The 54,366-nt window shown below is 36.9% G+C and overlaps 1 protein-coding gene across 1 annotated transcript; it reads right to left on the reverse strand.

Moving 5' to 3' along the window:
• Positions 1–15,555: 15,555 nt before the first annotated feature.
• On the reverse strand, positions 15,556–23,083 carry LOC108540071 (syncytin-1-like). The gene is made up of 2 exons (XM_017889058.1): positions 22,893–23,083; positions 15,556–17,529 (listed from the first exon to the last, which is right to left on the reverse strand). Exon 2 carries the CDS (start codon positions 17,527–17,529, stop codon positions 15,814–15,816), a length of 1,716 nt encoding a protein of 571 aa, XP_017744547.1. The 5' UTR covers positions 22,893–23,083; the 3' UTR covers positions 15,556–15,813.
• Between the last annotated feature and the right edge of the window lie 31,283 nt (positions 23,084–54,366).

Here is a 54,366-nt window from a genome sequence, read left to right on the forward strand (position 1 = left end):
AAAAAAAAAAAAAAAAAAAAAAAAAAAAAAAATTACAAATGCTTAGTGGATCAGAAATAAACAGAAACACAATATAATATTGTCTACTGTAAAAAAACATCAACTATAGCTTACAGACACCTTTTCCTAAAATTCAAATCCACAAATTTGCTTTAAGAGTTCAGAATTAATAACAACTTTCAAGGCATAATTAATCATTTTCATATGTGATTTCCTGTGAAAAATAATATTTCTAAGACCTACTAAGAGTTTCTAGCCAGTAAATTATTTCAGTTAAATATTACCTTTTGGAGGCTAAGTCATAAACCAAAGAAACATTGGTGTGGTGCTGTAAAATATACAAAGTAACTACTCTTATGCTAATATTCTAATAACTAAAATTTTTACTAAAACTATCATTTTAATCTCCATCTACAATTTTAAAAAATTCTACTTTTAAATAAATATTTCTCATTAGGAAATTTGCATTTACTTGTCAAATATAACATTTCCAATGTAATTCTTAATAGTTAAAGATTCAATTTTCTTGTAAGGAAAACAAAAGTGAAAAATGTTTATTTTTTGATGCAAAAAAAAACAATTCTTATGAAAGTGTTCTAAAACCACTGTGCTCCCATGACAAAGGTGCTTAAAAGTAGAATAAGTATTGCATTTTTAAATCTAACGTGTCCTATTTGTAATATAAAATATGTTAAGGTTTATCCTCGAAGGTAAATTATTTTGAAAGGGAGATTTGTTTTGTATTACATGGCAAAATTAATGTTAATTGTGATTATGTAATGTGTCTTAAGTTTATATTCTAAATCTAGTCAAAGCAGGGTAAAAAGCAAATAATGTATCTTTATTTCAACTTTTCTTTTGTTTTCTTCTTTTCCCATGATTTGCAGAAATTGGGTCAATAATTTTATGGATAATTTAGAACTTTAATATTCTCTTTGTATGTATTTACCAAAAGTCTCATTCCAAATTTCCCTTTAGAATTGTTTCTGGTGTGTATCTGATTTTAGGTCAAAGGATGTCCTCATTTTTCAGCAAGTAGTAAGTAATGGAGTGATAAAAACCCTTAGGAATATCTTTAAACAAAGATCAAAGTTAAAGAGAAAGGGTGGACGTGGTGGCTCATGTCTGTAATCTCAGCACTTTGGGAGACTGAGGTAGGTGGATCACCTGAGATCAGGAGTTCGAGACCAGCCTGGGCAACATGGTGAAACCCTGTCTCTACTAAAAACACAAAAAATTAGCCGAGAGTGGTGGTGGGTGCCTGTAATCCCAGCTACTCAGAAGGCTGAGGTAGAAGAATCGTTTGAACCTAGGAGATGGAGGTTGCAGTGAGCCAAGGTCGTGCCATCGCACTCCAGCTTAGGCAATAAGAGCGAAACACTATCTCAAAAAAAAAAAAAAAAAAAAAGTTGCAGATAATTTGGATAAATAGAGAAAACAGAACTGAAACCCAGTTTAAATGGACAAGAGTCATAGTGCATAGAGAAGTTCATTTCTCTTATCATTAGTGATATTAGTGATGTTGAGCATTTTTTCATGTTTCTTGGCTATTTCTATATCTTCTTTTGAGAATGGTCTATTCACATTGTTGCCCCACTTTTTGATAGGATGGTTTGTTTTTTTCTGATTTGTTTGAGTTCATTGTAGATTCTGACTATTAGTCCTTTGTCAGATGAATAGATTTTGAAGATTTTCTCCAAATGCAAATCAAAACCACAATGTGATACTACCTTACTCCTGAAAGAATGGCCATAATCAAAACATCGAAAAAACAATAAATGCTGGCACAGATGTGGTGGTCAGGGAATACTTCCACACTGCTGGTGGAAATGTAAACTAACACAGCCTCTATGCAAAGCAGTGTGGCGATTCCTTAAAGAACTAAAAGTAGAACTACCTTTTGATCCAGCAATTCCACCACTGGGTGCCTGCCCAGAGGAAAACACATCATTATTCAAAAAAAAATTACTTGCACATGCATGTTTATAGCAGCACAATTCACAATTACAAAATCGTGGAACCAACCCAAATGCACATCAATCAATGAGTGGATAAAGAAACTGTGGTGTGTGTATATATATGTATATGTATATATATACACATACACACACTATATATGTATATATAATATATATACACACACACACACACACACACACACACACACACACACAATGGAACACTGCCCAGCCAAAAAAGGAATGAATTAACAGTATTTGCAATGACCTTCATGAGACTGGAGACTATTATTCTAAATGAAGTAACTCAGGAATGGAAAACCAAACATTGTATGTTCTTACTGATATGTGGGAACACAAAGGCATAAGAATGATACAATGGACTTTGGGGACTTGGGGGGAAGAGAGGGAGGAGGGCAAGGGATAAAAGACAACATATATGGTGCAGTGTATACTGCTTGGGTGACGGGTGCACCAGGATTTCACAAATCACCATTAAAGAACTTACTCATGTAACCAAATATCACCTGAACTCCAATAACTTATGGAAAAATACAATAAAATAACAATAATAAAAGAAGTTCAAACTGAGAAAAGTAGCAAGAAATGCAAACAGAAAAAAAATGTCTGCCCAGTAATTACATACTTCTGACAATGAATATTAGCAGACTCCTTGCTTAACTTCTCTTTGTTTAACAAAACTAGTTGTACAATTATTTAACATGGATAATTCTGATCCCTAATCCCAGAGAAAGCAACATTTTTGTGTACAGTTAATAGTATATTTCTTGAACGGCAAAGAGAGGTATAGAACCTCCTTCTAGTATTGTCTTGATGGCATTCAAATCAAAAGACGAATATGGAGCTCTCGACTAACATATCCTTAGGGATTTAAGATAATTAATCATTAGTAAATATGTAAAGGAATTAGCTCTGATCTTTGGTAATAATAAGATCTTGATGATGATAACCATCGGATATTGTGGTGAGTAAAATAATTAGAAACAAATCCAGAAATAAAATTCAAAGACAGTATAAATAAAATTCAGAATTTATACATATGCAGTAAAAGAAAAACACTGGGGAATCAATTTCACTCTATTTCTATATCTGAGCCATGAACAGCAAACTTGTCTTCATTTTGGATGCTTTTGTCAAAAGGAATATATACAGCACTACAAATTATCATTCAAGATTATCTGAACTATTCTGAGAATATCAATTCCAGGAGTTGTTTAGAATAAAATAAAAGTTCAACATCTTTCTTTTGAAAGAAAATTCTTTAGCATATTTTTCAATATGAATTTGTAAGTGATAAATATGATAGTTACTTATTATGTGTCATTTTGGCTAGGTCATGACACGTAATTTTTGGTCAAACCAAGTCTAGATATCGCTGTGAAGATACTTTTTAGATATGATTAACATTTAAGACTTTGAGTAAAGCATATTACCCTCCATAATATGGCAGGCCTTGTTCAGTCAGTTGAAGGCCCTAAGAAAAAGACAGAGGTTCCTTGGGGAAGAAGCAGTTCTGTTTCAAGACTGCCTCTGGACTCCAGCTTGCAACACCAACTCTTCCCTGGGTCTCAAGCCTGCCAACCTACCCTGAACATTTTGAACTTGCTAGCCCTCACAACCACATGAGCCAATTCCAGTCCCAACTCCCCAGAACAGAAACTCATGAACTGAAACCTCCTCAGGATCCATTGGTGGAATGGAAGAAGTGAAATGTTAAGCGATAAATTGCTGAAAGCTCAGTGTGGTCAACTCTGAAAGCCGAAAAATCAAGCGGCATGCAATCATACAGAATACCACATACTTTTGTGAGCTTTACCTCCGGGTACTCAACCTAGTTACCACACTGAATATTGTAGAAAACTCCTCTCATGTTTTTAAGAGAAGGAAAAAAAGAGAAATCATTAAATCTTCTCATGTTTTCAGCAGAGGAAAAATAAGAGGAGGCCGGGCGCGGTGGTTCATGCCTGTAATCCCAGCACTTTGGGAGGCCGAGGAGGATGAATCACGAGGTTAGGAGTTCGAGACCAGCCTGGCCAACATGGTGAAACTCGGTCTCTAGTAAAAATATAAAAAATTATCCAGGCATGGTGGCGCGTCCCTTTAATCCCAGCTACTCAGGAGGCTGAGGCAGGAGAATAACTTGAACCCGGGAGGTGGAGGTTGCAATGAGTCTAGATCCAGCTACTGAACTCCGGCCCGGGCGACAGAGCGAGACTCCGTCTCAAAAACAAAACAAAACAAAACAAAACAAAACAAAACAAAACAAAAACAAAAGGAATCATTTAAAAGAGGAATCATTTAAAAATGTGCCAGAGCTTATGGAAGGGCAGTTTCTGTCCTTCTTAACTGGTCTACCTTCATGATAAACTATTTAAGCAGAACCTAATCTGCTGCAGTCCTAGCAGATCTTTACATTAGTAAGAAAGTGAATACTCATCTCCAGCCCACTTTCTCCATCCTGCTGCATGTAAGGAGTAGGGAAGGAACTGAGAAGCATGTGTGAACGTCAGAGTCCTGAAGAACTGTAACAGTGAAACAACAAAAGAACTAGGATAACTAATTCCACTTTTGTTTAAAGGGACTTTACTCATACCGGCAGGTACGACAGGATAATTTTAGCGCACTGAGAATATGCAAAAGGAGCAATCATGCTGTTTTTAAAACAAACTCTGGAATTAAAGGAGAAGTATGACAAAACTATGTTTTATTAAAACATATAGGAGCATAATTGTGACCTGACCAAGGACAACGTAGTTCCCAATCGCCTCAGACTCTCTGTGGCACCCAGATATCTGTGGTCGTTGGTCATCTTTTGGTGCCAACCCCCGTATCATCCCATCTCCCTTAACATAAAAGATGTCTGAAATCTGTGCCGACTTCAGAGAGTATCTTAGGATGCTAGTCCACCATCTGCTCAGTTTCCTGACTCTCCGAATAAACCTGCCTTTTCTCCCACCAACTCTCATCTCTTGTGTTCGTCTTTGGAGCAGCAAGCAGCCAAATCTAGATTTGGTTACAATTTAGCGGCACCCATCATGGGGTTGTGTGCCTAGGGTGGTCCAGCCTTCCTGGTTTTTAAGGAAGGAACAATTGGCCATTGGCAGCATGCCAGGACGTCATTCTGCTGGGGATAACAAAAAACACTCCTAAGTACCAGCTGCTGGTGGCTAGCTGACCCTGCAGCTAGGATTCCAGGGATATCCCAGCAACTGCTAAGAATGCGTCTGTCTTGGGGATTCTCGTTCTTTCCCCGTTCTCAGCATCAGCTGCCTGCAACACTCAGTTGGTGCGAAGAAAAACAGTATCTGAGAGTTGACGGGCTCAAACACTGGGTAAATCAAACCAGTATCCACACTGGGAATCTTCTGTCTCTTCTGTTTGGGTTTTTGTGCCATTTGGACCTAGCATGCGTCATCTGCAGTACTGTTTGGTGTGATGTAAGATGCTGAACGTCATCTCTTCAGTCTCTCTCTCACTTAGGGATCACTCTGTTTCAGTACATGTGTTGTTAGTTTTAAATTGTTTAAAAACATGAAAGAGTTCAAAGGCATGCCAGAATTTCTGGGACTCCATTTGATTAAATAGTATGGCCTATTTGTACACATTTTAAAACTGGTGAGCAAATTACGGTAAATAAAATTCAGAGCTCAAATGGTTAATCTGCGACTATAAAGTTAAGTAGGGTCTTCTAAAAGTCTCTATTTCTGTCTTGTTTCTGCCTACTTTGTATCTGCATTTATTAAGCTACTGGTGTTGAGATGAAAATCACTGATTCAAAGTTACTTGGAGATTTTGGTTTTCTTAGTTCAGCCAGTTGTAGCTAAAATGTAAGACATTGGAAATTCATTTAAAACTGAAAAAAAAAAAAAGTTAAAGACATTTTTAAATCAAAAGTGCCATGAAAATTGCTTTGTCCAAAATTTTGATTCACGACCTTCATTGGATTACCTATCAGGAAAACAAAGTTTAGCCTTGTGGACAGGTCCCAATATTTTCAGAAATAATTTGGATCTAGCCATCTTTTGTAGGCTGGTGAGTTTGTGATGCTGTCTCATGGCTAGAATTCCAGGTTAAAAGGTATTGAATCTCTGTGTGGGTATACATGTGTAGAGGTATTTAGGTATATGTACATGTATTATGTTAGGCCTTGTGTTTAGAATGCTACCAAATTGGCTTCTAAGTAAATAATTACTTGTAATTTAAGTCCAAAAGTCTATCAAGTTCATGTGAATTTAGTAATTATTAGTAAATAATAATAGTTTTAAAATTACTGGTAAAATAAGAATGTCTTCAGAATTGTAAGCATAAATGTTTATCTGGGTTTCCTTATTGTTTTATATCTGCCTTTGCTAGATATTTTAAAGTGTTTGTTTGGCACAAAGATTACAAGATTATAGATCTAGCCAAAAGCAGAAAATCTTTGTGTGTGTGTTTTGTTTTTTTCTCTTTTTTTTTTTTTTTTGACAAATAAAACTAATATAAGATTGTTTGTTCAATGAAAACAGCTGAATCTTCTGAGCTATCAGCAAAATGCCCATGTATTTAACTTCAGGACTCACATTCAGGTGAACAGTTGATGCTCACAGGCTTTAAAAATGGTTAACAGGAAAAGAAGTTTAAATGATGACTAGCTTTGTCTAATATCTCAGTTTTCAAAAGTCATCTAGGAAAGCTATGAAACAATTGAGTATATGTAAATGGGATAAATTCTTGTAAGTGAACTTTCTGTGTAATTTAAAATATGAAAATTATTTTGCATTGAATAATAGATGCTCATTGGATGTCTGTCTGAGAATTTCCAATTTAGAGAGGGTTATGATATGGGGAAACATGTTTCTAAAAATTATGTCTTGGTTTTATTTATGCAATGGTAGCATCTGACAGTTCAGAATCTCTTGCTTCCTAGGTTTTCACTAACACTTAAGATTACTAGGAATAAGAATTCTAGTTAATATGTAATTCTGTAAGTTGAGTTTTAATTAAGAAAAATATATTTTTTAATTAGAAGTGTATTTAAAGGTTATTTATAAAAGCAGGTAGAGAGGAACCAATAAGTACGAGACAGTGATGTGAAGAATTCCTATGGCCAAGGAACTTGGAATCGAAAGACTTAGAACCAGTTTCAATGTTCTTAGTTTAGATAAGAATGGAGCTAGGCAAGTACACATTAATATTTAGAATCCTTTAAAGTAAAATAAAAGCCAAAACCAAAAGCCAAAAAAGAAAGGTGACAAAATAACTTGTTTATAAGTTTTATGTGTTGGGCCATCGGATGTTTAGACATCTGTGGGCCTGTCTTTGATTTGGAGGGTCTGAACTAATTTTATCTCTCAAAACCAGATAAGAAGACCACTGAGCACAGACCAGTTCTGGCCAGTTTACAGAGATTGTGCACTAGTGTGCTTTTGTGTCCTGAAAAAAGCCTTTTGACTAATAGGGCCTAATTGCAGCACATTTAAATGTTGTCTCCACCCCAAAGTAAAATGTGTTTTATGTTACAAGCATGTCTGTTGAATAAGCAAATGTCAGGCCATCTTTATAAAAATTCATAGCCCCTTCACTTGTTGAATATGTATGTTTAGTCAACTTGTATTCATATCCCACTGGAGCCCTGGGTACCATTGACAGTGGGGAACACATTTATTAACTTCCTTATGGATATGAGGGCCATATATTTTGTAGTTAATACCTGTCTATTCCCTGATTCAAATGAGAATATGATGGTTACAGAAATGCAAGTGAAACTTTGACTCACCACTTCCTATAACGTTTAGATTGCCATGTTGGAGACCGTAATTGCTAGTAAAAACTAAAAAAGACAAACTATAGTCTAAAAAGAAGCATTGCCAAAATATGTCAAGGAACTAATTTAACTTGGAATAGGATGTTGTCATTTGCTCTGCTGTAGATTAGAATGGCTCCCTGAAGTGGGCACAAATTGAGTCCTTTTAAATTATTACATGATAGGCCATTCCAGGTTTCTGCCCCAGTGGAAAAAAATCAGCTAATCCTTTAAAAAACATAGCAACTGGCAATATGTTAAGACTCTAGGGACTGTATTAACTTCTGTCTATGAGTTTGTTTCTATCAGGACCACTCATCCCACAGATGTGGCACTACATCCTTTTTGACTGGGAGATCAGATCTTCCTAAAGAGTAAAAAAATAAAATGAAAAGAAACAAGAACCTAAACTTTCATTCCACAAACACTCCACATTAACCCCATTCAGCACGTAAGTAGCCAGATGAGAAAAGATGCCTGATATACCTAATCTCATAAGACAATTAATGAGTCTTTGACAGTGGGAAACGCTAACAGTGAAACAGCAAAAGAACTAATATAACTAACTCAATTATTGTTCATGGGGCATTTACTTATTCCTGCATATAGGCTAGAATAATTTTAGAGCACTGAGAAAATATGCAAAAACAGCAGTCATGTAGTTTTTAAAACACACTCTGGGATTAAAAGAGAAATATGTAAACAACTAACATTTATAGGAGCTTTGTGACCTGACCAAGGACAAAGGAGTTCCCAACCTCCTTGGACCCTCACTGGTGCCAGATATCACTAGTCCTAGATGGGTTATCTAGAGAATTCTACAAAACATTTAAGGAAGAGATTATGCCAACTGTATATATTACCTTTCATATGATCGGAGCAGAGACAGAATTTCCTAAATCATTCTATGAGGCCAGCATTACTCTAATATAGGGATGCATAAATAAACTGTGGTGTATCTGACACTGGAATATTACTAAGCATACAAAAAGAGTTATCAAGCCATGAAGACGTGAAGGGAATTTAAATGTGTATTATGAAGTTAAATAAGCCAATCTGAAAAGGTATATACTGTATAATTCCAACTATATGACATTCTGGAAAAGGCAACACCATGGAGACAGAAAAAAAAAAAAAAAAAAAAAAAGACCAGTAGTTGCCAGCAGTCGGGGGGAGAGAGAGAAGAGTAGACAGAGCACATAGGATTGGTAGTGCCATAAAACTATTCTGTATGATATGTAATAGTGGATACATGCCATTATACATTTGTCCAAGCCTGTACAATGCACAATGCCAAGGTTGAACACTAATGCAAATCCTAAACTGTAGGTGATAATGATATGTCAGTGTAGTTTCATCAGTTGTAACAACTGTACCAGTCTGGTAGGGGATGTTGATAATGAGAGAAACTATGCATGTGTGGAGGCAGTAGGTATATGGGGAATCTCTGAGAACCGTCTAATCATCTTTGCTGTGAATGTAAAACTCCCATAAAAAATTAAACAAAGCTTATTTTCAAAAAATAATATTATACTTTTCTACTTTGAAAATATAACTCTGTTTTTTAATGAAGGTTTCTTTGTTATTTATGTATGGTAAGGCCAACAATTCAGGAGATAACTATCATTGAAAAGACAACACACTATGCTTACCCTAAGAGGCAGGAGTCACCCCCACATGATAGGAAGGAGGGGTCTCACAAGGATTCCCCTTCCATCCAGAAACATTCAGGGTGAAGAAGGACAGGGATAGTGTGCAAAGAGCATTTATTTGTGATTTCTGTGGGCAGGAATGAGTGAGGCAAGGTAAGCAGTCACAGGATTGGCTAGTTTGAATAATTTCAGCAAGCCCTGGAGTTGTGGAGCTCTCCATAGTTTTCTAGAACCTGCCCCTTTGTGATCAGGGCAGGTAGACAGTGGTCCAGAATGTGAGAGCATAATAAAAGAGATACTAGGTTGGGAATATAGAAACTGGGTTGTTTGGTATACAGTTGAAAAATGCACTTATGGGAGAGTTGTTTACTATCTTTAAAATGGGCTAACCCTGAGGGGCAGTCCTTCCAGGGTCAGCAAGATGTCTAAGCTTCATCACCATCATCATCATAAAAGAACCTGGTTAACATAGATATATTGCAGAATGTAGATGCAGTTTCTTTCCAAATGAAGCAATTTATGTTGTTGAAAAATATTACAATTTATGTCCTGCCTCATTTCAAGCAATCAATCGAGTTTAGTGAGTCTTGCCACTGATGATAGCTGCTTTTTCCTATGTTGATAACAAATGCATCAACAAACATTTCCAAGTGTTTTTATTAAGTCAAATATCTTTCTAAGGTTAATGAATAGAGTGTAAATGTATATTCTGCATGCAGTAAAAATCAGTAAACTGTGCTATACTGCTGCCTTAAGTCATAATAAAATTCCAGGAGTTTCTTGTTGAAAATAACACATCTAACATAATATTAAGTATAATTTGACTATAGTGAAAAAAAAAAAAACAGTAGGATTTGACTACAGGAAAATAGCACATTATTTGGATAAAATAAATTTATTTTCTCTTCCTACATTCTACCTTCTACGTTCTAACTCCTCACAGTAAAATCTAACCCTACCTACATTCTATTCCATCACAGTAAAATCCAGAATTCTGAACAGTTTATCCTGAAACTCCTAAGGGAACAAAAACATAGATTATAGAATTCTATAAATTATATTTGAGGTGTATGCTTTTTCTGGCCCAATCATGTCTGCAGTGAGTCAGCCTGGCACAATTCACCATTACCAGTTTTATAGTTGTCTTTTTACAGTACCCTCCTCCTATAACATCTGTAGGAAGATGTATAGTTTCCTGGTTCTCATTATGCTCCCAAAGTAAATAGAATTATTTCATAGGTCCTTGGTCCTGTTTTATACTCTAATTATATAATTATTAATGTTTTATTCATTGTATTACATAATTTTATGAGGGTTATGAAATGATTTGGTCCTTACAGGAAAACTCAGATATTCATTTGGGGACTTCTGTGATCTTGTAATGATAACTGCAGATAAATATTTTGTATTTTATTCAGTCTTCCTACAGTTTAGAAAATGATCTAGATACTCGATCATACAAAAAAATATTGTTTAACAGCTAATTAAATTAACAACAAATTAATACTTCTATATAGCATATGTTTGTATATCTTGCTATTGTTAATTGATAAAAATCAGTGGGCAGTTATCTTTTCACAAAAATTAATGCTACGTAGAATCTAAGCGCAAAAGGAAGTCACTGGCCTGACTTTCTTTTCTCTTCTGCATCTGCTTGGAGTCCTTTAGAATGCTCTGTACTTTTCATTTCTTGCTTATGTGTTTGAATGTTTGACCACATCAATCTCATTAATTAATTAATATATAATAAATTTATTAATATCAGTCATATTTTTGTAGAAACTCTTTTTGGCTGTGTCCTCACCCAAATCTCATCTTGAATTGTAACTCCTATAATTCCCATGTGCTGTGGGATGGGTCAGGTAAGTGATAATTGAATCATGGGAATGGTTTCCCCCACACAATTCTCCTGGTAGTTAATAAGTCCCATGAGATTTGATGGTTTTGTAAAGGGTTTCCTCCTCTGCTTGGCTTTCATTCTCTCTTTTTTACCTGACACCATGTAAGATGTGCATTTTTCCTTCTACCATGATCGTGAGGCCTTCCCAACCACATGGAACTGTGAGTTCATTAAACCTCTTTTTCTTTATAAATTATCCAGTCTCAGGTATGTCTTTATCAGCAGTGTGAAAACAGACTAATACACCCACCCACAACTGGTTCTTCATATATGTATATTTTTCAGTAGAGGGCATGCCATTTCTATATATCGTTGATTGGTGTAATAATTTGGATTTTCATTGATGAGTGCTAAAATATTAATTGGTAATCTTCTCATTTGTGAAGTGACATAATTCATACCATGGTTTATTTCCCTTACTATATTTGCCATTTAAATTCTTTTCCTTTAAAGAGAAAGTAATATTTAAAATTTAATGGATTTAATCAACTCTTTCAGTGATTAATGCTTTGTTATCTTTTACTTCCTGGCTCAGACATTACCTCCTCAGAGATGGCTTCCCTAGATATTATATGCAAATAAATTTCAATAATCTTTCAGGCTCTGTTCATCACTTTATTTTTATTTAATTCATTTATTACATGTATTACTAGATGACAGTGTTTGGTTTATTTTGTTTCATTCTGTTAAACAGCTCATCTCCTATGCTGATATCTTCCTCCATTGAAAAGAGACTTTGTCCCATTTATCCAGTAAATATTCGTTGAGGAAGTTGATAAAAACAGAAGTGGTATTATCTTCATTTAAAAATGAGAACACCAAGATGTAGATAAACTCCCCAATGTTACATGCTGAGTTCTCCAAAAAATGGCTCATGTGATTTTGGAGTCTGAGATTCCCAAGATCTGCACTTGGCAAGCTGGAAACTGAGGAGAGACAATAATATAATTCTAGTCTAAAACCCTGAGAACCAAGATCGTCAATAGTGTAAGTTTCAGCACAAGTCTGAGTCCAAAGAAAGAAGATCCATGTCTTAGCTTGAAAAGAGTCAGGCAGAGAACAAATTCCCAGTTATTCAGCCCTTTTGTTCTATTTATGCCTTCAATAGATTGGACTATGCACACCCACACTGTGGAGAGCAATCTGCTTTACTTTGCCTATTGATTGAAGTGTAAATCTTATCTAAAAATGCTCTCATAGACACACTCATAATAATTAGTCAACTATCTGGTCAGTCTGTGAACTAATCAAGTTCACACATAAAATTAACCATCATCACACATGCTGACAGGTGAAAGCCGACACATTATGATTTTTCATCATATAATGATATTTGCCAAATCATAGTGCTTTTCTTTTGAGGCAGATGTCACATAATGCATTACTTTTTAACCCCTCTTTAAATCTATAAGCCAGGTGCATTTTAGCTCATTAAGCATTTGTGAATTGATCATTTCAATATTAAGCTATTAAAGGTTGATGACAGTAGTACAGAGTGGTTTAAGTATTATTTGAAGTGCTCAGAATCTTTGTATGTGTGAAGTTATATTCTATATGAAAACTAGAAATTTGTATGAATTTCAGTACAATCTATCAATATAAATAATAAGCAAATCTCTAAGGGAGAAAGAAATCTACACTTTAAACATATAGCCAAAGAGGTAGCTGCTTATCTATGAATTCAGACAGTTGTAACCTCTAAATATTTTCTACCTCTCAAATGGACTAAAATGAATTTTTTTTTCTACTTTCTAGATGGTTCATAGTCATTTGTTTGAGTTCACAAGGAAATTTCTTTGCTGTCTTTATACATTCTTACACTTCTTTTTGGAAAACTCTATGAAGTACGTAGCAACAACAACTAAAGTAAATGTTTCTATGTTTATTCACATTTTCTCATGTAAAATATTCTTCTGAGATCTTATCCAATATTGACATTAAGAGTCAGCCTAGGAAAGAAAAAAATTGTCAACATACTTCATAAAATAAACAGAACAAAACAAATAGTTTCATAAATGTCTTTGCATTTCAGTACATTCCAACTTCCACATGACACACATTTTAATTTAATTTGGCAATCATATGAATTGCAATTTCTAATACATATCATAGAATGATATTTTCTGTCACTATTTAATTTTTATATTTTATTTAATTATTACGATTGGCAATTAATCTTTAATTGTAAGGACTTGATAGGCCCTTTAATGACAGAAATGAAGAAAGCTGCTTATAATTCCAATCTTAATCCCACCTGTATTTATAATCCCAGTCTTAATTTTATACACTCAGCACTGATCCTTGGCTTTCTCATGCATTATTTGTCATTTATTTTGAAGCCTCTTATTTTACCCCAAAACACTGTCTTTGCAAAGTGAGTAAACAAAACCCTCAAATATTGGTCATATTTTCTATTCACTGGGTTCTGTGTCTGTAGGTTTGCATTTTTACCCCTCAGCCTCTGCTATTCCTAGGCAGACTATTGCATTTTAAAAGAATGCCTAAATTTGTTACTGTAATAGTAGGTATGCTATAGTGTGGAGAAAAGTAGACTAGTGTTTCTCAAACATTGTATTATATATGCCTATGAATCACTTGAAAACACATTTAAAGACATTTTGATTCAGATCTGGGGCTTAAAATTCTGCATTTCCAACAAGGTATATACTACTCGTCTAAGGACCATACTTTGAGAAACAAAGCTGTAGAATTTTCTTGGCTCAAATTTCCATACTATCTTGTGAAGTTCCCTAAATTTTTGTGAATTTATTTCCTTGGCTGTAAAATGGTTATAACAAAGTCAAGCCTAATTTTTAATGTTCTTCTGAGTCAAAATCATTCCCAAATATATTTTATAAACTATAATATGCTATATAAATTAGAGAGAGTAGTAGTTATTTTTTTTATTTGCTTCTCTACAGTTTTTAAACCTTTGTAACCTAATTGAAGCTCCCTCTGATTAATTTTCATTCACTTGCAAATTGATGAGTATCTATTCTTGGATTTTTGCCAGACGAATTGGCCTAAGAGTAAGCCATGTGGTTTCTGAGTCCCATATTATACCTATATGGATTTATGGATACCTCAATATTGCCAGTAGAAAGTACTATTGGACAATAGTATTGACAGTAATATTGTACAATGATATTTTGCCTATCATTATGTATGCATGTCTTAGAGCAATTATTTTTTCTCAATACATTTCTCAATAAATTTGCTGAATAAAATGAATTACTCTATCTGCTATGGTCTGAATTTTGATGTCCCCCCTTAAGGTGATGGTATTAGGAGGTGAGGCCTTTGGGAGGTGATTATTTCATAAATGTAGAGCCTTGAAAAATGAAACTAAGGACCTTATAAAAACAGGGGACAGGGATCCCAGAGAATGGCCTTGCCCCTTTTACCACGTAAGGATACAACTGGAAAGTTCCATTTATGAAGATACCAGGAAATAGGCCCTCACAAGATACCAAACCAACTAGTATATCGGTATTCGACTTTGCAGCCTCCAGACTTGTAAGAAATAAATTTCTGTTGCTTATAAGCTAACCAGTTTATAGTGTTTTGTTATAGCAGCCTAAATAAAGACAAGATTGAGTGAATTATCGTTTCATTCATTTATTAATTTAACACATATTTAAAAACCATCTACTGGACTAAATATAGGTGATACAAAGATGAGTAAAATACAGCCTCTATTCTTAAGGGGTCATAATGGAATGAAGAATTATTCATAGGCATTATTACCTGTCCCGACCTGCAGGACAGTCGAACGGGCCCTGGAAGGGGGAGTGGGAATGGAGGAGACAAGAAAACACAAGAAATGGAGACAAGACAAACAGCCTGATCAAGTCTCGTTTATTGAGTATAGGGTCATGCCTTATATAGGCTGGCAGGGGAAGAGGTTGGGCCAGGGCGGTGATAGGGGCCGGATCTTCTCAAATTACAATCGCGCATGCGCCGTGGGTTTGTACTTTTCCCGGGCGCGGGATCGCACCTGCGCCCTGGGCTGCATATCTTCCTGGGCGGGAAAATGTTTGCGCGCGCGCGGGAAAGGTTGGCGCGCGCGGGAAAGGTTGGCGCGCGCGGGAAAGGTTGGCGCGCGGGAACAGTTTTGGCGCGCGCGGGAGAAACTTAGGCGCGCGCGGGAGAAACTTAGGCGCGCGCGGGAAAAGCTTTGGGCGCGCGCGGGAAGGGTTTATAAATAAAGAACCCGGGAATGCGCCCTCTTGTCTCCGCTTTGCGGAGATCAAGCAACAGAGGTCGGCTAATTCCGGGCCTCATGGCTCCGGACAGGTCCCCCTTTTTTATATATAATTATGGCTAGAAGATTGTCCCTCGGGAACTGCGCCTGTCTTAGGTTGGAGTAATGCATCTCATCACTGGTACCCGTCATGGGATTAGGCAGTAGCTTATGACGGCCCTCCTGTCTTAGGTTAGTGAGAGATGATACTCTCTTACCCGTCATTGGCTGTCCAGTTCAGCGCATAGGGAAGGTGGTCATAATGGGTGTGAGTATGAACCACCGCGATCTTCTTGTTCTAGGCGATGATAATGGACCTGTATAGGCTTCGCTTGGATAGCCTCGACTTGTTGCTTAATGAATGTCATGAGCTTATTGAAAACCAAAGGTCCTACAGAGAGTAAAAGCAATAGGCAAAGCAGGGGGCCCAGGAATGGCATAAGATAGGGAAGGAGTCCATGGAACCCAGTCCAAAACGGGTTATCGGTTATTTCCTTTCGTCGTTTTTCTAGGTCTTCTTGTAGACGCCTGATTTTGTCCCTGACGATCCCGGATTTGTTGGCATAAAAACAGCACTTCTCCTGTAAAGCCAAGCAGATGCCTCCCTGTTCTGCAGTTAGTAAATCTAGGCCTCTTCTATTTTGGAGCACTACTTCTGCCAGAGAATCTACCTGATCTTGTAAATCTTGTATAGTACTCGAAATGGCCTGCATATCTGAGATCAGTTGGCGAGACAATTTGGTGTATTGAGTAACAGAAACCCCTAGGCCTGTAGCCCCAGTTGCTACGGCAGTAGTTATGCCTAATCCTGCAAGTAAGGGGATAAATTGTATTGCCCTTTTGTTTCTTCCTAAAAAGTGATCTATAGCTGGGATAGGTACAGGTTCATCTCCAGGGATAATGTCTATGTCAGGTAAAAGTGTGGCTAAGACACAGCGTCCTGTCCAGTTAGTAGGTAAATAGGTATAAGCCCTATTATTGCCACATATAAAAACCGAGCTGTTTGGGGCACACAGCGATTGGAAAATATTTACTATGGTGGAACAATTATTGAATTGATTGAATCCTACATCGAGGTCGTAAGTGTTATTAAGGGGAGGGGAGTAGATGCAAGAGGAACTAGGAAATTCTAAAGGCTGTACTTTAAGGGGAGGAATTATGGTGCAAGGGGTATTGGATGTATAATTTAAGTTATTACTGGGTATGGCAAGAGGAACGGGATCTCCTGATTGCAGACACAGCCAGCAGTCATCAGCCAGACTAGAGTTGGAATTGTTAAGCAGGTTATGAGTAGCCGTGAGGAGGGCAAAGGTCTGGGCATCAATTTTCTCTTTCCCTCGGGCTTTGGGCAAGGCCAAGGGGTGGTAGTGAATTTCCGGGTACAGGGACCTTTGCAACTCTTCAAGTTTTTTGTATACCCTAATTTCTCGGACCTTGTCTTGTGGTCCTCCTCCGTCAGAGGTATGAAGAGGGGGGTGAATATTCCAGCAGACAGGCTGTCCTACAGTTCCAGTACAGCCAGCTGATATAAGGTTATTGGTACTTCCTACAACTGTAGGGACACTATTGGCCCCTATAGTAGGGGTTCTAGATCTTGTTAGGATAGCAGTATAGTATGTTTTACCGCCAGAGGTACATTCTAAATAAGTAGTGTAGCAGGAACTATGCATAGCAGTCTCAAATGTGTCACAAGGGCAGGTTGTGGTATCCCCTCCACTAAATATTCTTGGGGTTGACACACACCTCCACTTAAGAGAGTCACTAGACAGGTATGCTGTGTAAGCGGAGCAGGACACAGCTGAGATGTACGTATTTGGAAGGGAGGTCACATATCCCCCCAAACAATCACAGGGCTTACCGTATCGTTGTCGTATATATTTACGGGCCTCATGGGGATTACCAAAGCCGGCATATACCTGGAGTGCTTGGCAAATCAGCACCATGGTCCAGAGGGGCTTGTAGTTGAAGTTCATCTCTGCAATAGAGGAAAAGAGTACTCTCAGGGAGAAAATCACTCCCTGGATTGGTTATTATTAGGTACCTGTCTTACCAGTCGCTCTGGTAGCCATCTGGCTGCATCATGAGTTTGAGAAAAAACACAAACTGAGCCTCTTCCCCAGATTAACACTGGGTCTGGACCATGCCATGTGTTGTCTAAGGGGTCTTTCCATTTAACCGTGGCAAATTGTTTTTTGGACTCGGAATGCCAAAATCGATCGGCTGCTGATCTGTTCAGGTTGTCCAAATTTAAAAAATTTAAAATAAAAAGTGTGTGATTAAGGATATTTCTAGGGGTGCCCTTAGTAGGGTACCATTCTCCCTTTTTTATTTTGTCAATGGTGGTTTTTAAGGATAGGTGTGCTCTTTCAACTATTCCTTGTCCTTGAGGGTTATAGGGAATTCCAGTAATGTGTTTTATTTGTAATTTAAGACAAAAGTCTTGAAAGGCTTTGGATGTATAGCCAGGACCATTGTCTGTTTTTAGTTGTTTAGGCTTTCCAACTATGGAAAAACAGTGTAGTAAATGAGCTATGACATGTTTGGTAGCTTCGCCTGTTTGTAGGGTGGCCAGTATAAATCCACTAAATGTATCTATACATACATGGATGTATTTTAAGTTACCGAATTCTGAATAATGAGTGACATCCATTTGCCAAATCATGTTGGGAACTAGTCCTCTTGGGTTAATTCCTAAGTGAGGGACTGGCAGGTATGTTATACAGGTCTGACATTGTTTAACTATTTGTCTTGCTTGTTCTCTAGTTATTTTAAACATCAGTCTCAAAGTTTGAGCATTAAGATGGTGTAAGGCATGAATAGCCTGTGCTTGGGCTAGGTTTGTATTTGTAGCTATGGCTACCGTCTTGGTTGCCATATCAGCCAGTTGATTGCCCTGGGATAGAGGTCCTGGTAATCCTGAATGAGCTCTAATATGTCCAAGAAAGAAAGGTGTTGATCTGTCATGTATTAATTGTTGGCATTGTAAAAATAACTTGGCTGTGTCTGAGACATGTTTGATTTGTGCTACGGTCTCAAGTAAAGGTATTGAGTGAGCTAAATATGCACTGTCAGTATAAATATTAAGGGCCTGATTAGGGAAGGCTGACAGTACTGCGATTAGGGCCTGCAATTCTACTAGCTGAGCTGAAGTATGGCTGGTTTTGAATTTAACAGTGGTGTCTGCAAAGGTGTATGCAGCAGTTCCTGTGGATGACCCATCAGTGAATACTAATAAGGCATTGTCTAAAGGTGTTTTACTGGTAACATGAGGGAAGACAAAAGCATGCAGCTTACAAAATTGAATAAGCCTGTTTGGTGGATAATGGTTATCTAAGTTGCCAGCATAAGAGGCGCAAGCAATCGGCCACGTTTCAGTATTTTGCATCAACCAATGGATTTGTGGCTTAGAATAAGGTTGTATGATCATAGAGGGTTCAATTCCAAAATATTTTTTGCTATTGTCTCTCCCTAGAATAATTAAATCTGCTATGGCATCATAATAGGGGAGTAATACCTTTTTGGGAGATGAAGGCAAGTGGACCCACATAATAGGGTTATTTTGCCAGAATAAACCAGTAGGTGTTAGTGTTGTGTTAAATATTAAAAGGGTTAATGGCTGTGAATAGTCTATGTTAGTAACAAATTGCTCAGCAATGGCCGCCTCTACTTTATTAAGTGATAAAAGAGCTTCTTTTGATAACGACCTAAGGGACTTAGGGTTGGGGTCACCTCTCAGGGTGTCGAATAAGGGTTTTAAGTCTCCTGTGGTGAGTTTTAAGTAGGGCCGAAGCCAATTTATGTCTCCAAGGAGCTTTTGGAAATCATTGAGGGTTTGTAACTTATCTTTACGGATAACGGCCTTTTGATTTGTAATTTTAGGTCCATTTATTTGAAAACCTAAATATGTATAAGGGTCTTGTAGTTGTATTTTTTCTGGAGCTATTTGTAAACCCGCTGTGGTTAGTTCTTGCTTGAGTTGAGCAAAACACTGTAAAACTTGTTCTCCCATTTTTCCTGCTATAAGAATGTCATCCATATAGTGTATAATATACATTTGTTTCCATGTCTCTCTAACTGAGTGTATGGCCGTAGCCACATATTTTTGACACAAGGTGGGACTGTTGGCCATACCTTGAGGTAACACTTTCCATTGGTATCGTTTCATTGGTTCTTTGAAATTTACAGATGGTAAGCTAAAGGCGAATCGTTTTTGGTCAGTAGGATGAAGGGGAATTGTAAAAAAGCAATCTTTAAGGTCTATGATAATTTTAAAATATCCTTGAGGGATTGCTACCGGAGAGGGTAGCCCTGGCTGTAAGGCGCCCATAAGGACCATAGTAGCATTTACTGCTCTTAGATCTTGTAAGAGTCTCCAATTTCCAGATTTCTTTTTTATGACGAATATGGGGGTGTTCCAAGGAGAGTTGCTTTCTGTGATGTGTCCTGCCTCTAATTGTTCCTGCACTAACTGTTGGGCAGCGGCAAGCTTCTCATTGGTTAGTGGCCATTGATCAACCCAAACGGGTTCATCTGATTTCCAAGTGATTGGATCAGCAAATTTTTGGGGTGCAGGCATGTCAATGGCCACGGTTAAAAATTTCCAAGCCCCATTTTATCCAATTTTCCTATGGCTGGGATTGGCTGTAAAATGCCATCTTCTCTTTTTCCTAACCCTTTTCCAGGGTGGTAGCCCTGAGCCAACATTTGTGCAGTGACTATATCATTTGGGCTACCCATCATGACCCTCATTTGGGAGAGAAGATCTCTACCCCAAAGGTTAACAGGCAAATCAGGGATAACAAATGGCTTAATGAGACCGGAATTACTTTCTTGATCTCTCCAGGTGAGATATTTGGAACTTTGTCTAGGGTTATTACTTTGCCCGATTCCTCGTAAATTTGTTAAGGTCTCTGAAGTGGGCCAACTGGAGGGCCAATCTTGCTGTTTAATAATTGTTACATCGGCCCCTGTGTCTATCAGTCCTGTAAATAACTTTCCGTCTAGCCACAAGGTGAGAGAGGGTTTTTGATTAGTAATGGGCTGTACCCAGTAGATGTCTGAGGATCCGAATCCTCCCTTTCCCCTTAGGGGCGATTGGACTTTATTAGCTGTTTTTAGCAATGGTAACAGGAGTAACTGCGCTATTCTATCCCCTTGAGGAATGATAATGATGTTGTCAATAGCCTTGGCCATGATTTTGATTTCTCCTATATAATCACTATCCACTATTCCTGGAAAGACCTGTAGGCCTTTCATGGTGACGCTGCTTTTTCCCAGGATTAATCCAAACATGTTTGAGGGTAGGGGCCCATATATACCCGTACTTAGGGCCTGAGGTCCCATTTCAGGGGTTAATACTGTGTGGGAGGTGGAACAGAGGTCCAATCCTGCGCTTCCTGGGGTTGCTCTACTAAGCTGTGAAACGGATTGTTGTTGGTTGGTACAAAACTGACCGCCCCATAAGCTTGTTTCGGGGCCTGGGGCCGGCCCCTCAATCCGTTTCCCTGTTGAGGTGTTAGGGGATTTCCTTGATTGTCAATTTTAGATTTACATTCATTGGACCAATGTTTTCCTCTTTTACACCTAGGGCAGAGGCCTGGAGCTTTTGCCTCTAAGGTCTTAGCTAGCTCTCCCTTACAATCCCTAGCGAAGTGTCCCATTTTTCCACACTTGAAGCACCCCTTGCTATTCTTATTTTTACTAGCGAGGAAGTCTTTTACGGTTTGTCCACTAAAGGCAGCAGCCATAGCCAAACCCTGTTGATATGAGGGCCCTATGTCTGAACAGAGGCGGATGTAACCTGTTAAGTCTGTTTTCTTTCTATAAGGTCTGATTGCTGCCTGACAAGCCGGGTTAGCGTTTTCGTAAGCTAGCTGTTTTACATAATCCACCCCTGCCTCGGCATTTCCAAATATTCTGCTGGCTGTGGTTAAAAGTCTATGTACAAAGTCTGCAAAAGGCTCATCAGGTCCTTGTTTGACCCCCGTGAGCGAGGCTCCTGGATCCCCCTTAACAGGAAGTTTTCTCCAGGCTTTGGTAGCCGCTGCTTGGATTTGAGAAAACAGTCCAGGATCATACTGCATCTGAGCATCGGTTTCTGTGTAATTACCCGAGCCAGTTAGCATATCAAAATCCCAACCATTTCCGGCTTGTTGGTTTCTCTTGGCCGTATCTCTACAATTTTCATAAAATTCTGACTTCCAAATCAGATGGTCGCCTCCGGAAAGAACTGCTCTAACTAAGGTATTCCAATCTATGGGAGTGAGCCAATTTTCGGCCACAGATTCGACTATGGCCAGGGTGTACGGGGCAGTAGCTCCGTATTGCGAGACAGCAGTTTTTAGTTCTTTTATTACAGTAAATTCAAACCCATTGTGGTGTCTCCAGGCTCGACCCTGCGCATCTGTAGTTTCCGTTACTGGAAAAACATCTCGAGGAGAGGAATCCTCCCTATCCCTACTACCAAGCGACCTTCCTTTTGGGACATGCTGTCCGGGTCTCTGAGGGTGAGAGGGTTTCTCTATTCCTTTAGGGTATTGAACGCTCTCACTTCCTGTCCTTAATTTCTGCAATCTAGTGATTAAAGACTGATGTAGTTCTTCGAGCTTTATTTGCTCTTCAAGCTGTGCAATTTTTTCTCTAAGCTCCTCTTTTGGGTCTATTACTGCCATAACTGCGGGGGCAGAAGCCTTATTATAGGGAGGGGGATAAGTAAGAGTTTGTGGCCAGTCAGAATTATAATATTTTGCTGCCCCTTCCTCCAAATTATCCCAGTTTACTTCTGAAGGGTTAAGGTTATTTTTACTTTTGCTTTCATTAGTTGTAGGTAAAACTGGGTATTTTTTGAACTTTTCCTTATTTGATGTTTCTATATTTGTCATTGAGGGGACCCCAGCCTCTTCCTCGTCACTTTGTAGCGATATAAGGTCTATTTCTTTATTAGGTATGGGTTTTTCGAGGTCGGTTTGGGAGCTGCCTCTTAATATTTCCTCAGTCTGAGTAACCACTGCCATTACCTCAGGATCTTTTTCTTTTTCCTTTTTATCTATTATATCTCTGATTAGATTCCAATAAGAAAAAGCTGTCACCGGAACCTTTTCTGGTCCAAAAGTACTATAGTAATCTTGAAAACAGTCTCCCACTCTACGCCACCTCTTTACGTCAATGGTCCCCTCTTGTGGAAACCAAGGGCAGGTTTCTTTTACAAAATCAAAAAACTTAAACAAATCATTACTTTTAACCTTTACTCCTCGTGTTTTTAAAGCCTCTTTTAATTGCCCTACATAAATTTGATGCTGGCTTAATTCTTGTCCCATAATCAGACACTATTACTCACCTCTGGTTCCAACGCGGCAGGCTCCCGCGACGTCCGGAGGAATTTCTTTCCACTTTCACTTTCGGCCGACTTTAGTGCCTTCTTCCTCACTTTTTCCCCCGTGTCCAGGTCCCTGTTCGGGCGCCAGGTGTCCCGACCTGCAGGACAGTCGAACGGGCCCTGGAAGGGGGAGTGGGAATGGAGGAGACAAGAAAACACAAGAAATGGAGACAAGACAAACAGCCTGATCAAGTCTCGTTTATTGAGTGTAGGGTCATGCCTTATATAGGCTGGCAGGGGAAGAGGTTGGGCCAGGGCGGTGATAGGGGCCGGATCTTCTCAAATTACAATCGCGCATGCGCCGTGGGTTTGTACTTTTCCCGGGCGCGGGATCGCACCTGCGCCCTGGGCTGCATATCTTCCTGGGCGGGAAAATGTTTGCGCGAAAGGTTGGCGCGCGCGGGAAAGGTTGGCGCGCGCGGGAAAGGTTGGCGCGCGGGAACAGTTTTGGCGCGCGCGGGAGAAACTTAGGCGCGCGCGGGAAAAGCTTTGGGCGCGCGCGGGAAGGGTTTATAAATAAAGAACCCGGGAATGCGCCCTCTTGTCTCCGCTTTGCGGAGATCAAGCAACAGAGGTCGGCTAATTCCGGGCCTCATGGCTCCGGACAATTACCTATGAATAAAAAAATAAAAATACATATAAGATGGTGGTGGTGCACGAAAATAAAACCTGACAGTCACATCAATAGATTTTTCAATAAGAATAAAGCAAACAATAAATTGCCATTTGAAACCACAATCACAAAATTTTTCAGTAGTGATATTGGCAGCAATGTATGTAATGAATAAAATCTACTTTGAATATCTTTCAACTTCCTTCCAGTTCTATAGTTTTCTACATTTTTAGAATTTATTTCTTATCAAGACACATGATAAACTCAGAGTAATAATTTATCATGTAAGAAACTTCTGCATAGGCTGAAATAAAGAATTTGATTAATTGAGAAAATACTGGTCATAATGGAAATTATCATTATGGAAATGATTAATAGATTAGGCAATAATCTTGGAAAAGGAAATGAAAACTGGAAAAGTGATTAACATATCTAAATAGTCCCTTTTAGACCACAAGAATGTATAACTCCCTTGTTCAAATACTACCACCTTAAAACCATCACCATCCAACTCACTGACCTTCTGATTTCAAGGGCTTCATGGAGCAGAATGATCTTAAACCTCACATCCTTCAGGGAAAAATGTAAATATGAGCAGAAGGTTATTTTCTTTTTTGTTGTTGTTGTTGGGTTAGTTTTGAGATGAAGTCTCGCTCTGTTGCCCAGGCTAGAGTACAGTGGCATGATCTCGGCTCACTGCAAACCTCCTCCTGGGTTCAAGGAATCCTCCTGCCTCAGCTCCCCGGGTAGCTGGGATTACAGGTGCCTGCCACCATACCCGGCTGATTTTTGTATTTTTAGTAGAGACAGGGTTTCACCTTGTTGGTCAGGCTGGTCTTGAACTCCTGACTTCAGGTGATCCACCCGCCTCTGCCTCCCAAAGTGCTGGGATTACAGGTGTGAGCCACCATGCCCGGCCTAGAAGGTGAGTTTCAAAAGAACAGAGTAGTGTTTTCTCTCATCTCACCCAGGGCATTATGAATAAGTCAAGAACAGTTCTTTTATATCCCTATTGAAAACATTTGCTGAGAAAAAGGCTGTTTTGCTGTTTCTTGTTTTCTTTTTAACTCAGTGTTTTTGTTGGACGAGTTAGTAATTTGTGTTTTGTGCTACTGGGTTTGAAATGAAGCATATCTCCCGGGTACTTGAACTCTTCTAGGAGAAGGCAAATGTCTTTGTCTAGCTGCAATTTATCTCTTCAATGTGAATAATTGAGTTCCCAAAGACAGATTTGAAATATGAGATATACCTGATTTCTGTGTAAATTGAAGCTTTTATTTCCCTTTTACCTGTCACTATCTTCTTTCAGTATAAAACATAAATAATCCCTCTTCCCCTAGGTCAACAACAGAGATGTATTTCTCATACTAAAGTCTACAACTTTTTTAAAAAAGAGATCACATTGATGTTTTAGATCAAAAAGCATTATAAAAGGGTATGTACTGATAAACTCATTTTCTCTTAAGGGAATTAACTTTTATAGTTGACCTAGCAATAAATACCAAATTAATTTTTTTGTATAGAATTATTAATCACAATGATGACAATTCCACACAATGAACCAAGGAGTAATTGAATATTGCTGCTCACTTTAAGTATATTTAAATCACTCAGCATGTTTGAATGCAGCAGATGGAAGAGTTTCTAAGTGGTTGGAGATAATCCATAAGCTAATTGCTAAGAAGTGGTGGCATTTTCATTTATTATAGACCACTCAACCGTTAATTGTGTATGGTGACACAGTTCACTGGAGTTTCTCATTGAACAAGTTGCAAAGGTTAACTTGAGCCAAGTCACAAAGAAGTCAAGAATAAGGAACAAACATGGAATCCATCTATCGCCATGCGTATAAACAACACTAGTTTTTTAAAACTGCAGAAGCCAAGTAACATTTTAGAATAAAATAAAATATTTATTTAATTTTTGGTGGAATGATACAATATAAATAAATTCTTTGGGATTTATATTTATAAGCATGTGACTGTTATTCTTATCTATCTTACTATGAGGTAGATTACCATTTTCACCTTTCATCTCAGTCCATTCATGATGCTATAACAAAAAACCCACACTGGCTGATTTATAGGCAATAAAATTTATTTCTCACAGTTCTGGAGTCTGGAAATCCAAGATCCAGGTGCTGGCAGATTGTGCCCGGCAGGGACTGCTCTCTGCTTCCCAAACGGTACCTCTTACTGCATCTTCATAAGGCAAACTATGCAGACTCTCTGTTCTCACAAGGTGAAGACTGAAGAAAAAAAGGCATCAGGGAACTTCTTTCAACCTCTTTTAAAAGAGCACTAATCTGCTCATGAGGGCAGATGCCTAAAGACTTGGTTACTTGCCAAATGGCTTCACCTCTTAATACCATCATCTGAGACTTAATATATGAATTTTGGAGAGAAACATGAATTCAAGCTATAACAATTTTATCTTTATCCATTTCTGATTTATGATTTAGCTGTATTCATTTTGCTCTTTGACCTATCCGTTGGGTTTCTTATTGCAAATATTAACATTTTATATACAGTCGCATTGGTTACTATCAAAATTGTTGTTAATTCAACTGAACCATTAACTTTCATGTCCTTTTAATAAAATCTCTTGGGTTGAATAGGCAACAGGGAGAAACAATATGACATACTGCCTCAGAGTAGTAGAGTATAATTAAGGGAATAGAATCAGATTAGGACTTAGGATCAGATGGTAACTAGAGATTTTGCTAAGTGTGTGTACTTGGACAAATTTCTCTTTACTTCAGTTGTATTACAGATTAAATGGTATTGTTATTAGTACCCACCTTATTGGGTTGTGGGGAATACATAAGTTAATATAAAACAGCACATAAAATAGTATGTAGCCCAAAGTTAGCATTTGGACAGTGTCAGCTACTACTAATATTGTCAGAAACAAGAAGTTATTCTTGGAAAATTTTAAAATAGAGTTTTATAGTGTTTGCTTAAATAACGCTTGTTTCTGACTGGAGTACAAAATTATTAAATCCTTTCTCAATAAGAGCATAATTTGTCAACTTTGTCAGAGCATGTATAAAATTCAATTTGTTTAATTTTAAATTAATCGTGATGATTTTTTATCTGGTTACAAAAATGAAGATATCTTCTTTGCTTCATTGATAGATATGGCTAGAATCTATCTCCTCAGACTCTTCACATAGCATGAAAATTCTGTCTGTAGCCATTGGTATAGTTAATTGCTTTTACCCTCCCAAAATAATAACTCTTGTCTCTAGGAGGACAATTGTTTAGCCCCGAGTGCCAAGAAGACTGGAGTGGCTAACCTTCTTGGTATTTTCATTAAAAGGAGCAATTAAGTCAAGAAAGTTAGAGATATCTACATGCAGTAAAAGAAGAAGAACAAAAGGGCTACCTTGCTCCTGAAGAGATTTTGTTATTTACTGAAGAGCCCGAGTAAGGAGTAGACTCTTTCAGGAGAAAAGAGGGACAGCTGCCTCCATTTCTTCATAAGCAAAGTAAAATCATTCCCTTCTCATCCTTCACATATGAGATATTGAAATAGTCACATTAGACAGTTGACCTGACTCTCGTTCTATGGCTCTAAGGGTAAGAAGTTGGACAGTGTGAGGGCAGGGCGTTATGAGACGTTACAATATTTACTATGATGTATTTAGTAAAAGCTTCAGAACATTTTGCATAACAGAGCACCTTGTATGCATTCAAAGTAAGATTAATAAAGATGAATATTAAAAATCCATACATTAATATATAATGAAACACTGTACACCCCGAATTCATGGATTATGGATTTCCCTCCTATACAAGTCAAAATACTATGTTATGCTTCAGTAGGAGACAATTTCATGATCTCAGTGGTTTAACACTATAAATGTTTATTTTCTTTCATATAAAATGATTATGCTCTCAAATATTTTAAAAGAAAGTGTCTTTCATGCAGAGATGCAATGATCTAGTTGACAGGGTTTCCACCCTCCTATAGCCGCACCATCTGGAACACTAGTCCTCCCACACTGATGAAGCAGGATCAGAGACAATTGAAAGGTTGTGTGCCTGTGATCTTACACTTTGTCCTAGAAGTTACGTGTTACTTCTGTCCATAGCCCATTAGCCAAAATGTGTTACATAATACTGCGCAAATTACTGAAAGGAGGCTGAAAAGTGGAAATTTCCAGTATAGTTAATTCTTCCTCAAAATTACCACACTATGTAAAATTATGCAATACAAACCACAGGGCTTATGTAAAGAAATGGGGTTAGGAAAACAAGCAGTCAAAAACTTCATCAGTGACACCTGATAAAAAATAAAAAATGTAGGTACTACTAAAAATAATAATATAATGTTATGGTTAAGAAACATGTAAATACTACAAGAATAATAGCATTTGACCTTGAAACCCAGATCTAAGGTTTCCTTGCAGATGTGTGGGTCAGAATAATAGCAACTTGTAGGGGGTGGAAAAAGGATTATACGAAATAGGACTGTCTTAGTCCTTTGGGCTGCTGTAACAAAATACCATAAACTAGGTGGCTTATAAACAACCAAAATGTATTTATCACAGTTCTGGAGTCTAGAAAGTCCAAGATTAAGGTTTCAGCTGATTCAGTATCTAGTGAAAGCTCACTTTCTGTTTCACATAGTACCTCGTCGCGGTGTCCTCACATGGTGGGAGGAAGGGGTGAGGGTTTTTCTGGGGCCTTTTTTATAAAGGCAGTCATCTCAGCCTGAAGCCTCTTTCCCTCATGAAGTAATCACCCCCCAAGGGCTCTCAATTCTAATATGATTACCTTGAGGATCAGGATTTTAATAGATGAGGTTTGGACAGGCACAAATATTCAGACCATTGTAAGTTTTAACCTGTACCACGAATGCAAGTAGGTAGCAGATATTTGAAGTGTATGCAGTTTGTGTAATTCTTTCTTGGATTCATTCATCTGGGTACAGTTTTATGTGTGCACCTAATGTTTCTCAAGAAGAGTTCGCACATAAGCAAAATGCAAAAACTTCATTTTGCTCAAATAGTTCCTACTATGTCAATCAAGTTGGAACAAATTTGCATTTTCAAAACAAGCATTTAGCACAACAACTATAGTTGAAAATGACAAAGAACTGGCTATGACTACTATCAGCAAAGCCTACAACACCATTCTATAAGTATCGTATGATTTCAATCTTAATAATCTAATGAAATATATTTATATTTTTATTATTAATATTTTATTTAATTATCATACAATATTTAATATCCCACTGGTAAAGACCAATTAGCATAAGCATTAATTAAGTCTGTGATGTGCATTCCCTATCTATGATATTAGGCCTTCGTTTATTAAAATCATAGCTGTTTCTCTTTGGAGACTTGTTAGTAAATTTAATAAGATGAACATTATAGTTTCTGAAGTTTTATATCACTAGGAGGATTCTCAGGTATTTCTGACTGCTAATTATTATAATTATGAAAAAGGAATCAACTGATTTAGATAATAATTTTCTTCCTTCAGGATAAGACCACTGGCAAAACAAACACAAAATACCTTTAATGCTTCTATAAACTAATTTTTCTCTTTGTTTATTAAAAGCATTTTGGCCTCTATAATGCATTCAACATTTTTTATTGTTTTATATTCTGGCCTCTCAAAATGTTTATGCTACATATGATTTACATACCATGTCATATTACTTTTGTGATTGTGCGTGCGTGTGTGTATGTGTCTATGCCTTTGTGAGATTAAACCCCCAAGTATTCAAAGGGACTGTGCTCAAGTGATAGCTGGGAAAACAGATAAAATAACAGGTAATTGCTCAAAGCTGCTGAAATTAATTACTTTCCTCAATGTTATCCCTCATCAACAAGACTCTCATCCTGGAATAAAACTGCAAATCGCCTTATCTGACCCAATGTCACACCTCTGTAGAATCAAGAATCTTTGTGAAATCCATTGAAATCCATACTATTTCATCAATAAAACTCTTTATTTGCAGTGTTGATTTATCCTCTTATTTTAAGCAAAATTACTACTGTGCCCCAAGACTGCTTTCCATGCAGTCATCTAATGGTGGTGGTTTTTCCTTTCAAACATACCACTTTGCGTGGAGGAAATGTCATCTTCATCCTTCCGTGTCACATTCAGACAACCCTCTCTACTCTACAAAACATTCAGTTCCTCTGAAAATCATATGGCAATTCACAGACACCGTGTCCTCCCTGTCAAAACTGTAAGATTTTAGCCCCTGAATCATTGCCACTCCCTCTATTTCTCCTGCCATAATTAATTATTATTTTGATATTCACATACAGAACACTTTTAGTGTCTTCCTCTCTGATGCTCTTCTCCTTTAATTCACCTCTCACTGTCATATCCATTACAAGCACTTCATTAACGCACAAATCCTGTGTTTCTACCTCATTCCCTCTGGTCCCTGACTGTAATAACTTTTGTTTTTTGTTTTACTTTAAATACCTCTGGGACCATAAATCTGTTGACCCTACAAACTTTTCAAAGTCACTGAGATTTTGTCCTTATATTCTTCCCTATTGGTTTTGGATGTTATAATTTATTTTATAATTACTCATTGGCTATTCCCTCAACTCTGTTGCTTCTCTCTCTTGAGCCTTCCAGGCAAAATTCTAACTCCAACTCTAAATCCAACTCACTTCGTATTTCCCACAGGCAGAAACATTACCATAGTAGTTATATTACTGACGACTCTAACTTTAAAACCATGATCACAACTTCAAGAGCTAATATCAAACCACATTAAATGCTCCCACTCTAAAACTACCAACCTCAACAGAGACTTTTGTACTACTCAGCAACTTCCCTATAGCTAATAATTTCTATTTTCCTAATGACTTAAATTAACATGCTGCATCCCTTTCTCTCCGTTGAACCCCACTGTAACAGAAATGAGCCATGTACTTATGAAAGTCATTTCTTCCTCCTGGTTATGGAACTGAACTATATTTATTTGCTGTGTCACAGTTAGGTGGAGAAAAGTGGCCTGTTCTAGATAATGAAATGTGAGTACAGATGATAAGTCACTTGTTGATTAAGAACTTGTGTTTCTTGTACGGGCTTTCCCTTTTGATCTTTCCTGCAGCCTGGACAAAGCTCCGTGATGAAGTCTATGAAGCCACATTTTGGACAGAGGATGAATCTAAGGACCATTTAAAGAGATACACCCAATAGATTAGCTTAAAGAAGAATATCTGGATAACTGGTTGGTAAGAAATGATCTTCGATGTGTTGAGCCTCTGATCCTTAAAACTGCTTATGTTATGTGGCTCTTATTTTGGACCCATTTCCCAAGTCCTCACTCTCATCTGGTAATTTTGCTTTTTTATTTCACTGAGTAAAATAAAAACTAAAAAGAGGAAAATTTCTACACATTTCTCTGTTACCCACCATCCTACCTAGGTTTGTACACATAAACATAGATTTTTCTCCTAGTGAAATGATTGAAAACACTACAACCTTTTTTTTTTTTTTTTTTTTTTTTTTTTTTTTTTTTTTTTTTTTTTTTGAGACAGAGTCTCACTCTGTCACCCAGGCTGGAGTGAAGTGGTGTGATCTCGGCTCACTGCAACCTCTGCCTCCTCGGTTCAAGTGATTCTCCTGCCTCAGCTTCCCAAGTAGCTGTTACTGCAAGTCCTACAGGCACCCACCACGTGGTGGCTAATTTTTGTTTTTTTAGTAGAGCAGGGTTTCACCATGTTGGACAGGCTGGTCTCAAACTCCTGACCTCAGAATGATCCACTCACCTCAGCCTCCCAAAATGCTGGGTTTACAGACGTGAGCCACCATCCTCAGCTATGCTTTGTAAACACAAAATCAAATGCCATATTTTTTACTCAAGGACTCTTTCTCACAATTAGTAAATATATATTTTTTTCTTGAATCATCAGTGTTTTTCTCTATACCTGATACACACACACACACACACACACACACACACACACACACATACGCATGGCTTTTTTCATTCATTCATCCGCAGTGACATGCTAACTACTTGGTTTACTTCAAAACGTACCAGATAGACCCATTCAGTCTATTTGATAAAGTCTCATCTTGCCAGTTTCTAAATGATAGCTGACTTTAGCAATCAGTACTTTGGTAACTCATTTTCTATTTGCATTCACTTTCTAGGTGATCTCCTCCAAAATCATGGCTTTAATTACTCTATATGTTTATGACTCCTAGATAAATTTCTCTAGCTGTACTTACTTTCAGGAAATCCAGTCTCACACAACTAGGTACAAGTATTCAACATGAGGGCAATAGTGGAAAACCTGACAGCATTTGAATAAACTCTGTAGTTTTAAAAATAATATTGTAACAATATTAATTTTCTACTTTTGATAATTGTGCTATGGTTAAGACATTAACATTGGAGTAAATGGAAGAAAGATATAAGGGAGGTATCTTTACTACTTTTGCAACCCTTTTGTAAGTCTAGTATTAATTCAAAATTTAAAAATATAAAATTTTTTAAAAGCAAAATAAAATAAAATTATAGAGATGAGTAAATGCTTCATGGCTTTTGCTATGACCTAGAAGACTCTAGAAACTATACTGAGACCTTTTGACAGTGGGAAAAGCTATCCAAAAGAACAGAAAAGGTAGAATTGACTATGTTTAATGAACAAATTTTTGTGGATCTCCAGGTACACACATTGGGCATGTTTGTGTTAGCCTGGGACTATACTGAATTGAAATAGAAAAAACAAATGCCCTGCTTTTCAAAATATTTCAAACTAGAGAAGACTAAGAACCATTCATCATTCTTACACTAAGCAAGCTTTTACTGAGTGTGAGATGAACCTGATGGTCTTATTAAGTCTTTTGTGCTTTCAATTTTTTCCACTCTGTGATCTTGCCTGGTGCTCTGTCTTCTATGAATGCTCATAATATGAACAAAATTAATTTCTGTCACCATTACCTTTCATTTTCACATTTGGTTAGAGTAGATTCTCCCATCACCAAGAAAGAATAATTTCCACTTATTATATGCTGCTAACCTTAACTGTCAGTTTAGCATGTGTGTGTGTGTTTGTTTGCTTGTTTTCTAACACATTGTGCCTTGACCTTTAGTTAATCTTTGATCATTGTTGTGGATATACTATAAACACAATAACAATGTCAGTTTAATTATAAACTCTTGACTGTGGATCTAATTTCGTCTGTGAAATAATACAAAGAAAATATGTGGGTGGCAAGTGTGGGAGTGAATTAGAAAAAGGCATTATGTTCAAATCCCAGTAAGCATCTTTTCTGAATAGCTTCCACTCTAAGTGAATGTGAAAAATTGTTCTGACATTATCAGCAGACTAATAAACCCCTGAACTAGTCAGCTTCCTAGAAGTCAAAGACTTTTAAGAAAACACTATTGATGAAGTACTATCTTCTGTGATAAGTTATGAAGGCTCCTGATACATTTAGTTAATCCTGATTTTAAATACCTAAGATACACATTTTCCACTATATAGACAAATACAATTTATTATGTGTTTCACATGAATAGGGAAAGTTGAATTTAATGTAAAATTAAATTAATGGGTCAAAAATCAGTAGAGTATAAGACTGAACACATAAACGGATGGGCATTTGCTTACATCATGAATCATCCATCCAGAAAAAGAATGTACATATTTTTTTAGAGGAAGGTTTTCAAATTTTCAGGATCATCAGTGCTTCACAAATATAAATTACATCATTAAACACTTAAAAATATTAACAATGAGAGTAAAACATAATATATCCTTTAAAATATTATTTTATTATAATTCTGTGAGAAATGACAATATCTGTAGCCTTCTACCTAAGCTTCTATGATTTGCTCCATGATCAATGGCTTGGACTTTAAATCAACAAAGTTTTTCCTTATTCTTTATTATCTCTTGTAAATTAAAAATTACTATAAAAGGATTATGATTGTCTATGAATAGAAGAAATTACTTGGTTTGGGGAATAAAATGTGCATCAAGGATTTAGTCCTTCCTATAGATTGAGATTAAATCTCACACTAAACTCAGAGGCATAGTACATACATGCCAAGGCTGGATGTTTTCATGTTTTCACATGGCAGGCTGATATATGATTTCCTTGTATACCCTTGGATTCCATTATCTTTGGAGAATATTTTGTCAGTTTTTATGTTAGTGTTTCAATATGGTGGTAATTGTGCTCACTAATAATAATAGTCTTAAATTCCATAACGAATAATGAAAATAATTTGCTGGTAGAGAATAATAAAATTCACATTGATTATATCATTTTAAACATTACCAGTCTTAAACAGACAACAACAACAAAAAAATCTGAACAGCTACTTCTGCTAATATGACTGGAGAGCACTTGGATTGACCCCTGTACTGAAAAAACTGATAGTTCTGGATAAAATGTACAATATATTGCCTTAAAAATCATTAGTTATATGATAATAATGTTAGATGATTTCAGGTTAGAGACCTGAGTGGGGAAGTGAGTCAGGGAATCAAAGTGCTTTCTTGCCGCCAGTTTTCATCTGAGGTCTCCCAGACCCTGTGAACTTGGAATTAATTATTTAAAGCACCACAGAGAAAGGACAAGGCCCAAGCACAGACCACCCACAGTGGGGTATCAAAGGAATCCTTCAAAACCGAAGCCAGAACTCTGAATATAAGTGGGAATGTGAAATATACTCCTTAGGTACCACATGGAATATTAATTCCTTCGTAACTTGCTATCAGTTGGAATGTTAAATATGAAGAAATGTAATAAACAGACATGTGAAAAACATAACTGAGAATTTATATCCATACATTTCTTATAATGCAGCTTTGCAGCCAAAATTCACTACTTGTATGAAGTCAAGAAGTCAAAAATTAGGAACCGGAAATCTTTCATGGTACATTCAGGTGCTTGGCACATGTCATCTCAAAGGAACCCAGTTCTACCAAATGTCGTGAAGAAGCCCTAAAATCAATTTTTAAGGAAAACAACAAAGTTGTAGTCAAAATATCTATTTACAGAGAGCAAAATGCAACATGAGTTGCAAAACAACCAAACTAAACCAAAACCAAAAAAAAAAAAAAGAAAGAAAATACATAACTACTTCATATAATTATATAATTAGATAAAGATAATAAAATAAATATAACTGCTTGTTCAAAGCTTAAGATTATATGCAAGGAATCTATGAACAATAAAATACTTAAAATAATAAAATAACAGTAAGAAGTATAACAGTTGGCTTTCACCGCAGTTTTTACAAAACTAAGCAAGAGTATACATGTCCTAAGCAAGAATGAATGAACTAGAAGATGGAACAGTGGAATCTTTAGGCCTTGGGAGAAACGAAATTGTGAAGTCTTCAGAGTCATTTTATCACTTTTTAACTTTGATATTGAGTGAAAGAGTGGTCTTTGTATTCTTCAAAAGGTACCTATGTGTTTTCTGACATTTTCCCGAAAGAATCGAATATTTCACAATATAAATGCAATTATTATCATAATTATCCTATTATCTTATCCTAAATATTTGTTAAATGATCATTCTGTATATAAAATATGATGATGTTATGCCTGTGAATTCATGACTATTAAGGACATTAGAAATTTTTCATGGCATTCCTTTGTTAAAGCTGTTATAATTATAGAAGTAATCTTTTCTGACATTCTCAGTATCATAGAAGCGTATTTTCACATAGCCCAAATTAAAAACAAGAAAATAAACAAATACAAAATCATAACCTTTTTTTTCTTTTCAAGTTTGTCTTGACATTCACTCCAATTTGGAATGGAAGTACTTAATCTGCAGTTCCTGCCAGTTCTTCTCATTGATTGCTGGAAAGTTACGTGAGGAATTTTGTTCATACTGAAGTTTCTAAAATTTACTTCACTATTGAATCAAAACTGCATAGCTTTTTAAATCTCAAATGTTCTCTTTGAATGTTAGATGGATTTGCATGCAAGTATGACTTCTCTAGTCATCATTAAAACTCATAATTTTTAATTGGACAAAATAATCTGTCTTGAATCCATAATAAATCTAGGCCAGATGTTAATTTCTACATACATTCGAGATTTTCAACTTGTTGTAAAAAGAGTATCAATCTTCATGCACTAAAGTCATGCTATTATCCTTCACAGTAAAATCCATTAATATGTTTTGTTTAACTAAATAGATTTGCTATTGCTTCTGCTTTATTTGGGAGCATATTTATAATCTACATTGTGACTTGATTTATACAACTCCCAGTAAAAAGGTAAACCACCCCTTTTTTAAACAAATATTACAACTTTTAATTATGTCTTTGTGGTTTGAGCTTTTTTGATTTTGTGGGTAATATTTATAAATTTCACAAAGTGCTTGGTCTGGAGCATTACTATTGTTTTTTCATAGTGGTTACTGTACTCCTTTATAGTATAATGAGACTCAATCAGTAGCTAAATAACACTGTTTGATGATACTACATAATGGAAAGCAAAGTGTGAGTCATTAGATCACTGATTCAGATGTCAAATATGCATCATCATACTTCCATTTCACTGCTTGTGCAAACTGTCATATTTGCAGTTTGTCTTATCTATACATAGGGAGAGAGATAGATTCACATTATGTAATAAATAAAATAAGATTTCAATGTTTTAGGTTAATTTTATGTTTTAGTCAACCAATTTAGAACTATTTTTCCAGAGATAAGCATTAAAATTTCCACGGAAAAAAAATAGTAGCCATAAGAACAAACAACATATTTTACATTCAAAACACTGAAACAATGACAGACACATCACTTGAAAATATACAAGCCTGAATAAACAATTCTCCTAATACAATGTTGACTCAACTTAAGTGATGAAAGGAATCCTTGCAGCACATGTATTTAATTTCTTAAAAATAGGCAATAGTCATGAAATTATAATTAATACATTCATATTTGGAAATTTTTTTTAGAAGAAAATGTTACATTACATTTTTTTCTTTGAAAAACATACAAACATAAAGAGTCTTGATTTCCTTCTTTACATCACATTGGAGAAAGTAAGTTAAATGTATTAAAAGAAACCCAGTGAGGCTAAACTGAAAGCACCACATAGAAGTAGAAAAGACTGGATAATGGAACATAAGTCATGCATTCTGTAATTAAAATTATACAATCTTTATAAATTTCTTATTCCAGATGCTAGGTATCATCTTGATTTCCTTGTGCTAACGTATTAAGTTTGCTATAAATTTTATGTATTGATCACTATTATGAATTGGACTTTTTAAGATTGCTATTTAAACTTATGCCTTTCATATATTTCTATAATGTAAAATTATTTTTAGCTAGCCATGACACATTTTGCTACAAATTATTTCACTCTACTTTGGGACATTACTTTGTGAGGTGGTATAATTCAAATATATTTTCTTCTCTTTCAGTACTATTATATATTCATTCAGCAAAATCATGGAATAATGGCATATGTTTTTATATTCAAGCAGATTTTGAATAGCAGTGAAACTTTGTCAAAAATTTTTTTCTTTGCGTTTAAACAAAGATCAGACGTTCAAGTATAAAGTCTTTGTCAAGTATAAGTAGTCCTGAATAATACTCTTCATGTTTACTACTGGAAAAAAATCCATGAAAGTCCTGAAAATGTGTTTTCTTTGAATTTGCAAGGTATCTATGCACCTGCCCAAGAGTTGTTTATTTAGTTTTTGTAGCAATGTAGTGAGGGCAGCCCTTAAAGACCACTTTTACTTTTCTAGGGGAAGATAAGAAAATTTAACCCACACCCCAGAGAATACCACCTATTTCCTCATACTACCTTTTTTTTTCCTTTTGTAAATCACTTACATGTATATTGAAAATGGGGCTTAGATTTATAAAATAATTTCTGTGATTTTACCAAATGTTTTTAAGAGAGGGGACTTGGAAAGTGACAAAATTTCTCAAATCTAGGAACTTAGAAAGAGACTACCTTAAATCAGGTAGTTCTTTAAAATTGTTTTTATTATTGTAAAATATATATAACATAAAATTGACCATTTCGACTTTTTTTTTTTTTAAGCATACAGTTCAGTAGCATTAAGAACATTCACACTGTTGTATCTTCATTGCATCAACCATTGCCATTATCTATCTACAGAATATTTTTTCATTTCAAACTGAAAGTTGATATTCGTTAAGCAATAACTCCCCATTCCCCTTCCCAACCCCTTGTAACTACTAATTTACTTTGTTTCTATGAATGTTAATATTTCAGGTATCTCACGTAAATAGGGTCATACAACATTTGTACTTTTCTGTCTTGCCTAGTTGACTTAGCATAATGCCAACAAGTGTTATCCATATTTCAGTATGTATCAGAATTCAGTTCATTTTAAGGTTGAATAATATTCTATTATACATATACCACATTTTGCTTTTTTATCTATTGATGAGCATTTGTGCTGTTTGTATCTTTTGGCTATTGTAAATAATGCTGCTATGAACATTGGTGTACAAATATCTGTTTTAGTCCTTGCTTTCAATTCTTTGGAATATATGCCCAGAAGTGAAATTGCTGGTTATATGGTAAGTCTATGTTTAGTATTTTGAGGAAAGCTTTACTGTTTTCCATAGTGACTGCATGATTTTACCTTCTCACTAGCAATGTATACGGATTTTAATTTTTCCACATATTCCAAAACAGTTGTTATTTTTTAACTCTGTGTGTGTGTGTGTGTGTGTGTGTTTATAATAGCCATGTTAATGGATGCAAAGTGGTACCTCATTATGGTTTTGTTTCATATTTTACTAATAAATAGTAATGTTGAATATCTTTTAATGTCCTTATTGGTTACTTGTGAATATTGTCTTTGTAAAAGTCTATTCAAGCCTTTTGCTCATTTTTAAAGCATTGATTGGTTATTTTTTGATGTTGAATAGTAGAAGATTTTAAAATATATATACTACTTATTAATCCCTTATGAGGTATGTGATTTAAACTATATTTTCTTCCATTTTGGGAGTTGTGTTTTCATTCTTGATAATCATCTTTGATGCATAAAATTACAAATTTTGATAACATCCAACTTACCTATTTTTTCCTTTGTTGTCTATGCTTTTAGTGCTATATCCAAAAAAACCAATGTTAAATACAATTCTGTGAATCTTTTGTCTTAGAATTTCTTCTAGAGTTTTGTAACATTAGGTCTCATATTGTAGCAGGACCAGCCACAGACAAAACTCCTCAGACAACGAGTTTATTCAGCTGGGGGCATTGGCAACACTCCTGTCTCAAGAGCTGAGCTCCCTGAGTGAGCAATTCCTGTCCCTTTTAAGGGCTCATAACTCTAAGGGGGTGCACGTGAGATGGTCGTGATCGATTGAGCAAGCAGGGGTACGTTACTGGGGCTGCATGCACCAGTAATTAGATTGGAACAAAACAGAGTAGAGATTTTCATGGTGCTTTTCTATACAATGTCTGTTATCTATATATAACATAACCAATTAGGTCTGGGGTCGATCTTTAACTACCAGGCCCAGGGTATGGCACCGGGCTGTCTGTTTGTGGATTTCATTTCTACCTTTTAGTTTTTATTTTTCTTTCTTTGGAGGCAGAAATTGGGCATAAGACAATATGAGGGATGGTCTCCCTTATTCCCCCTCTTTAAGACTCTCACTCAATAGTAGTACTTCTCACTTTCATTTTTACTACCTATGTCTTCTTGTAAGTCAGATAGATAGTGATTCATATAGTACACTTGCACCAAAGCATTTTGGTGAACTAAGGTAGTGATGAAGCTTTTTATCATTTGAAGTACAGGTAGCAAACAAGGGAGCAGTAAGCAGGTTCCTATTACTATTATAACTTTTATTATAAGAGTTGTAAATCCTCCTAGTGCTGGGAACCATTTTCCAAGCATGGTCCTAGGATCAAATCTATGCCACACTTGCATGGGCACATGTGCCAGTTTTGTCATATCTTTACGTCTTCAACTACTTGCCCTTGATTATCTATGCGTAGGCAGCAATTAGTAAGTTTAAATTTCCTACACACCTCCCCTTCAGCTGCTAGCAAGTAGTCGAGACCTAATCTATTTTGATAGATAGCAATTCTCATCTGAGTTTCTTGCTGGGCCAGAATAGTCTAGGCTCTGCTGATTTTATTAGTGATTATTTTTAAGACAACTTGTAACCATATGATTCGGTTGACCATGTAAATGGGAGTCCGGTATCCTCATGAGCCGTCTTGTGCCTAAGTAACAGGCATACAATATTGTATGATTCTCTCAGGGGGTCATTTATGATTTTTTTCAACTTCCTATAGCTGTGCTTCTCTTTTCCTGGGAAGCATAGACAGGGAAGCCCAGGAGTTTGCCTGCTTTTATGGGGAGTAGGAAGAAAGATAGTTTAATAGTGCTAATAACACAACTACCTGCCTACTGGTCAGGTAATTTGGCATAAACTCTATGCTTACATATCCAGTATAATCCAGTGGGGGCTCTCCAGTCCCAGTGGGACTCTGGGTGGGTCTACACAGTTTGCAACTTTGGGAATTTACTAAATGGATTTGTTTCTGTGTGATTTGAACTCCACCAAGTGACTGTTTTTGTGGTACCATTATACAGTTTCTATCTCAGATAACTAATTCATCCTACGGGATGAGTGAATTATTTTTCTTCTCTAGCTATGCAATGTGGCCCGATAATTGAGGCTTTTAGGACTTAGAAATTATCAGGGTGATTCTTTTGAGCCGGGAATTCATCAGGATCTGGGTCTGTAGGTACTAATTCTCGGGCTTCCTACGGCCATTGATCTCCTGTTACATTTCTTCCACATACATAACATGAAGTGACATTGAGAGACTGGGTTATATTCTCGGCTAATTGCAAAAAGAAATTTCTTGTTTTTCCTGGAATTTCTGGTACTGGCACATTTACTTCATCATAGAAAGTTTGAAACACTGACTCAGGAGAGCATTTGTAAACTTCTCCTCGAACCAAGATATTTACTCGAGAATCCAGTCTGGCCCCATTGATTCCTAAGGTTGCATGCTCGTCTTTTTTCCAGCTAGGATCAAGGGGATTGGTTATTACTAGCTCTAAGGGGTTACACTGTCCCTTAGTACAGGAAGGACCATTTTTTCCATTCTGAAGGTGGATTGGATCCTTTTCATTTTTGTTTGTTTGTTTGTTTATCCAAGTGGCCTAAATGGCACAAGAACAGTATTTACGTGTATTTCTACACAGTCCTAATTTATGACAGATGTACTTATTTTCTGCCATATAGCCTCTTTTCTAATTAAGAGAACCACACCTTAATCCTACCTTATTACTATTAATAACAGCACAGGCATCAAATTTTAAGGTGACTTGTTTGGGCACCCCTTTTTCTTCTGTTTTGGCTAACACTTTACTCATCACTTCTGAGCCCCCACCAGTCCTCAGTAAAATTACCACAGCATGGGGGCCTTTATATTCAGGTTTTGCCTAGGAGTTAGTTTATCTGCTTCTTGTGCTAACAGGGTCATTGCTGTTTGGGCCCTTAGACCTGGGGGCCAGCCTTTGGAAATCCTGTCTAGTTGTTTTGAGAGATAGGTCACTGGCCTTGGCCAGGGCCCCACAGTCTGGGTTAAAACTTCGACTGCCATTTTTTGTCTTTCTGACACATCGAGTGTAAAGAGGCTACACATCAGGTAGCTTCAGGGTTGGGGGTGACATGAGTTTTTCTTTTAACTAATTAAGAGATCGTTGTTGTTGCTTGCAATAGATGTAGTTTATCTAATCTACATTTTTATTAACTGTCACCCACCAAAATATTGACTCAAATCCTGCAGCTATTTGATTTCAAGCTTTAAATTGATCTGGTATTCCCCATGGGACTCCAATTGCATCTAAATATACATGAGAGTTGAAAAACCTATAAGGGGCTTCTCTCGCTTTACGATGTCTTTTTTTTTTTTTCCTTCTGGTTGATGACATGCCAGGGTGAAAGGGATAGCCAATTGGACTAAAGTACAAGCGCCACTCCAGTTATTCGGCAGAGCCCCCAGTAAACGTCCACCACAATACCACCACACATTCTCTCGGGGATGAACAAGGGCTGACTGACATAAGCTCTTGAAAATTCTTAAGCTCACTGCATCCTTTCAGGTCTCCAAGGAACACTAAGCTTCCTCCTTGTTGTGAGAGACACAAAGTTAATTTAATGTTGGGAGACGGAAGCTGGATGGCCCTCAGGGGCTGACCTGCAGGGTGCTGGACTTTGGGATATAGCAAAGATAGCTTGGCACAACTTATCACTCCAGGCTGTAGAATCCTGGGAAAGAGCTACCATGCAGCCCACACCTGGTTGACTGGAGGACCACCTTAGTGGAAAGAGGACAGTCTGGGCCTCTGGCCTGCCATGTGCACAGGCATAACAATTGCTTTTGTTTAACGTGCAGATGGAATATTGGACCCACTTTAACTAGGCATGTGCATCTTGGTATCCTGTCTTAATTGCTAAAGTGTGTTTTAAGTCTTTCACTTCTATGATCCCCTAGTAACATGAATATATGGTTTTAGGAAATTACAAAAACCAGTTGGGGCAGTCCATCCTTGCTCTTTAGTGGTCCACAGAACATTGGATCAACTATGGCATGAAAGCTCTACAATGGGGGCCAAGACTCCTGGTTGGGACTGGGGTCTTCAGCGAAATCTCACTAGATTAAATGGTCCTAGTTTACTAATGCCCAGTCTGAGGAGAGTCAGGAGGGATGGAAGTACTTTTCTGAAGTAGAAAACTGTCTTTGAGTTGGCAAGTCCCCAAAGGGTATAACAAGGCAAGCATTAAATGCAATAATTTGAGGCAAAATTGACTTGGTTACATTAATAACTAGATGGTCAGCAATAGAACAAGGAAAGAAGAAAGAGTAATAGAATAGACGAAAAGAGTTAAATTTCTCTTAGCTTTACTTTGCTAGGGTCTTCCCCTAGGACTATGACCCACAACTCTGGAGAGGGAAGCGCTTTCTTGAATGGGGTGTGATGAGTCCATCCTTTTCTTTTCTTTTTTTTTTTCTTTTTTTTTTTCTGTGCTAACAGCAGTCTTGGTGGTTAGCAGCACAAGGTAGGGTCCCACCCAGGCTGGCTTGAGTTTTTCTTCTTTCCACCCTTTGATGAGAATGTGATCTTCAGTCCGGTGTTGGTTTACCAGAAATTCTAGGGGTGGTACATGTGCTAAAAGACTTTTAGTTTTTGAGAGAAAGGAAAGTGGAAGATAAACCAAGTATATAATTTTTAAGAAATTGACCTTTTGTTTTAAATGTGGGGACCTTGGCAGTGAACTTTATAGTCCTTAGTGCCTTTTTACTGAGAAATTTCCTTTAGCACTATTTTTATCAGTTTTTAAACCAAAGAAAGTCAAATACTGTTTTACATTTAATAATGCTTCTCATATGATTTTTATACCAGATGAGCTAAATTTTATCTTTATATTAGTGTGTTATTAATGTTAAACCTAATTTTAATAAAACCTTGTAGACATATTTATCTAATTTTTAATGTTTGACCATAAGGTAAGATTTTATAGACTCTTTTTAACCCTTTTATAATTTTTGCTAAAGAGCAGGTTAGTACTTTAAGAAAAACCTGTTATTACTTTTAAGAAAAACCTGCTTTTACTTTAATGTCCAGTTCACTGAAAAACTGGATGATACTTCTTTAACTTTAGCTAATGTGTTTACACACAGAATTTTCTTTACAATTAACGTTTTAAAACTTGCTTAAACCTTCAAAACAATATTTTTTTTTAACTTTTTAATGTAGGTAAAAAATGTACATTCTTATGCCTCCCTATAATCCTTTTACCAAGTGTATATTTTACTTTTCTTATACACCTTGCAGAGCACATAAACTGTTTTTTGTTTGTTTGTTTGTTTGTTTGTTTTTAATAGTTTCATATTCGGGAGACCTGGTTACTTTCAAATTATACAGCTTTTGCATAAATTTTTTTAATAACATTTTTCTCTTTCATGACTTTCGCAGACAATTCTTCAACATGCCTTAAGTTTCTGACTGATTACTAATATTTCTTTCTTTAAACAACCAGTTAATTTATTTCAGGACAAGAATGTACCATATAGTACGCTTTTTATATCAATTTTGCCTCTTTTTTTTTTTTTTCCCCCTTAGGATACTTCTGAACTGGTGAGGTGTGCTCACAATGAAGCTTCCTCTGAATTTTTTTTTTTTTTTTTACTTTGTTTTTCTTTTGTTGTTGTTGCTGTTAGCAAAGCAGTTGCCGCTACAGACTGAATGCATTGGGGCCATCTGCGGGTTACTAGGTTAAGGATTTTTGATAGGAAGGCCTCAGTGCTTTCAGGATATGCCATTGTTTACACTGACAACAAAGTGGTATTGGAGTGTTATAGGGTTATGGAGAATACCTTCAATGATCAATGATAGGTTTTAAATTTACCTTGGCTTTTAAAGGAATAGGGTACACTTTTTTAAAAACGACTTGTGTATCTCTCTCTTTCTCTCTTTTTTTCTCTCTTTGATTTTGTCTCTCTCTTTGACTTTCCTTTTGCCTCTGTCTCTTCTTCTCTCTCTGCCTCACTCTTTCTTTCTCTCTCTCTCCTTGACTCCCTCTTTGTCTGTCTCTTCTTCTCTGTCTTTTCCTCTCTCTCTTTGCCTCTTTTCCTCTCTGTCTCTTTCTTTTCTGTCTGTCTGCTGGTCTTTCCTTGCCTCTGCCAGCCCCTTATGCTGCTGTTCTCTCAATCATTGTGTGTTGGGGGCAGGGAGTCTAAAACCAGCTGTAACCAAGTGTCTATGTACGGGAACTGGTCTGGGTTCCCTGCTTTACAGGTTACATTTTGCCATACCTTTGAAACAAGGGACCTGTTCAGGCTTCCTTCTAATGGCCAACCTACCTCTAATGCTGGCCAGTCTATCTTACATGAAGTTTTAAGTTTTCCTAGCATCATAGTACTCCATAGTCTCCTTTAAATTCTTTTTTGAAATTTTTCAACATTGTTCCTAGTAAGTTAGGCTTATTTGTAACTGACCTATGCTTCTGCAAGACAAAACACCACGCTCACACCACACACACACCATAAAACAAAGAATGGGTAAAAAGGGCACACACACTTTTGCAGTTTGCACCAAACCAAAATCAAAACCCAAATCAGAGTATCCAAAAATCCAAGCCAGGTCAAAACCAAAACCAAAGTATCAAGCAATCCAAGTCAAGTCAAAAGCAAAAACCAAAGTGTCGGTACAGGCACATCATGGGTGATCAAGTCACACTTCCACTCAAATGGAGTAGGCAAGTTCCCATGATCAATCCTGTCAAGCAATTCAAACTAAGTCAAAACCAAAACCAAAGTGCCGGTACAGGCATGACATGGGTGATCAGACCATGCTTCCACTCAAATGGAGTGGACAAGTTCCCAAGACTGGTCCTGTCAAGTAATTCAAACCAAGTCAAAATCAAAACCAAAACCAAAGTGCCGATAAAGACACACCATGGGTGATCAGGCCACGCTTCCACTCAAATGGAGTGGGCAAGTTTCAAAGACTAGTCTTACCAAGTTTTAGATGTCCAGACTCCAAGTGCCCTTTCCTTCCTGGTGTTCAGCCACTGTGTTGATCCTCCACAGGGGCCTAACACACACTGCTGTGGTGAGGCATCCCACCAGGGCAAATGCCTACCCAGGAGCACTCTCAGGACCCGTGACGCTCAGGCTGGTTGGAATCCCCCACAGGGATGTTTCACAGAGCAGGCTTAAGCTGCCTATGGAGCTGCCTTGACTATCTGCCAGTCACCTTGCTTTCCAGTCAGGGAACTCAGAAATGTAGCAGGATGAGCCACAAACAAACTCCTCAGACACAGAGTTAAAGAAGGAAGGGGTTTATTCAACCGGGGGCATCAGCAAGACTCCTGTCTCAAGAGCCAAGCTCCCTGAGTGAGCAATTCTTGTCCCTCTTAAGGGCTCACAACTCCAAGGGGGTGCGTGTGAGAGCGTCGTGATCGATTGAGCAAGCAGAGGTACATGACTGAGGGCTGCACCCACGTTAATTAAATTGGAACAAAACAGGATAGAGATTTTCGTAGTGCTTTTCTGTACAATGTCTGTAATCTATAGATAAAATAACTGATTAGGTCAGGGGTCGATCTTTAACTACCAGCCCAGAGTGTGGTGCTGGGCTGTCTGCTTGTGGATTTCATTTCTGCCGTTTAGTTTTACTTTTCTTTCTTTGGAGGCAGAAATTGGGCATAAGACAATATGAGGGGTGGTCTCCTCCCTTAATATTTAGATTATGAAATTATTTTTAAGTTAATTTTTTGTATCATGTTAGGAAAAGTTCAACGTCATTCTTTTGCATGTGGATATTTAATTTTCCCACCACCATTTGCTTTTGCAGAAATAGAAAAACTTATCTTATAATTCATATGGAATCTCAAGCGACATCAATAGCAAAACTATGTTGTAAAAACAGAACAAAGATGGAGATTTGACACTTCTTTACTTCAAAAGTAAGCCACCTTATTGAAAACAGTATGGTACTGGCATGAAAGACTAACACATAGACCAATGGAATTAAGGAGAGCGCCCAGAAATAAATCTTCAAATATATGCTCAAATGATTTTCAACAAAGTTACTAAGACAATAAAGAAAGAATAGTCTTTCTAGGGTCGTTCTTTTGTTTTTTTGTTTGTTTGTTTGTTTTAGTGATAAGAAATTGATGAACAACCAGCTGGGTCTCCAGATGGGAATATTGAATATGGTCACATCACACTGAATAAATTATATACAAATTCCTTATTTTAAGTTGGTGACTCAATTTTCTTTATCTTTAAAGTTCATCTTCTTGATCCAAATTTCTCTTACCACTTCCCAGTGTGAATCAGTAAGATATATGCTTCTTATACATTATTATAAACTCAGTTATAAATGTCTCCATCATAATATGATGTAATAATATATGTATTATCTATTTCTCCTTTTTATCTGTAATTTTCTTGAAGACAGCAACTTTGCTTTCTTTTTTTTTTTTTTTTTTTTTTTTTTTTGGTTGAGACGGAGTTTCACTCCTGTTGCCCAGGCTGGAGTGCAATGTTTCAGTCTTGGCTCACCGCAACCTCCATCTCTTGGATTCAAGTGATTCTCCTGCCTCAGTCTCCTAAGTAGCTGGGATTACAGGCATGTGCTGCCACATGGTGCTAATTTTGTATTTTTAGTAGAGACGGGGTTTCTCCATTTTGGTCAGGCTGATCTCAAACTCCTGACCGCAAGTGATCCACCCGCCTTGGTCTCCCAAAGTGCTGGGATTACAGATGTGAGTCACCGTGCTGGCCACAACTTTGCTTTCTTATTGAGTCCTTAGAATTTATCATATGCAAATAGTCAATCAGTCTGTCAATGAATCACACACACATGCACACACACACACACACACACACACACACACCAGCACACAGATATTGCTTGCGTTTTAACTAGTGATCCTGAAACTATTCTAATGAAAATTTTACAAAATCAATTAAGGAAAAAATAACAACCCAAATAGGCATACAGCAGCAATCAATGAAGCCATCTTGCCCTTTGGTCTACTTCTTTGCAGCTGGTTGCTACTTACTACTGCAGGATAACGGTAACATGGCCTTTGTCACAAGACTCTTTGCTATTTTTCTGTTTTACAGATAAAATCTAAGATATTGTGAGATGACAAGCTTCTATTTGAGCTTTTTCTTTAGGTTCTGCATACCAACAGACACCACCTAGTTTGGAGGGCCAAGTAAAAAGCTGACTCATGAAGGAATGCGGTTACCACATCCTGATGATTTCATCCTTTTTACCCCCACCAATTGATGACCCCAACTTTTCCAATTCCTTGCCCACAAAAATCCCCTTAAAATCTCTTACCCAGAACCCCTGGACGAAATACATTTGAGGCTTGAGAATTCCTCCTGTGTCCTCGCTGTTCGGTGCCTTGCGATTATTAAACTCTTTACCTGTTGCAATCCCACTGTCAGTGGTCCGTTGCTGTACATGTACAGGTTTGTTACAGAGCTTTTTTTTTTTTTTTTTTTTTTGATGTTTTGTTTTTTGTTGTCTGTGTTTCTCTCCAAAAATCAGCTTTATTCATTGTTCTGGAAAGATAACTCTCAGCCTCTCGGGTCTTCATGATGAATGACTGAATATTATGCATTTATGTCTCAGCCCTAGTCATATGTAAAAGCTATACAGTTTCATTATCAACAATTCCAGATTCTCAAGGAAAAATACACCAAGCTTTTGGAAAACTAGTATACATATAACATGAATAAAAAATTCCTGAGTATGTTACTATGGTTTATTGTGGTTGGTTGGCTTGATTTGCCATTAAAAAAAAAAAAAAAAAAGATAGGAATTGGTAAGTTTGGTCAGAACCAAAATCTAATTTCTTTATTTCATTTTAAATATAATTGAAAAGTTTCTAGAACAAGGTGCATGGCATTGAATTGTGGATATCTGGACAAGCTGTGCCACAATGTTTGTGAACTTCAGATTCCAATTTTAAATTGGATTGAATTTTTCTTAAATGTAATTTCTGTTTTTTAATAAATGAAAATAAATAGCCAATTGCTTTACACTGTTTTTTAAATGCTATTCAAATCAGTCTGAAAAAAAATATCCACCAAGAGATGGCCCAATTTCTAGGAATTAAGCAGAAGGAGATTCTAAAAGTTTTGTTTTCCAATCATCAGATGAACAATGGTGATCAAGCAATGAATTATTACATCAATATGATAAATGTATTTTGTTTATATATAGCTATAAAAGCCCCAGCATTTTTGTATAAAGCAAGCAAAACTTCTAACATTACCTTTTGCACAATAGAATACTCTATTTTACAATATTACTTATGAGTGAATTTAGATAAAATGATTGTTTGGGAATGCGATGGGGGTTTGGTATTGAGATTTATGTAACCGAGTAAGAAGATCACTTTTGTTTTCTTTTTATGTCACCTCACCAGGAAAAGAAACTATTGAGAAACCAATCTTGTGAAAATGATAATTGATGTCATGGAAAATAAATAGGTTTAAAACAGCTTGATAGTTAAAAGCTTTAAGTGATTCCTCAGCTCAGCCCTCAGTGGGATGCTTTTCTCATTCAATGACTAGATGAACTCATCTGATGTGCACCACTTAATGCAATTTGAATTAGAAAATGCTTTGATTAGACAGGAGGCAAGATATAAGAGATGAGAAACTATTCTTATTCCATGATGCAAAGCTTGAACATACATGAACATTAACAGGCAAATTGACTTTGTAAAAATTTGAGAAGTGGATAAATTGCATAGTCTCTTACAAAGTTGATCTCATTAAGAATGACATTTTAGGTCATCATGTCTCTCTGGAAGCAAACTAACATTTTAAATAGGCTCAGACTAGTTTAGTTTATTGACACATTTCAAAATACTATATTCTTGTAACTATTGTTATGAAAGGATTTCTAACCAAGCATTTAGTGGGGATGAAAGGTAGTAACACAGTACTTTCAGGTAGAGGCTACACTTGGTTATCTTTATGGAAAAACTGAAAATAAATTCAAGTTCTACTTTACACTTATCACATAAGAAAGTTGAACTATTGAGCTGTAGTGAACAACTCTTCCTGCTATGCACCTTGACAAGTTGAACATCTATTCATTCATTCACCAACAAATTCAGCAGGATTTATGGAGCAGCTGCCACTTACCAAATTGACCTTATGGTTGTACTTTGAGATTTTGTTAAGAATCAAAGTTATGTGACTTTTTCTGAATGGACACTTGAGAAAATAATATGTATATCTATGTATATGATATACATGTATCTATGTATACCTATGTATACATATATGATAACTATGTATATCTATGTTTCTTCTATTTCCCTCATGATTTATTATTCTTAAAAATATATAAATTATTTTATAACATCCACAAATGTATATGCTATCTTATTAAATGTGGTGTAATTAAGAAAATGTCATAGGAAAGATGTAAAGATAAAGACAAGAATACCTAATATATAAAAATAAGAACGATTGCAAATAAAGCAAAGAAATGAAGAAAAGCAAAAAATAAAGGAAAATGTTGCCTTTTAAAAAAATTAATGAGGAATTATAAATAAGAACTAAAACCATTCACTTTTTTTTTTTTTTTTTTTAAAAAAAATTGTGCTGTGTTAATCAGGTGTTTCTTTTTAGCTCCAATGTAATTGACCAACAGGTTCATCTTGCTCACTGCCCAGAAAAGCCAATACACAGAGAACAGCAGGTGTTACAGCATAAAAAGAGTTTAATCATCACAGGGTCAGACAGGTGAGGGGGACAGGAGATAATTTTCAAATCTGCTTCCCCAGGAATGCAGATGCTTGGACTTTTCAAGGATAGGTTGGTAGACAGAAGGGCTATCAAATAGAGGAATGCTAATTAGTTGGGTCAAGGATGAAATTATAGGGAGTTGAAGCTGTCTTCTTGCACTGAGTCAATTCCTGGCTTGGGAGGCACAAGGACAATTGAGTTAGTTTCTTAGCATGGGTTATTGGTCTGGGTGGTGCCAGCTAGTGCATCAGAATGCAAGCTCTGAAAACATCTCAAACACCAGTCTTAGGTTTTATAGTAGCGATGTTGTCTATAGGCGCAATTGGGGAGGTTACAAATCTTATGACCTATGGCTACATGACTCCTGGATCATAATTCTAACCTTGTGACCAATTTGTTAGTTTTACAAAAGCATGTTCAGCCCCAAACCAGGGAGATGAGTTCTGGGAAGGGACTGTTATCACCTTTGTTTTAAAGTTAAACTATAAATGAAATTCCTCACACAGCTAGCTTGGCATATGCCAAGGAATAAGCAAAGACAGTTTGTGAGGATAGAGGAAAGATGGAATCAGCTGTATTAGATTTCTTCTTGCTATCATATTTTTTACAAAAGCAACTTTGCCAACATCGTATATACATTGGTTAAGAAATTTTCCAGAAAATTTATTGTAATGCAGAACAGTAACTTTTTATATGAGCTTTCTTTTTTTTTTCCCATGGAACTTTTATTGTATTGAGTGAAAAATTTACACACTCAATAGTGTATAAAAATTCTCTTGGGCCTATGCCTTTACTAATGCTTGGTATTGCTGTAAATTTTTTTGAAATGGAGTCTCACCCTGTTGTCCAGGGTAGGTGCAATGGTGCGATCTCAGCTCACTGCAACCTCTGCCTTTCGGGTTCAAGTGATTCTCCTGACTCAGCTTCCTGAGTAGCTGGGATTACAGGTGCGCACCACCACACCCAGCTAATTTTTTGTATTTTTAGTAGAGATGGGGTTTCACCATGTTGGCCAGGCTAGTCTAGAACTTCTGACCTCAGGATCCACCTGCGTTAGGCTCCCAAAGCGCTGCGATTACAAGTGTGAGCCACTGTGCCCAGCCTATTGCTGTATTTTTCTATTTTTACAAAATGATGAATATGAAATAATATGTCATTTTATACACTCATTGGCAACATAGGCTTCTTTCTGTGAATTGTTTGTGAACAAGTTTGTTATTCTGGTAAATGTTATTTTGTTTCCTCTTATTTCCTCTTTTTTCTTATTTCCTTCCTTCCTCTGCCATTTCCTTTCTTCTTTTGGTTGTTTGACTTTATGAGACTTCTTTGTATATTTCGCAGAATAGTCTTTTATTATCTAAATAAATTGTGGGGCCAGGCATGGTGGCTCATGTCTGTAATCCCAGAAATTTGGGAGGCCAAGGAGGGTGGATCACTTGAGGGCAGGAGTTTCAGACTAGCCTGGTCAACATGTTGAAACCCCATCTCGACCCAAAAATACAAAAATTAGCCAGTTGTGGTGGCGTGTGCCTGTAGTCCCAGCTACTCAGGAGACTGAGGCATGAGAATCACTTGAACTCAGGAGGCAGAGGTTGCAGTGAGCCAAGATTGTGCCACCACACTCCAGCCTGGGCAACAGAGTAAGACCTGTGTCAAAAATACATGTAAATACAAAAAGAAGTTTTATAAATTAAATTTGATTTTATGCTTCCTGGTTATTGCTACTGACATAGATCCTTGTCTCAGAATTCTCAGTTGTCATTTCTATTTCATTTAATGACTGAGGGTAAATGAGAAGAAAAAAAAATGAAAGGAGTCCTAATATTAAGCAAAAAGTAGGCTTAAGGTAGAGCTTTAAAGAATTCAGTGAAAACTACTCAAACCTCATGCCAAGGCCTCAGAACAAAAAAGTACGGGTTTTAAAAAATTAAAATTTCAATCTATTTGTTTTTGTTTATCAAATTTTCAGGCTGTCCTATCCCCACTCCTTCTTGTGGAATTGGTATAATTTCTTTATTAATGTTGGACTTGGAATCTGTCTTTCTTTTGGCAATGGAATGTAGTTAAAACTGACACCATGTCAGTTTTGAGTAGAGACTAAAGATGGATTATGAATTTCCTTAAGATTGTGTTCTAACATTCCATTGTGAGAACATCATGCACCAGAGAGAAACTGCTCCTTTAGCAAGGGTCGCCGAATGATAAGACACCCTACAAGCCTGTAGCAGTGCTGCTATGGTTGACATAGAGCCTCATGCATAAAACATAACTATTGTTGGTTTTAGCCATGGATACCTGGGGGTTTGTTATGCAGCACTGTTGTATAAAAGTTAACTTAAAGCCAGTGTGGATTAGGCATGATGATAAAGGTGATGAAAGCATTAAGTATCGCTAGAGAGCTAGTTAAAGGAAATGCTATTCAGGGTTTTGTACAGTAGGAAAAGAGTTTCTCCTGTATTCTAAGTACACTAAGAAGCTATTAAATAATTTACAAAAGATAGTACTTATTAATCATGATGAAGTTGCATAGGAGGGAGTAAGTATAAGATTCAGAAGGTACAGCATTATAAGCATTAGAGGTGAAAAGAAATGGGCGCAGTCAAGAAAAATACCTAGAAGTTAGAAATGACATGATTTGATGATGATAGGTGCAACGTATGAATAGGGGAAGGGAGAATGTAAAAGGTGATTCCTAGAAATCTGATTTCAGTTATAGAATAAATGGCAATATAATTTATTAACATAGGCAAATCTTGAAAAGGAACATACTTTGGCAAGAAGATCAAGAGTTTAGTTTGGATAATATATTTGAGTTGCCGGTAACATAGATAAAAAGATGTTTTGAATTATTATATGTACAAATTTGATGTGAGGAGAGAGATGAAGTAGAATTAAATATCTGGAATCATTGATACATAGTTGTACTTTTAAAGACATGGTAATACATTATTTCATACAGGAGGAGAAGTATATTGAGACAAGAAGAGATTTGGAGCAATACCCTAAGGCTTTTCATTATTTAACAATCAAAAGAGGTAAGAGACTGCAAAGAGGATTCAAAAAAAAAAAAAAAAAAAAAAACCTTGAAAGAAGAAAACTTACAGGAGTACAGTATCTTAGAATTCAAAAAAGGAAGAATTGATAACTATAATGAATATTGCTGAGAGGTTAAGAAAGATAAGAACTACAATATACTCATTAGATTTGACCATATTTTATTCACTAAGCAGTGTTTTTACAGTGATTATGGTTGAAGTGGAATTGGAACCTTTTGAAGAGCAAAGGAATTCTGCTTTCAAAATAAAGTTGACTAGGATGGAGGGATCGTCTCAATACAGAAAAGCATATTCTTCACAATGCACATTATTTGAATTATCACTGATCTCATAAGTAAAGGAGGTCTCCAACAATGCTTCCTCCAAATAACATGTATGGTCTAGGACCAGAGTAGCAAGAAGCCAAGTTAGGTATTCTTGTCCTGAGGCTGGGTGCAGATAGCAACAGGAGAGCTGTGCTTAAGCTGAATCCAAGAACCTTGAAGTGAGCAGAGCCCTGGAGGAGGAGGGGCTTAGTTTGTGTTAGCATGCTAGTTCCTGGTGTTAGCTGGCTGCTGGAAGAAGCATAAAGAGGAGCAAATTATGGAATGAAGCTTCCAATATTGCAGCTCAAAGAACCTCCAAACTATGCAAAATATCACACTGAGAAATAAGGACATATAAATTATTTAAGTGACAAAGAGAGGTAAAGTGTTTTCAGTTCTGGAATTACTTTTCATTGTGACGTTTTTAAAGGCCAATAAAAAATGAAATAAGTTCTGATATATAATCAAAAGAGATATATGAATAAGAAAAAGAAAATCCAAGAATTAGCCAAATTAATTTGCAAAACAGTAAGAAAAATAAACAAAAATAGACAAACATTTAAAAACTGAACAAGTTGGGGCGGAGCAAGATGGCCGAATAGGAACAGCTCCAGTCTCCAACTCCCAGCGCGAGTGACACAGAAGACCAGTGATTTCTGCATTTTCAACTGAGGTACTGGGGTCATCTCACTAGGGAGTGCTGGACAATCAGTGCTGGTCAGCTGCTGCAGCCGAACCAGCAAGAGCTGAAGCAGGGCGAGGCATCGCCTCACCTGAGAAGCGCAAGGGGGAAGGGAATCCCTTTTCTAGCCAGGGGAACTGAGACACACAACACCTGGAAAATCCGGTAACTCCCACCCCAATACTGCACTTTAAGCCAACTGGCACACTGGGAGAATATATCCCACACCTGGCCAGGAGGGTCCCACACCCATGAAGCCTCCCTCATTGCTAACACAGCAGTGTGCCGCTATCTATCCGCAAGGCAGCAGGGAGGCTGGGGGAGGGGCACCCGCCATTGCTGAGGCTTAAGTAGGTAAACAAAGCTGCTGGGAAGCTCGAACTGGGTGGAGCTCACAGCAGCTCAAGGAAACCTGCCTGTCTCTGTAGACTCCACCTCTGGGGACAGGGCACAACAGGGGAAGCAGCAGAGGCCTGTGCAGAT

The sequence above is a fragment of the Rhinopithecus bieti genome, unplaced genomic scaffold, assembly GCF_001698545.2.
Source record: "Rhinopithecus bieti isolate Rb0 unplaced genomic scaffold, ASM169854v2 scaffold_18600, whole genome shotgun sequence".
Classification (NCBI taxonomy): domain Eukaryota; kingdom Metazoa; phylum Chordata; class Mammalia; order Primates; family Cercopithecidae; genus Rhinopithecus; species Rhinopithecus bieti.

Excerpts from the sequence above, each read along its gene's own strand:
- LOC108540071 (XM_017889058.1), bottom strand. The coding sequence starts at position 17,529 with ATGAACTTCAACTACAAGCCCCTCTGGACCATGGTGCTGATTTGCCAA.